Source organism: Pelodiscus sinensis, chromosome 4 (assembly GCF_052426305.1).
Source record: "Pelodiscus sinensis isolate ZL-2025 chromosome 4, ASM5242630v1, whole genome shotgun sequence".
Taxonomy (NCBI): Eukaryota; Metazoa; Chordata; order Testudines; family Trionychidae; genus Pelodiscus; species Pelodiscus sinensis.
The window spans coordinates 105,989,766-106,061,854 of record NC_143055.1 but is presented as its reverse complement, the minus strand read 5'-3'; positions in this window follow the sequence as shown (position 1 = coordinate 106,061,854).

Below are 72,089 nucleotides of genomic sequence, written 5' to 3'. Positions count from 1 at the left end.
ATACAGTTATTGAATAATGATTGGTAAACCTCTAAGTGATGTCAGTGTATCATACTGCTCTTTTCATGATATTTTCAGCAGTCATTAAGGTCAGGGGTGGATATAGGGCAGGGCGAACGGGGCGGCCGCCCAGGGCCCCGTGCTTAAAAAAGCCCCGTGCATGCGCGATGGCAAAGGGGGGGCCCCGCAGAGTTACGCTGCCGGGGGCCCCGCAAAACAGTCATCTGCCCCTGATTAAGGTTATTCATTGCTGTCATTGTGCATTTCTGGCAACAGTGGTAACTTGTCAGCAAACATTTTGTTAGTGCAGCTGATGAATTCTGTTTCAGATTTTAGGTACAATAACCTGAACATCTTAATGGTAACTTTATGCTCACTGTCAGACTATTGCTTTTCAAGTCACTGTGTTTCAAATTATACCTAAATATGGCATTTTGGTGTGCTTTCCATATTGCCTATGAATAATGTTGCCTTGTATTTAGAGCTTTTCTTTTGTAGAGCTCAGCATGCTTTATAAATATGAGAAATTGGTGTTGTTTCCATTTTACAGTCAGAAAAACAGAAGTACAAAGAATACGTGACTTATGCAAGGTCACACCTCAAGTCATAGAGAGGTAGCCGTGTTAGTCTGATCTTGCTAAACAAAAGGGAAAAACTGTGTAGCACTTAAAAGACTAACAAGATGGTTTAATAGGTGATGAGCTTTTGTGGGCCAGACTCACTTCCTCAGATCATATCAAATCAGTTGAAGACACAGGTATAGAACCTGTATCTTCCATAGAACACATGTCTCTTCAGTTACTAAGCACTAGACTGTAGATGTCCCTAACTTGTGCTTTTATTGATTGCGTGTATTCTTTCTTGACCCTAGTTAGTAAGACTTAGGAATACTACCACATTATATGACTGTTTTCAAGAGACACTGTTTTTGTTGGATCCCAATTGTATTACCCTCCTTACAATATCACGTCTTTATTCAGAGAGCCTGACAGCATCCAATGGAGCACATGTCATGTGTAATATGTGAGTAGGTCATTTAGATACACCCTTGGGCATGACTAGAGTGACAGATTTAAAATAAATCCATGGTACATAAGGAAGCATGTTTGGGATAGGAGTTATTTTAAAACAGCAGTTATGTTTCTAGGATTTTTGTTGTTTTTAAAATTCCCAGATGTGTAATGCTTGGACTTCTAATAAACAAAACATTTCCACCTAATTTTTGCATTTTGTTAGTATGTCTTGTGCATATATTTTAATAAATGCTTTCAAGGGTTATTTGGATGCTAGACATCTTTGTCTCTATAAAGATTAGCTTACAATTTAAACATTTTGTTTATTTGAAGTAGTGGTAAAATACATCAACATAAAAACATGTTCTCCTGGTGGGCATCTTGATCACCATACTATACCCAAGAAGACTCTTGTAGATCTTTCAGATTATGTATAGGTCTAACACGTGTCAGGTCTGCATTGTTGGGTCACTTGGTGATACAGTGAACCCAAGAGGTCTGAAAAGAACGGAAGTTCAGGAGAAGTTTGGTGCTTTCCTTTGCTGTGTCATTCTAGAAACATCCTTTCTTTAATCTTCTGGATTTTCCATAGTATGGTTGTGTCTCCTGTTTCCGTAATATGGTTGTGCCTCACATAACTTCATCTGGCTGTTTCATCCTGAGCTTCTGGACAATATGTAAGATAGAGGTGAGAACCTTGTTACTGGCAATTAGAAGAACCCAGGCCCCCCTTAGTCAGAAGTGTTAGTCCGTCTGAATGTAGTTTCACAATGCTACCAAATTACTGGGTTTGCTTTATTCTAAAAAAACACTAGGGCTGTGTCCAGACTCAGGGGTTTTTTCGAAAAAAGCCTTTTTTCAAAAAAACCTCACCTGCGTCTAGACTGCAGCCGCGTTCTTTCGAAATTAAATCGAAAGAACGCGGCTTTTCTTTCGATGGCGGTAAACCTCAATTTACGAGGAAGAACGCCTTCTTTCGAAAGTTCCTCTTTCGAAAGAAGGCGTTCTTGAATGTAAATAGGGCTTCTTCGAAAGAGAGCATCCAGACTCACTGGATGCTTTCTTTCGAAAAAGCACGCCGCTTTTTCGAAAGTTCAACGTGCAGTCTAGACGCTCTCTTTTGAAAGAGGCTCTTTCGAAAGAGGCTTGCAGTCTAGACATAGCCTATAGGCTTTGCTCAAGCAATATGCACATCTATTTAAAATAAATACAAATTATTTTGGCTTTTGCATTTGAATATAGTTTTCTGAAGTTTCCTTAAAGTTATTATGATCAGATTAACTTAATTACAGAGTACTTTACAGATACACCCCTGGTAAATGTCATACAATAGAGTCAAAGGGAAGGTATGCAGGATTTTTGGTCTCTCTGTCTCTCTTTTCATACTCATTAAAGTTCCCCACTCAACTTTTAGCATACCCATCTGATATAATTTCCCAGTAAAAATCAGATTGCCTCCCATTCTGAAACCAGCTCATAGGATCGTAGAAATATAAGGCTGGAAGGAAAACACCAAGTCCAAGCCCTCACATGGGGTAAAACCAAGTAAACTTAGCCCATCCCTGATAAATGTTTATACAAACTGTTCTTAAAAGACTCCAATGATGGGGATTACACAACCTCCCTTGGAAGCCCATTTGAGAGCTTAATTACCTTAGTAGTTGAAAAGATTCCCCCCGCCCAATAACTAAAATAAATCTCTTGCTGTAGATGAAGCCCATTACTGCTTGTTCTACCTTCAGTTAATTCCTAGGTCATAAAGACACCAAGTGGAGAAGTCCCCAAATGGATAGAACATCAAACTTCTACTGTGTCTAGTCCCTATATACTCTGGCAAGACTAGCTGGTACAGTTTAATAAATACAGCAATTGCATCTCAAATAGCAAAGCTTATACACATCTACTTGATAAACATTGTAGTTCTTCTCTGCCTCTCTTGACCAGTGTTTCCTGTAAGCTGTGCACTTGTGAAGACGCTCAGAAGAGATTTAAATGCTGCCCAGCTGATTAGCAGAGCTACCACAGCTAGGTTTTAGTTTCTACTGGTAGTGCACGTTTGCACATGACTTAGTGCACATAAAAAAGATTAGAGGGCGCATTGCCTTTGACGGCAAAGAAATTCAAACCTCTCCTTTCAAGTCAAGAGGTCACTAAACTATACCACCGGTTCTCCAACTTGGCTAAACCTTTACATCAGTCCCATCCAGATCCCTTTAGGAAGGTCTCTAACCTGGTTAAAAACTGCTGTTAGGGGAAGAAACAAGAGTCTGTTGGAAGTTAAGGGAAACTATTCACCTTCTATTTCTCTATTCTATATCACTTTACTTTCTTCCTTAGTCTTTTAACTTTACTACTGGCTCTGTATATTTGTTTTTTAGAGCTAATCAGCATTTACTGTGTAACCTGAGGTTTTTAATATTAGGAAATTCATTTTTATTGTGTGTGTTTCTCTATTGCAGAGTGGCAAAGAAATGGTCTTTTCAAGTGGTTTACTCAGAACTGTGCTAGCGTGATTTCCAGTTGTATTGTATACATTAGCAGTGATAAGGGCACCCCTAATCTGCGGGGTCATCTTTACCTACTGTAGTAAAATAGTTTTAGCATGTGTAAAGTAGTTTGAGTTGTTTCATACAAAAAAGTTCTGACAGTCATATTGAGGGGGAGGGGGGAAGGAAGGGTGTGTGTGTGTGTGTGTGTGTGTGTGTGTATGCACATATACACATAAGGCTAAATTTCTTGGAAAATGCATTTAGATTGAATAGGAACTTATAAATACTGTGGGGTTTTTGTATTTCTGTCCAAATGCTGAAGCACAATGTTTCCACTTTGCAAATATGACAGAGAAAATTTCTCATATCTGTTTCTAATATACTGCTTATGCTACGATGTACTATTTCTGTAAAATATAGAAAAAATAGTGTGTGTTCTAAAGTCACACATTCTCCTGGATTACCTGGAATAGCTTTGAAACATAATCAGTTATACAGGAGTAAAACAATTCATGTGATGAATTCATTTCTTCCTTATGTTGTACTTGAGCTCCTAGACCAGTGGTTCTCAATTTTTTTGGCATCACGCCCCCTTTTTGATTTTTGAGAAACCCTCATGCCACCCCCCACCCTGAGAAAAACTTGTTGAGCGAAAAAAAGAAAGGAATTGACCTGGGCGGAAAAACAAAAATAGCAGCAAAACTTGAGGGAGGGTGGGCTGGGTCACCTTGCCTCTCCTCCCCCCCCCCCCCCGGAATTTCGGCACGCCCTGCAGTTTGGGAACACATGTCCTAGACAAAAGTAAAGGTCTGTTTTACTTGTCTGATCGAAATTGTTTGTCTTGAAAACAAGAATCTCCCAGTAATGATGAAACATTATTTTTAGCCTGTTTCATCACATTTTTATTAATGCACATTTCTTTAAATTCAAATTAAAATATCCAAGCTAAATGTTGTGATCTTGGTTAATAAGCAACAAGTGATTCTAATAACTATGCTGTCATGCTTTTTATTTACAATGTATGAGGAAATTAAAGCGGGGGGGGGGGGGGGGGGGAGAGAAGACAAATCTGGAGTGAATTTCCATCACCCATAGTGGTTTTTGCTACAAAACAGGCTTTAAATGTAAACAACATCTGTATTTTTCATGTTGTCTTTCTAAATAATGGTTCTGTAAATAACTTGCTCCCATTGTAATACTACAGTTAGATTCCTTAATCTCCCAGTCATGTGGGGCTTTGTGTAGAATGTAGAGTTCCAGCATATTAAAACATACATCTCTCAAAACTTTTGATATCTTTTCCTCACAAGAGGATTTCAAAAGGTAGATGACTGTGAAATGCACTTTCATTCTCTGTGTTAGTGCTTTAACATTAGTCTGACTTTAATAGGCTGGGATGATTTCAGCTTATAAATCTTCAACTGGAGGATAAAGTTCAAGTAGATAAAATCAAACAGATGTTGGTGGGAGGATTTCTTCATGACCCATAAAAGTGCTATCATCAAAGCCTAGAATCATTTGTTTTGAATTATTACATTGTTATCAAAAGGACTGTAGCAGTCTGTTTGTTGAGAAATTGGATCTGTTTATCTGAAAACAGAACAAAGATGCCATGCTAAGATGTTCCTGGGAAAGTGTGGGTTAACTGATGGCTGACAGGGTAGGATAGCTGTGAGAACTTTTTGATTGACAGCTGTCAAAACTGGCTGGCCTGGAAGTTTATGTAAACCATTTTATTATTGAAAAATAGCATGGGAATGCACTATTTTAATATGATTAATATCTCTTTCAAAATAAGTATAGCTTTTCTTTGCTTTAAGGGGGAAAAATCTCTTTATTGCTTAGCGTTAAAGGAAAAGTAAACCTACTCTTCAATATTCATTTTCAATTCATAGTTTGAACATAGTTCAGAGTTTCAGAAGCCACATTTCATCTTTGTATTTCAACTCATGCATACAGTGCTCTGCTTACACAGAAATAAGGTGCACCTGCTTGAGTGTAAAAATGTGTTATTTTTATTGCCCACCCAAAAGACTTTGCACTATTACTTTTGATTCATAAAACAAAAATTGCATGTAAGTGACATATATACCAATATTTGTGGATCTAAGGCCAGCATTCAAGTTTAAGTGGACTATATGTAAAATCATGAGGAAATAACTCTTAAAATCCTACAGCTACCACACATGTTCCTATGTATTTAAAAAAAAAGAAGTAAAACTTCACTTTCATTCATGGAATTCTCTTTCCTTTAAAGAAGTGCTGCATGTGAACTGAAACAAACCAGAAATATATTTTGCCCTACTATTAACCAACTGTATTAATGACAGAAATCTTGTCTCCTAGCCCTTCATGGATATACAATATTGGAAATGCCATATTTTACCTGTATGGGGATTCCATGATCCTGTGCTCAATGGTGGCTTTCTTCACCAATCTGTGACCTCAGCTTAGGAAAGCAATTAAACACAGGCCTAACATTAAATATGTGCTCTTATATGAGTGTTTAAAGTTACACATTTGCTTAACTGCTTCCGGAATTGGAACCAGAGGAGAAACTACTCTTGTAGGTTCAGACTGGACCATAGATGTTGAGGTGTCTGCACGGGTGTGGTCAAAGTAATCATTTCTTAGGCAATGACTCAATGGCCTTAATACCTCATTTGATCTTACCAATGCCTTTTTGGCCCCTTGTTTATTCCCTTCTTTTACCCAGCATAACCCTTTTCTCATCATCCTTTAACTATTTGGATGGAATAACACTGCAACTGATTATGTCACTAACAGTCATCATACTCCATGAACTAGTGAGGTGAAGTTGATGTAACAGTGCCTGGGGTGGCAGAATACTACTTTAGATATGAAGTCCTAAGTAGGATTTTTGAGACCGTGTTTACTGAAATATTTGCAAAATAATTGCCTGGGTTTATTAGTCTTTTAAACATTTTAATTACAACATAATGATCTTCATTTCTACTCTCCTGTAATTTCTGTGTTACATTTTCAAGTTGTAAAAGTTTTTTCACTGATAAGTTTTTGGTCATAGTAACTCTGTAATGCTGGTTCAGGTGAAAAATGGACTTCTCCCTACAGTACCATACAGAAGCTTTGGAAAAACAACACTTGTCAATAGTGCAGTTGCTGCAAGTAGTGGGAGCCGTCCAAACACACCACCTTGCATCACTCTGTCTCAGCTCCATTCTTTTTTCGAATTTACTCCTACCAAGCCAGAGTTTTAACATAATAAATTATACCCTCCTGTGGAGGAGAGGGCATTTTAAGTTGTAACAGAGTAAACATGCAGCACTTCCAATTTGTCCTTATATCAAGGGCTTTTTCAGCTCTCCACTTGGGTCTCTATGGGTAACTCTGCTGGTCCCAGGTGTCTCTGGAGACAGACACCTCTTTCCTATTTGCTCATGGCGCTAGCTGCTGGGATCCAACTACTTGCTTCCTAGCTGCAAGATCTCCACAGATCCTTTCTCAAGGCTGTGTCTCAGTTTCCTGAGGCTTCCGCTAGCTCAGGGGTGTGCAAGATGTGGGCCTGTGGGCCAGATTCAGACTACCCTGTCATTTGAGCTGCCATGTCCCTTCTCCCCCCACGGTGAAGTGAGACCCAGAGACAGGAGAGTGCATGAAATCTCCTTCCCCACCAGAGGTACACAGCACTAGAGGAAACCTCCAGCTGTTCAAAACGGCTTGCAGTTCCCTCTAGGCTCTGCACGCCCCTGGCAGGCTGAGTGGGGTGGGGGAAACCCCCTGTGCTCCCCAACCCATGGGGGCATGCACAAAGTCTCCTTCCCTCCATCTGCAGTGCCTAAAGGGAACTGCCCATTCTGCCTGGGGCCCGCGTCTTTCAGGACTGGCCCATGACCACTACCAGCATTGATGAAGTGGTCACATACCAAAATTATTGCCCATCCCTGCTGATGCTCAGCCACATCCCAGCTCTATTACAGGATCTTCCTGCATATCTTGTCAGACTCAAGGCACTCTCTGATTGAGCTGAAGAGCTCCTTCATTATCTTCAGCAGGTAGCTATGTTACTCAGGAACCTGCTGCCCATCCAATTCCACACTTGCTCTGGTGAGCCTTCCCAGAGCTACTTATATTAAAGGAGGCAATGCCTTGGAACAGGGTTTGTTGGCTCCAGAACCTCATGAAGAGAACAGACCATCATTTTACACTGAAAAATAAACAGCCATTTAATTTTGTTCTCTGATTTAATTGCAAGGAAGCTTGAAAAAAGGCTATTTTTCTGTGGATGAGAAGGGGGAACTCATGACCCTAAAACAGAAGGGGAAAGGGGGAGAAGGGCAGGCTGTAGATCTTCTGTGAGCAGCTTAATTTCATTTACCTGATAGTCATCATCTTACTTCTTGAAAGTCTGTACCCTCAAGCTAGCTCATGTAGAAATTGTTATACTACTATGACAAATAAAAGGTTTAAGAGAAGAATTATCTGTGGGAATCTAGTGTCACTATTGGTATAAACCAAAAATAACAAAGAAAAGTTGATTTTAAATCTTAGGATGTTTCACACTACCTTCTTGTTTTCCTAATGAATCAACTGAGCAGATGCCTAATACATAGAATCACTTTCTCCAAGCAGTGTTTATCATGCTGCTAAGGCATTGCAAAGTCTTGAATTGTTGGTTTTGTTTGTTTTTTGCCACAGGTGCCATTCTACTATGCAAATAGTGTTTTGGCTTTTGACATTTTTGCTAGTCCTATTGCTATAAAAGAATGAATTTCTTTGGAGATACCATCAATTTTGACCATTAAGTTTTCTATGTTAATGTGTTTGCTCAAAAGATTAGGCAATAGAATCAAGAGAACATATGCATAGACACAGAGCCCATGAAATCCTGTCTCATCCTTAAGGCCACATACCATACTTGCTCTGTTTTAAGAGGTGATTATTTAACAATGAGATTTTCCAACTCGCACATCTCCATATCACATGATTCTGGACAGCAGCCAGTGGCTGAATGAACTTCTCTGAGTTACATAATGAAAAGAGAGACATCCAAAGTCAGTGAAAATATCATATAAAATCATCATATTATGTTCAGTCCCATCATCCATTTATGCAGCAATCTATAAAATCTATTTTGGACTCCTTCAGAGGTTTGTGTATTTCTGCAGCCTCTAGCTTAAAAGTGCTTTACTTACTGCTGGGTATTTGCCATGTTGTCTCAGTGATTTCCATGAGTGCCTCAAAATCCGGTGACTGTGAAAATAAAAAGTGAGTTGAAACATAACTGCAAATGTTGGATGGCAGATATCAGTGACTCTGATATCACTGTGATTAATGCAGCATGAATGACTAGATGCTTCTTATTTGATTTTAGTCATTTTTACATTTGGAAACTAATCCCTTGTTGAACAGATCCTGAGAGAGACTGAATGCTCGACTCCCAGTTGTTCCCCTACTTATCTGTTATTTTTTACATTATGTAAATATCATTTAACTATTTCCTCTCATGTACACTGACTGGATGGATAGGAGAATGAAGATTGTGAAGATTCATAGAAGTGTAACACTGAAAGGCACCTTGAGAGGCCATCTAATCCAATCTCCTGCTCTCAGAGCAGGACTAAGTGTTATCTAGAAGACCATTCCTGACAGGTGTTTGTCTTACCTCTTCTTAAAAGCCTCCAATGATGGAGATTCCACAGTCTCCCTAGCTAATTTGTTTCAGTGCTTAACTACCCGGACAGTTTGGAAGTTTTTTCCTAATGTTCAAACTAAACCTACCTTGCAATTTAAGCCCTTTTCTTCTTGTCCTATCCTCAGAGGTTAAGAGCAACAATTTTTCACCCTCCTTGTAACAACCTTTTATGTACTTGAAAATTGTTATCTTGTCCTCCCCCAGTCATCTCTTCTCTAAACAAACCCAATTTTTTTCAATCTTCCCTCATAGGTCATGTTTTCTATACCATTAATCATTTTTGTTGCTCTCCTCTGGACATTCCCCATCTTTCCTGAAACACGGTACCCAGAAGTCGACACAATACTGCAGTTGAGTATTAAAAGTTACTTACTGCATCTTGCTTACAATACTCCACTCAGTATATCCCATGGTGGTGGCGTGGTTTGTGTGTGTGTTTGTTTGTTTGTTTGATAAAGGTATTACTCTGTTGACACATTTAGCTTGTGATCCTCTATAAGTCTGTGGCCCCTTTCTGTACTGTGCCTTTTTAGGCACTTACGTCCTATTTTGTATCTAAATTCTATGAAAAAAGAATTGCTCTTTTCACTGTTTATAGAGTATACAGGACTATTCTTATTGGAGAAGCTTGTCAATGCCCAAGTGGTATGTATGAGCCTGGCAGTCAATGTCCTTTCCATTCACGTATTAGATTCTGCTCATTAGGTGGGAATACCAATGGGAAAACTAGAGATTCTAGGCAGATATTTTTTAAAGTGTGCCTATGTTTGTTAATACAATATGATTTTGATTGTATTTGATTGTTGAGAATGGCTTTTCTATGTGAAAGAGATTCCTATAGGGTCAAGGAAAAACGAAGCTCTGGTTTTAGAATTGGTAAACTGGGCTTCTCAGTGGAGCCTAAGACCACTAGGTGTCCAAAGCCCATAGAACACATTCAGGGTACATCTGCACAGAGGCACCATTTCGGGATAATGTCCATTAGCCTGAAATAGTGTTCTGCACACTCGTTATTTCAAAATACATTTCTTATTCCAGTTTCCTGTAAACCTCATTGCACAAGGATTAAGGAAGATTTATTTATTTAAAAATTAGCACCGTGTAGACAACAGCAAATTTTGAAATAAGCTATTTAGAAGTAAGCTACGCAATTGACATAGCTGCAATTGCTTAGCTTATTTCCAGGTACGTGTTACTGTGTAGACGTACCCTCAGAGTTACGTGTCTGATTTGCTGAGGTGCCTTTGAAATGTAGATAGTCTGGAAACAATAAAATGATCTCAACAGTAACATTTTGCTCAAAGTCACAGACGAAATGGGAAGTATTGTTCCAAACTGCACTATGGGGACAGCTGTTGTTTATGGCCGACAAGCAGTAAAGTAAGAGAGCGGGTGGGGAAGAAGAATCTGGAAGAACAAGTGAAATGACTGCGCACACAACATAACTATGTGCTTTGTTCCTTTAAGAGCCAGGATGCCTGGAGTCAGCCAGTTCCATTCAGATCCAGCGATGAAGGTATCAGGTTATCTTTATGAAGGGCTCAGAGCACTCAACTGGAGAAGAGATTGCAGGCAAGAAGTCTAGCATCTGTGGTAGTTCCTGGAGCAAGAGGAGATGTTGTCTCTGGATCCCTACAGCCTGCTTATCTGAGAGTTTTAAACTCAGCTTTTGGATGTGTCCACTGGCATCTGCAGTCATTGTTACATGCAAGTCACACGTGTATGAACATATCAAATGACATCATTTAGCCTGAAATATAGTATTGGGCTTTGTCTATCTGGAGATTTAATGCACATCAGTTGGGATTATGTTCCAGTGCTCATATTGCATGCTAACTGGCCCATGTGGACCCTGCTGGTGTTCACTAAAAGTTCCCCAGTATTAACTTTGGAACTTCAAGTGCACTCCATCCGGGTCCATGCACACATGCTAGTACATCTGAGAATTTACATCTCAGATTAAAACATCATGCAGACCTGCCTTGAAGCTAATTCTTGGAGCTCATAAGGGAAAACGTAAAAAGACAAGGAAAGGTAAACTGGAAGCCAAACTGCATAAAAACAAAGCAAAGGCGATAAAATGCAAAGAAAGACCTATGGGTACGGTGGAGAAAAACATAAGCTTGCAGGAAAAAAAAGGGGGCTGTGGGGAAGAGAGGCATTGTATCAAGGAAGCGAGCAAAGCTTCAGAAGATGAAATTTTGCACTTCTATGGCATAAATGCAGTGCAAAATGGTGAAAAACAAAGTCTGTGAAGTTTAAACTAGTACCAGATGCGAAGACCAAGCAGCAGCACATGAACCAACAAACAGTAAACTGAATGCCAAACAGATAGTGGGGCATCAGAGAGAGTTCTGGGCCACAATGATTTCCTTAGCTTTGCAGTGAAGTAAAATGATTTGATGGCATGATCATATCATCAATAGGAAAATGCAAATTTGAAGAAGAATATTTTGAACTTTAGATAACACAGAAACTTCCACTCCTAGGTAAAACAGGCGAATGCATGAAACTAGTGCCACTAAATCAGAAACAAACTAATGATAAAAGAGCTAAACAAGTGTAGCGCCCCCTCTCCACCTCGTTACCTTTTTTTAAAGCCAATCTCCTTTCAGGTTTGGATGGATAGGTCTGGGTTCTTCTGGATCCCGCCACCCACTCAATTTTAATCTTTCTGATTGATGTACTTGGCAGTGCCTCCACCCCCCTCACTCCTTCCTAGCAGGGTCACCAGGGCAGCTTGGGAGGAAAATTCTAGCCCAGGGTAATCCCCATGTATTTACCAGATAGTTGGAGACTCCCAGAAAATAGCACAAACACATACACTATAAAAACACAATTATATTAAACAAGAGACAATTATAACAGAACAGGGTAAAACACTATTTTTAGGGTCACCGGTGCCCAGCAACTGTGAGGTTAGTGTCCCGTTGGTACGCATACTTTGATGGGGCACTTGATGACTGTTGACCACAAAATCCTTCTCTGCAGTGGTTTAGCAGTGGGGCTGACTAGGTCCGGTACAGCCCAAAGGACTCATACATGGGAGAAGGCAGTAAATCCCTCCACAGGTTTAATGTGCAGCAGGTAATAAAATCCCCAAACAAATTCCCTGCCTGACTAACTAAAAATTGGTGCACTCACACACTCCATGAATGACCTCAGGTTGAGAGATGACTCAGTCTCTGCAAAGGGCTGCTCTCTTCTCACAGGGATCCTCTTCAGGCAGGAATCAGGCTGCTTCGGTCCCAGGATTTCCCCTCACCGTGAAGGGGTGCAGGGCTCAAGATGCAGACCACACAACTGCACCAAAATTCAAACTATAGCCTCCCAGCCCAGCATTCAGACCCACACAGCAGGCAGCAGCCCTGAACTTGCTGCTAGAGCCGAGCTGACCATGCGGTGACTGGTCTCACCCAGGGAGCTGGAGAGCCAACTCAGCCTGGCTGGGGAAGCCTCCCAGCAAACTCCATAACTGGGAATCAACAGTGGAGACATAAACCCAGCTGAGGGATCCTGCCTTTAGGTCCCTAGAGGCTAGTTCTCAGGGGGACCCTGCATGCAGGCCTTGGGCTTACTAGCTCCCACACAGCCAGTCCTCCCCTTTCCCTGACTGGCTCCAGACTCCCCTCAACAATGGTCTCTCCTTCCCCCTGGGAGGTGCATCTCACTCCCCATGGTTTGCCGGACAGACTCTGGCCCTGGTAGGGAGGGGAAGCGAAGGCAAACTCAGAGTGCCTCTCCCTGAGCTGCCAGCAGACAAGGCCCCGGGAATCCAAGTCATCTCCTTGGGGGTTACACAAGCAAAACAAAAAAACCTATCCAGAGAAGACAGTATACTGTGACTTGCCTGCTGCAAAGGTGTTGACACATTAGCAAGAAGTTATTTGAAGGCCAGAGATGTCTTCTAGCCATGTTACACTTGGAAATAGACAAAATGATACAGCCGGTACAGTATCTGTCTTCCTGAGTCCCAATTACATTAAAATAAAAAATAATAGGAATACAAGAAATGAAAAGGAGTGGCATTGTTCAATTTCAGAACCCAAAACTTAAGTAAGGCAGCATGTTTGTCATTAAAAAGTCATTGATATTGCACACTTGCATAGATGCAAGCAATTTTAAAGAAAGCACTAAAAAGAGCTCACTGTCAAATTGAAGAAATAGTCCTTAACTTGACAAAAGCCAAAAGTTCTCTGTGCTTGATGCCAAACAGAGTGGCCAGTGCTGCTGGATAAGGAAATCACCACCTTATCACATGCTAGACATCAACAGGTAGATTCAGATGACTTGAGAATGGTTGAGATGAAACCTGCAGCAGAAAGATATCAACATCCAGCAGAAAGAGGTCCTAATAGACCTTCCGGGATCTGCATTCCGCTGAACAGATGCAGTGACAACCTATTGGAAGTTGCGGCAGATTAAGACTGCAACCTTATCTGCTTGCTTGCTAGACCTAGGGAACTAAAGCTAAACTTCAAATAAAAACAAGGTGATGTTGCACTTGTCAGCAGACCTCTACATGAGACACTTGCTGACCTCCCCAGGGCTCTGCTATGAACTCAGAAAGTAATATAACAGATGTCCACAACTGAAGCTATTAAACCAGTCCAGAGACTATCAATAATTTCTGCTGCAAAATCCAGAATCCCCTTTACGATGTGCAAATGAATGTTGGATATGCACATGTTCAGAGGTCAATTAAAACTGCCAAACGTGTCCAGATGAGAGGATGGTTTTGAAACTTTGGAGATGGTTTGCTCCTGGCTGGTTATTTGAGGGGCAGGTTGTACATGTGATACATAAAGTGACAACTGTCATTTGCATGCTAATGCAATTACTCACAGTTAAAAACTAATTGCTACTGAAGAAGTGGTGAGCATGCTGATGGAGCCATGAAATGATGGCAGAGTTAACTCCTCCAGTAAAGAATAGATGTGTGCAGGCATTTTGGCTGGATGAAGAATGATATCTTCTGTAATGAGCAGGGCATTCATGTATTATGTGCCAGTATGGGATTTCACCCCGAACTACCTCCTGCTCTCAAACCTCTCTTTTTCTTGAGTTGATGGTCCGGAAAAGGGGGGAGGGTGGATTAGAGTGAAGATGAGATGAGATGTGCCTTGCAAGGTTGAATACTTGAGCCAAAATAAGCTGCCAGGTTGATGGCCCACGTTAGCACAGCTTTGCTGCAGTTGCTATAGGGAAATGCTCTCTCTCTGTGTGGTTTGGTTCCAGTGAGGACTATTGGTATTGAATGGCCTAGAAAACTGAAGGCTAAAGAATAAACAACCATAGTGGCTCAAACAATTTATTTTATATCTTGCAAACAATGTTATATGTAGTGTAGCAAAATGCAGGACAATGTAGCACTCTAAAGACTAACAAGATGGTTTATTAGATGATGAGCTTTCGTGGGCCAGACCCACTTCCTCAGATCAAATAGTGGAAGAAAATAGTCACAACCATATATACCAAAAGATACAATTAAAAAAATGAACACATATGAAAAGGACAAATCACATTTCAGAACAGGAGGGGGATGCAGAGAGGGGTGAAGGAAGGAAGGTAAGTGTCTGTGAATTGATGATATTAGAGGTGGGGAGAGTGGGATGTCTGTGAGCTAATGGTATTAGAGGTGATAATTGGGGAAGCTATCTTGGTAATGGGTAAGATAGTTTGAGTGTTTGTTCATTCCTTCTCGGAGAGTGTCGAATTTTAACATGAATGACAGTTCAGAGGATTCCCTTTCAAGTGCAGATGTAAGAGGTCTTTGTAGCAGAATGCAGGTGGTTAAGTAATTGAGAGAGTGTCCTTTCTGGTTAAAATGGCAAGAAACTGTTTTTTCTTTGTGATCTTGTCTGATATCTGTTTTGTGGGCATTAATCCTTTGGCAAAGTGTCTGAGATGTTTGTCCAATGTACATAGCAGACGGACACTTTTGGCATATGATAGCATAAATTATATTTCTGGATGCGCAGGAATATGTGTTCTTGATCTTATAACTCACTTGGTTAGGTCCAATAATGGTATCAGCAGAATGTGGACAAAGCTGGCAACGGGGTTTGTTGCAAGGGAAGGTACCAGGGTTGGCATTAGTGTGGTATGTTCTGTGGTTGTTGGTAAAAATCATCTTGAGGTTAGGTGGTTGTCTATAGGAGACTATGGGTCTGTCTCCCAGAGCCTCTTGGAGTATGGTATCCTGTTCCAGTATAGGCTGTAGTTTCTTGATAATGTGTTGGACAGGTTTAAGTTGGGGGTTGTAGGTGATGACAAGTGGTGTTCTATTGTTGGTTTTCTTGGGTCTGTCTTGAAGTAGATGGTTTCTAGGTATTCATCTGGCTCTTTCAATTTGCTTTTTTATTTCTCCGGGTGGGTAGTTGAGGTTTATAAATGCTTGGTAGAGATCCTGAAGCTTCTGGTCTCTGTCAGTGGGATTAGAGCAGATGCGGTTGTATCGAAGGGCTTGGCTATAGACGATGGATCGTGTGGTGTGTTCTGGATGGGAGCTGGAAGCATGTAGGTAACTGTATGAGTCGGTGGGTTTTCTGTAGAGAGTGGTGTCTAATTTTCCATTGTTGATTTGTACTGTGGTGACCAGGAAGTGGATCTCTCGTGTATATATATAACCATCTTATAGTACCTCTTGATAGTCTGGCCTATTTGATAATCCGGCACCACCTAGGTCCCATAGGTTCCGGATTATTGGAAGTCTACTGTATTTTGAAATAGATTCAAGGTAATATATGCAATTTGTGTCGTACACATTACGTATCTTATTTCAAATTTAGGGTGATGTGTAAACACACCCTAAAGGGGTTTAGATTGATGGCCACTGTTTGTTCCAATAATCACCCAAAATACAGAACATAATTGTGCTTATCAGTGAATAATCTTGATAACTTCTCATATATACTACTTACATGTAGTGTTTGAACTGATCAAATTGCTGTGCTATTTGTCAAGAGGGCTTTGATGGAATGTTACCATTCTGCTTTTTATCTCTTAACTTACCATTCGTTACTCTTATTCTATCTATATATCTTCATGCTCATTTCTTTCTCTGTCCTTTTTCCTGTGGAGGCAGCTTATTCACACATTTAAAAGTTACATAAATACCAGGGTGATGTTTTGACCCTGCTACAACTTATAGCAACCAGTCATTCACTTGTAACCTGTCCTTTCTCACATCCTCCAGTTTGTCTCTTTGATATCTCTCTAGTCTCTCATCACATATCAAGATTCTAAGGGTTTTGAAGCAGAGATTTCTTAACATATATCTGTACAGCACTCGGCATGGTCAGAATTGGTTACCCGTAGGCAGAACTGTAAGGAAATAAGAGAATTAATAATTATTAACCTCCCAAAATGTGTTTGGTGAATTATCTAGCCTGTACAGATTTGTACTTGTCACACAATGTGAGGCTTCATCTAGACTACAAGCCTCTTTCAGAAGAGAGTGTCTAGACAGCAACCAGTATTTTCAAAAAAGAGAGCCACTTTTTCGAAAGAGAGCACCTAGGCAGTCTGGATGCTCTTTTTTGAAAAAGCACTGTTTGCTTTCAATAACGCCTTTTTTCAAAACAGCACTTTCGAAAAAGGCATTATTTCTTGTAAAATGAGGTTTTCCTCAGTCAAAAAAACTGCTGTGTTTTTTTTATTTAATTTTGAAAGAACGCAGCAGCAGTCTAGTCGCAGGTGAAGTTTTTTCGGAAAAAAGGCCACTTTTTTTCTAAAAAACCCTGTAGTCTAGACACACCCTAAGCTTGGAATTCTAGATGGTCATATTGGTGGGTTTTTAGTTTGTCAGAATACTTGTGACCCAGTCAGAAGAGGAAATGGCTAAACTGGATACCACTTCATATCTTTCCACACACCTGTCTTGCCCCCTCTGCAAGATACTTGCATGATTCCCTAAGGGAGGCTTATTTGAGAGGAGGCTTCAAATTAAATGAGGTGCTCCTTCCTTACAGAGCCATGCAGTCAGTCAGTGCGGTTGGGGACAATGAACCTAGGGCAAGAAGGTCACTGTTCCTGCTATGCTACCACAGCTTGTGATTGGCAAAGCTGCTGGCAGGTGGGGGTAAGAGACTGGAATAATCCATGTTTGTGGTTACCTTTGATTTTTGTGTCTCAGTTAAAATGTCAGAGCTGCTGTTAAACCACTGCCACAGTGTTCTCTTGCAGCAGTATCCCGAGGCATTCAGCCTAAGTGTAGCGCCCCTCTCCACCCCATTACCTTCTTTAATGCCAATCTGTCTACAGGTTTCGGTGGACAGGTCTGGGGTCTTCTGGATCCCGCCATCCACTCAGCAGGGGGTATCTTCTTTATTTTTTCCTATGTATTTATTTGGCGGTGCCTCCACCCGACCCGACACCCCTCACTCCTTCCTGGCACGGTCACCAGGGCAGTTTGGGAAGAAAATTCTAACCGCAAGGTACTCCCCCACTTACTTGCCTGATAGTTGGAGACTTCAAAAAAATAACACAAACACATACAGTATATTCAACACAATAATTATATTAAACAGGAAAAAATTATAACATAACAGGGTAAAACACTATTTTTAGGTTCACCGTGCCCATGCTGCTAATACCTGTGACTTTTCCCAGTCTCTCCAGAATCACCTGTGCAACCAACCATGATCTGGTCCTCAATAATGTGTCTGTAGAGATTGAAAAGCAGAAATAAGTATTTTCCTCTTCATAAAGGCACAGTAGGGGTGGGAGAATGACATTAAACATTATTTGGGTATCCATGTGGTTCTGTTAAATATCTTTGCGCATTCTTGGTGTTATCCTTAAATGCAGTATCTTGGAATGCATTTGAGGCTGCATTTTTATCTTGTGACACGGAGAAACTTTTTATGCAGCTTATAAGTCCCTGAGCCTTGGGTCACTGCTAATTAGTGGTATAAAAATATGAGGTGCCTTTTGTGTACTGCAGAAGTTTTATAATGTTGGAGAGCTCTGTCAAGTCTATTTCCAGCGAGTAACTCCTGGTTTTGGTTTTGGTTTTAGAATTTTCACATCACGTATCAAGACGTTGCTATAACTGTTCATTAAACTGTTTTGTTATGGTAGGAGTTTCACCTGCTGAAATAAGTTATTTTTATCTACAAATAATTGAAAGCTGAGGCCTGAAAGAGCAGCTCCACAGCTGGGCTTCCATTTGCTGAATTGTTTGATATAAACAAAGTATGTTTCCTTGGGTGTTTGGCAGCCTTAGTCCAACCTGTCAGGGAAATAGTTATGACTTTTTCTCACTCCTCAAATAAGAGTGCTGAAAACTTACAGCCTCTCTGGGAATTTCAACTTCTTTTCATGAAACAGTAGTGAAAACTATTTTATGTTATGCTTAATTGCAGACAACTTAGTGTTAAGACCTCTTTCCTGGCAGATGTAAGAAAAGAATAACATTTTACTATAAAACATAAACAGTTACTCTCTTTGGCAGTATCCATAATTTTAACATCAGCTGAATGCTCTAAAAATTATATAAAATGGATAAATTGCTAAAATACGTTATAAATGTATTATTCGACTTTCAACTTTTTTTTCAGCAAAAACAGTTATCTTAAGATGCTTTATTTTAGGATAAATTATACCTGTACAGTTGGACTGCCCAAATTAGTTTTTTGCTATTGCTCTATAGCTGAATTACTATTGCTGCAAAGATGGTAGAGAAATAAAGCTAATCATTTTAATGAAAGAAAATAATATGAGATCATAAGGATTGATTGGTTGCAACAGGAGCCCAAGACCAGAGCTGGGTAAATAGAATAAGAGGGGGAAAAGGTCACTATATTTTTTTTACGTATTTATGACTTTTTTATGTGCTGATTCATGAATATGTAGGTAAATGAGGTTTTAGTCCCAGGAATACAAGTGGAAATCAAGTGTCACACACAGGCATGTTCATATGTGCAATTAGTGGGTTTGTGGCTATTTTTAGAAGATTATTTGTATGGTAAATTCAGAACTGTTTGACTAATATTCATGGATATCTCATGTATAGAAACAAGAAAATTACTGCAAAAGTGGCGAGGAGTCCTGTGGCACCTTATAGACTAACTGAAGTGTAGGAGCATAAGCTTTCGTGGGCAAAGACCCACTTCGTCAGATGCATGTGATGAAGTGGGTCTTTGCCCACGAAAGCTTATGCTCCTACACTTCAGTTAGTCTATAAGGTGCCACAGGACTCCTCGCTGCTTTTGCAGATTCAGACTAACACGGCTACCCTTCTGATACTTGACACCATGGAAGAAAATTACTGTTTTATAAAACTATTTCATTTAATCAGGGAACAGAAACCATGTCACATGACTTAGGACAATTATAGGACACAAATAACAAATAGTAACAATTTTATGAAACTTCAACAGGCCAAAATACTTTTGTACAAACTGTTATTCTTATAAGAACAAACGTGTAAAAATTGTGAACTGGGAAAACAAAGGCTATATTTTATAAATTTCTATCAATAGTCCCAGCATAGTATCTCTAATAGGTATTTTACATTTTAAACCTGTTGTATTCCACCGAAGACAATGAGACATTTGAGACATTTCATGCTAACTTAAATGGAAGCATCTGAGGGAAGAGCGGAATTCCTGAAAAGATGATTTCATTTGGAGGTGGCTATTGATTGAACAGCACGCCAACGGATATGACTTTTAATTATATTCTCCATGCACATAATTCTTTAATATGTTTTGGGTGGGACACGAGCACACAAACTTGGAAGCAGAACCTAGATACAGTAGCAGACAAATAGTTTAGTATGAGACTTTGAGTTCAGAGCTGCATTTTGCCCTCAGTTTGGTTTCTCTTAGTTCATCTTTTTTCCCAGCAAAGCAACAGGAGCTCCACACTTATAAAATATCTTGAGAAAGGTGTTCCCTAGTCTGTAACACTCCATTTCTGTCCCCAGGAGGAATTAACCTAAGGCATTAGTATGCATTGCATATTGCAATGTTTACCTTAACTTTTCTGTCAAGTCACAGCTATGAGAGATGGCTGACTCAGGCCTCTAGTTCAGAGCGCACCAACAAATGGTGTTCACACTCTTAGTAAGGCAAGATAACACTGGCTGCATCCATATAACCCTAACAAGCCTCGTCCTTGGTGGGCATACTGGCCAGGCTCAACACTGGTTGTATAAATAAATATTCTTTTTTGTAATGTTAGCATTACCAAGTGTAATGATGCTACACATACCGCCACTTTTTATTCCTGCCACTCATTCTCTCAATTCCTTGTGATTGGGAACCTATTCACACTCTCATTTCCTGCCCTGGTTTGTACTCTAGAAGTGTGATCTCTGCTGCTGAAGGACCAACCCAATGCCAAAGATAATAGTTGACTTCACTCCATAACTCAGGCAGCAGGCAAAGCATTTCCGGCAGTGGTTTTGACTTGCAAAAACTTTACTTAGAATGAACTTTTTCCTCACTTAATACATTTATACCTTTGTTTGCCAATGCTTCAGTGCTTTCCTAGTGCTTTCCCTTCCCCCTTCTTATTCCTTGTATAGTCTGTTTCCTCCTTATTTCTCTGAAAGTGTGTATGTATGTGTGTGTGTATATGTGTGTCCCCGCATGTGTCCTCCCCCCCCCCATTTCCCTCCTTTTTATAAATGAAAAATTACAACGATGGATTTTATGTTACCTGAATTAATGCATGTTTGCATGGAAGTGTTTTCTCATACCTTTATATCCTCTCTGGAGAGAAGTAGACATGCCACCAACATTTCATGAAGAAGTGAAATTGTTCGGGCATGAAAATGATCTGAGTTAAATTATGGAGCTGTTTGCATGAAATTTCATGGAAAAATTTGTTCTGAATATTCATACAGTTATACCCCCATACAACACTGTTTGAATAAGAGCAATGATTATCACTGTATGCTCAGGACAATTTTTATAGTCATCATCATCTTTACATAATACAAATTATGAAAATAAAGCTGTGAGATACATCATTCCTTACATAGAATACTAGAAATGGAAGGGACCTTGAGGGATCATCGAGTCCAGTTCCCTGCATAATGAAGATATTTCATCTAACAAATCCCTTCAATTTTCAGCTAAAATTTGTGAATGGCCACACGCCTTTATTAGAATCCTAGAACACTAGAACAGGAAGGGACCTCGAGAGGTCATTGACTCCAGTCCTCTGCCCTCCCATCCCCTGCCAGTATCATCTAGACCATCCATGATAGATGTCTGTCTAACCTGCTCTTAAATATCTCCAGAGATGGAGATTCCACAACCTCCCTAGGCAACTTATTCTAGTGTTTAACCACCCTGACATTAGGAACTTTTTCCTAATGTCCAACCTAAACCTCCCTTGCTGCAGTTTGAGCCCATTGCTTCTTGTCCTATCCTCAGAGGCCAAGGAGAACATTTTTTTTACCTCCTCCTTGTGACACCCTTTTAGAGTGAAACCACTATCATGTCCCCCCTTAATCTTCTCTTTTCCACACTAAACAAACCCAATTCTTTCAGCCTTCCCTCATAGGTCATGTTCTCTAGATCTTTAATCATTCTCGTTGCTCTTCTCTGGACCTTCTCCAATTTCCCCACATCTTTCTTGAAATGTGGTGCCCAGAACTGGAAATGATGCTCCAATTGAAGCCTAATCAGCGCAGAGTAGAGCGGAAGAATGACTTATCTTGTCTTGCTCACATCACACCTGTTAATGCATTCTAGAATCATGTTGGCTTTTTTTGCAACAGCATCACACTGTTGACTCATATTTAGTTTGTGGTCCACTATAATGCCTAGATCCCTTTCTGCTGTACTCCTTCCTAGTCAGTTGCTTCCCATTCTGTATGTGTGAAACTGATTGTTCCTTCCTAAGTGGAGCACGTGGCATTTGTCCTTATTAAACTTCATCCTATTTACCTCAGAACATTTCTCCAGTTTGTCCAGATCATTTTGAATTTTGACCCTATCCTCCAAAGCAGTTGCAACCCCTGCCAGCTTCGTATCATCTGAAAACTTAATAAGTGTGCTCTCTATGCCAATATCTAAATCGTTGATGAAGATATTGAACAGAACCAGTCCCAAAATAGACCCCTGCGAAGCCCCACTTGTTGTGCCCTTCATGCAGGGTTGTGAACCGTTAAGAACTACTCTCTGAGAGTGGTTATCCAGCCAGTCACATACCTATCTTACAGGAGCCCCATCTACGTTGTATTTGCCTAGTTTATTGATAAGAATATCATGATGTCACAAAGAACCAGCAGCTAAGGACTTGGGCATATGAAGGTCAGACCACCCAGTATTTTAGGAGAGAGTCTTCAGCAACCCTGGATCTAATGCTATGAGCCAAAATGTGAGTATATGGCTTTAAGAAGTAACCTAGATAGGTGGGTGTGAGTGTATTGAGATACTTACATCAGAGCTAAGAGCTAAAATACATGCTTTGTAGCTAAGACAGTTCCAGGAACCAAGTGTATCACAGAGACTATGTCTACACTGCAAGTTTTTTCAGCAGAAAATAGGCTGATGAGGGACTCATTAGCATAAGTTGCAGCATCATTAGCATATTTTCTGCTGTTTATTTTTGTGCAAGAGTTTTTGCGCAAAAAGAAGCAGTGTAGCCGCTTCCGTTTTGTGCAAAAATCCCGTTTTGCACAAGATCCTTATATCTGTAGAGAGTTCCAAAGAAGGGACAGGAATGTAAGATTATTTTTGTTGTTGGTTTATTTTTGAGGACGTTTTCATGAAATTAAAAATAAATTTGAATAGAAATTTTTAAAATTTATTTTAACATAATTAAGAGTTTTGAAATATTTTTGGGACCCAACTTCCCGTTTAAAGCTGGCACATTTAATTTATCATGCTGTTCAATTATATGATTCTAAAGAAAGTGGCATATCAATAAACACATATGAAAATATTCATTGCTGTAATTAATTAAAAATATTACTGGGTCTGTATGGGCTTGTTCTAGTAAAGGTCAATGATAAAGAAAAGATTTGATGAATCCTGAGTCCAAAGGATCTAATTGAGATGTGTTTCTCAAAGGAATGCAAAATTGTGAAATATTGTTGTTTGTTTAGGCAATTTGGTATATTAAATAAAAAGAAGGCTAAATGGATATGTGTGGTGTCACATAAAACTCTGTTTTTAAACAAAATGTTTCATTGCAATGACTTGAAAAAAATGCTTTGTAGTTGGAGCTTCAAAGAAATATTTTTACATTGGCAACTCCAGTCCTAATTTAAGCTTTTGCATTGTACGGAACAGTTTAGTTCATGTCAATAAAAATCCCATGCTGTTCTCAAAGTCAACAGTTAATTTCCATCTACTGATGCACAGATATAGAGAAAGAATACATCAAAGTTTACATATAAACACTGTTCCTAAGCACGTAGTAAAAAGATACACTTTGAGATATGCTTGCTATTTAAATCATATGGCTTTTACTTTGTTCCATTCTTTGACTTTTTATACCCCATCTCTTAGAAATTATTTTAAAAAAAACCACTTGAAATGTTTGGTTGAGAATTCAGTCGGAGTACATCTTAGACTTTGTATTTTACTAAGCATATAATCTATGTCCTAATTTAGTTCCCTTAGTCTGTGCCCTGCCACCCATGTTTTAAATTTTAATATTCTCTAGCCTACAGTTTTTAAGTATCTCTTTGTACATTTAGCTTTGGCTGATGATATTTCAGTAAATGACTGCACCACAATTAAAGCGGGGAGATGTTGGCTGGGCTTGCCAAGGGACAGCAGCTGTGCTTTCTGGCCAGAGGAGGAGGGAATGAGGTCAGAGACTGCTGCAAAAGGTGAACAGTGGTTAGATTTGTGGCACTGATTCATACCCGCCCCCCCTTCCAGTAATGTGAGGTCTGAAGAGCATAAAGGTGCAAGCCCTAGGCAGGGGAAGTCTCTTAGTTGGGTAATGATTTGAATAGACATGGATTTGCTTGCACTGTACAATATATCCACTGGGTAGTCCCAGACACATGTGTGAGAAAATTGCCGCCTCATTTAAAATCCACATCAAGTGTCTCCTGTCCTCCTTTTGGTATATCCAGAGAAATCTTAGGATAGGTAGACAGATAGGTTGTGAAGTGGGTGGGGGATAGGGAGAGAGAAACTGACTATGACAGTGGATATTAACATTAATGTGTTTTTCTTTTTGCAGACACCAAACACTGTGTGTTTGTATATGTAGAGGGTTTTTTTTAGTTACTATAAGTCTACCTTTTTTAAAAATACATGGAAGATTTTATTTAAAAAATTGTTCACGTAAAACATCTTGCTTTGTTAAACATATTTATGGATATAAAAATAACTTGATTGTCGTACATATTTCCACACTGAATAGGAAGAATTTTCTAAAGAGGAATGATTGTTATACCTTAGAAAGATGACGTGAAAAGCATGTATATGCCATTTTGTCTAAAATGGTCTCTATTACTTATACACAGTCAATAGGTCTACTTTCATAAATATGACCAGCAGGATTTGGTCCTTTATGTAAAAGCTGGTTCATTCTTCCAGGCTGCATAAATCAAAGATCCCACTGAAAAAACAAGATAAGCATAGAAGGTTTTTTTCATCTCGCAAGGTGTGATCATCCCACAAAATAGGCTGCTTTTAAAATATAAGAATAATAAATTCAAAAATAGGGCACAGAGAAAAGAGCAGCAGTTTGAAGAACAAATATTTAGGTTTGTTAGCTTCTTTCAGAACCTAAGAACCTAGTCTGGCAATGCAGACTACTATTCTATACTTCAACTTCTAAAGCAAAGTTATTGTTCTTCATACCTTTATTAGGAAGGAAAGAGACTCCAGAAATGCTGTAAATAAAGTGCTAAATTACAAAATGGCATTGTGTTTGGTATAGAAAATACTGAAGTGTTTTCTGATATTGTAAGGGAAAATATGAAACCAGCAGACAAAGAACAAAAGAAAATGGGACATACGAGAGAGAGAGAGAGAGATTATGGAAGAAAAAGAAAACAGTCATGCTTATCATGACTTACCCATGAGGTAAAAAATTAGAACAAAGAAAAGTATAGCCAGAGGAAGGAGACCGCATGTACCTTCCTACAGTTCAGTTCATGTAGAATACCTAACATTATTAGAATTTAATTCTGATATTATCTTTTGAAGGTCAAGTGAAATTGTGCCTCTTGGATGTAAACTACAAACTGGGAATGTTCTTTATGCAATTAAAGTCAATGGACTGTGCTAAATACAGTGAAAAGCCTTCAAATTAGCTTGGAGGGACTGATTCATGTTTTAATTTTTTTACAGTTATATATATTTCCAAGTGTGGGAACATTGATCTCTAATCTAAATCTAGATTTTCTACCACAGAGATATTCTGAAATTTTTTGTTTCAATATTATACTGTGTGTCATTTTCTTTCTGGATTCTACTTTATTGTGGCTAATACATTTACGACAGCAATGGAACATTGTTTAAGCATGAACAAACTGCAAGTAAAGTAATGAAGTCAAATATACAGTGGATTAATAGGATTGCATACACGCAACAGAAAGCAGAGTTTGTCCTACCACTGTGTGGTTTGTCATTTAGAAATCCACATTTGACTTGTACTATTTGTGTGTGTGTTCATTCTAAGCAAAAGGTTGTACATTATGGATTTTTTTTGCCAAATTTTCAAAATCCCGGCACTTAAAAATTAGCTCCTCTACCTTTATATTGGCACGTAACTAACATCAGCCTTATTTTCAAAAGTGCTCCGATGCATTTCTGCAGGATTTCTAGGCATTCAAAGCTTCTGCAAATGGCTTACTGAAAATCTGGCCAGTTTTTGCTTTAGGTTGCTAAATATTGAGTCATAAGGCTAACTTCAGACAGCCAATTTGAATATGCTAACTTGTGCCATAAATACATTCTGACAGGCTCTATATTTTTATGTATTTATTTAGTAATGCACAAACAATGTACAGTTTAAAACTTAAAAGTGAAACACTGGTCTGACTAAATTTAGACAATTGGTGAAGTCAAAACTGATATGGAGTGCCTAGCTGATGTAGTTAAACTTAAGACGATTACTTCCTTCCATATATGCATGACAAGAGTTAACTTACATATCCAAGATGCACCCATTCCATTTGCAAGTTCTGAGTGGAACTGGTCTTTCTTACATTCAAGATTTTTTGCTTGAGCCTACACCTGCTGGGTTTTTGCATTTATATGTCATCTGGTGCTTAGGGGTTTTGCTGTCATGCCTGAAGTCACTTGGAAATTGAAACTTTTTGGGGGGCATCTCCAACAGTGTGAGATTTAACTTCCCATCTAAGTCCAGCTCCTTAAAAATAGAATAAACTTCCTAAAAATATATTTTTTTCAGACGGGTTAAATTATCCCCTTTCTCCCCTTCGCTCCACACTCTTGCGGTTTTATTTTTTCTGTTTTTTTATTACCTGGTTTACAGTGTGGTTGAGATCGGGAAGCTCTTGTTCGCTAATGAGAAATTGTTTTTAGAACTATTGGGTTCCACCCAGAGTGCTTCTGACAGTGCACTTTATAAATAAACTATTTCTTAAATAGTACAAAAACACACAGAAATAAATATTTTAAGTAATAAAATGTTTGCAATAAGAAAATTAATGAAATATGCAATTTTCTTTATTATAATATGATTTTGGGGTGCTGTGAATTCAACCTTAATCATAATGGGTAAATTTTATTTTGCTCATATAGGCCCTGGTCCAAAGCCAGTTGAAATCAAATGAAAAGACTTCCATTGACTTCAGTGAGCTTTGGATCATTCTCATGAAACTAGAATGCCTGGGATCGGTATAAGTGCAGTTGAGAAGTTATTCTGGAAGTTTAATCTGTCCTCCTCAGTTCAGGATACCCAGGACACAGATCTAGTCAGATTAATACCCCTTGACGTTACTAATATAGTATGTTAGTGCACCTAAATCTACAAAAACACCCCTCCACTGTCTTGCCAGTTCTGCCCCCATTTTCCAGCAGGTTGGAACAGGGATCCACTTCATGCAGTGAGCGTCTCCCTGGCCCATGCCCTTGAATCCCATGTAGTGCAGGGCTTGAATACTGTGGATGGTCTAATGCTGATCCTCCACATTTGGGAATGACTTTTTAATTTCTGTCCAGAAGACCAGCAAAAGGTCTGGGTACCAACCAGGATTTCATAGGACTTACATTGTGAAAATGGCATGCACAGAAGCAAACTTCAACCAGAATTTTAAAGAAATCGCTGCTTCATTAAAATGGTAGCACTAGAATCTCCTTCTTCCCTATGATCTATTATAAAATGCAGTCAAAATAATTCTTTCTCATAATTTGTCATCTTAAAACAAAGAACTAAAATATTTACATTAAATGACATGGATAAGTTAAATTCTAAAGTATCCTACAATTTCTTGATTATTGAAATTTTGATAATGAAATTTGCATTAAAAATATTGCTGAATCAATTTTAAAACTACTCGTCTCCCACAATTATAGTGGCAAAAAGATTGCTAACAATGTCATCAATGTATGTTTAAGATTGGAATATCATTTCAGTTGGCAATAAAAATAGATTATGATGTTGCATTTACAGTATAATTTTTTTCTAACTTTTTCATATATTTGATATATTACTTTAAATTTAGTTCTGGCTGACACTGGAACTCTCGAAGTAGGGTTTGTGGTGATTTTGTTTTTTAAAAAATAGAATGAAGAAAAGGTATAAGTTCTTAACTTGGAGTAACTATTCAATTATTGAGAGAAGCTCATGATACCATCTACATATTTCGTTAGTCTTTAAAATGCTACCAGACGATTTGTTGTTTTTTAAGTTTTTCTTGTTACAGACTAACTTGGCTACCCTTCTGAAGCTATTCAATTATTACAAATAATTTTCATCTGATGTATGACACACCAATCTACTTATATGTATATAAAAATGTATCATCTGATTGCAGCATTCTGATATTTTCATCTTCTCTGCTGGGATCTCTTAAGCCATTTTAGGAATCAATTGTTAATTATGCTTTCAGGAATGTTTACCTTGAATAAAAGCAGGGATAAGAATTTGATAGATATTGAAAGCTATTATGGAAGGGGTTTTAGGAAATTTTATTTAAAACTAATTAAATTGTTTCCTAACTGTGGGGAGAAAGAGAGAGGTGGCAGAGGAGGAAGACCGTATGGCCAAATTGTGATACCTTTACTGATGCTGAATTCTAAATTCAAAGTAGTGTGTGGCATTCTTGCTGTTAAAATCCTTTCAGATCTGTAGAACTAATCCTGCAGTCACTTGTGGATATGAATTGCTTATGTGAGGAATTCCATTGCCAAGAAGTACCTGCCGTGTGGGTGTTTTCAGGTTTGAGCCCATAATTTAATCAGCAGATTTTATTTAAAAAATGTTCATTACCTTATTGTAGTTGAAATTTCCTCTGCTACAGCATGTGTTTTGTGGTGTTTCCTCTTGCAGAGTTTCTCAAAATAAAAATACTCTTTGGGAGTCAGTTTGAAGACACTTTTCTCCCACAAAATATAATTAGTCTTCTGCTTTAAAGCAAGACCTGTTGTGATCAACTATCTTTAAAAAAAAAAAACCTAAACAAATATCTATTTTAAATAGCCCAATGCATGAATGCATGTAATGATGATAAATATGTAACAGCCTAGCATGGCTTCTGATACATTCAGCAACACTCCTGTGGTTCTGAGATACCACAATGGAAATTTTCAGCATTAAGTTTATCTAATTATTTCCTACAATTTACCTTAAGCCAAAGACACCAGCGGAAAAGTGGAGAAGTGTCCATGTCAGAAGTGTATGAATTTTGTTTTTGTGAATAGTAAATTCACTGAGAAATGTTTTGGTTCCTCCCCCCCTTGGGCACCAAAACTTCATTTAAAACTAGTTTTTTCTGGAAAATCTGAAAAAAAAGTTTGGAAATGTAGAAATAGCTCATTAGAAAAACATTCATTTGAACATGTACTTTATTTTGAAAATAGCAATTTCATTTGCCATTCAAATATTTAGATCAACCCAAATGAATGTTGCTTTTGTTTCCCTTAGCAGGGGAAGGTAATTTTTTTAAAAGTCATTTTCACTTCAGAATGAGTCAGTATTTTGGTGTGGATTTTTCAGTTCAGTTTGGCTACTGAACCAATTTTCAATTATTTGCTCAGCTCTGTGTGTGTGTGTGTGTGTGTGTGTGTGTGTGCGTGCGTGCGTGCATGCACATGTGTGGTGTGAAGGGGTTTTCTTTTCAAACTCCTAGACAGCAGACTGGATGCACTGGAAATATTTAGATCTTACAAATGAATAAATGCGAGCACATAAGCTTAGGAAACATTTTTTTTCTTCAGTACAGGAGAATATCTAGTCTCCAAGTCACAGCTGCAGTGGCACAGTGAGTCATAGTCTATAAATTATGGGCTACTCCCTTCAGAAAATGGAATAGAATGAACTGTTGTTAGCATGCAGGCTAGTTTCTGAGACTGACCACTTAAATAAATATTCCAATTTGTCAACAAATCCCAGCTAAATTTAAGAAAAGGGGGGGGGAGAAAGTATAAAAGTAAAATTTTGTAAATTTTTTTTTTAAGAACGGATACCCATCGTTAGGCTAAGCTTTCTCTTAATTTCAAAGCAAGATCAACACCTTCACATTTCACTTGGCATATGTGTGTGTGTGTGTGTGTGTGTGGCGGGGGGGGGGGGTTGTTATTAGAGGTGTATTCCTGCTGTCCCTAAGGGTGTTTTACAGAAATACTTCTTGTGCAACGGGATGCAATGAAAATGATGGAAGAGAAGTTCTCTTCTGTAGTTAGCTTAAGATACTTTGAGTATATATTAAAGTTATATGAAAACGTAGATTTTTATTCTTAGTGCTCCCTTGTTCTTTGAAGGTACTATAGTTAACCATTTCAGTACCAGTCACATTGTCAGTCTATTATACCCTAACTAAAAAACTTAGTGCAAAATTCTGTCCTTAGATGTGTATATACAGTAGCCTAACAGAGCATATGTAATAGCAGGCTTTGGTCCGTATAATTTTCCTTGGTTCACTGATAGATCCAATTTTAATATCAAATGAACTAATTCGGCCAATCGGCATGCATTCTAAACTCAGTGAAGATAAGTTGTGCATGTGCCTATGTGAGGTTTTGATATTTTTTTTATCACTGTAGAATATATCACTACATAGTAAATTAACCCCCAGCAGCAGTTGGTATCTCAAAACCCAACTGAACATGTACTGCAATATTCCAGGAAATGTAGTGGTTGTCCCAGGAGGACACGTTTAGAAACAAATGCTAACTTCTTGCAAGAGTGCACAAGACCCAAAATCCACCTGATCAAGTATGATTCTTTGTGGGAGAGGTGGAGAGAACAGCTTATGGAGAGGCAATGGAAGAGGATTCTGCACGATATACATGCTAGGCCTCACTCACTTTGTGAGTCTGCAGAGTGGGGGGGGGGGGAGGGGCATGACCATTACCTCTACTGATGGAATGAAACCACTCATGTCCCAAAAAGCTCATGGCTATGTCTCATCCTGCTACTTTCTTTGGGTGGTGGAAGGTTCCATTCCCCCAACTTTACCATGGTCACCCATCCTTAAAGCAACCAGTCGTCTCAGACCAGTAGTTCACAATCCTTAGCCTGCCAGCTGATTGCAGTCAGCACACAGCCAATATGACATTCTCAAGCCATGCAGGTAGTATAAATATAGTGTGGAGATGACCCTCATGACACAAGCAGCAGCATGTGCAGCCCAAAGTGGTAAATAGGTTGAGAATCACTTCTTTAACCAATGAAAAGCTAGATTGTGATTCAGAAGTCCATCCAAAGCAAGGGTTGATGCATCTCTGTTCTACCTAAGGGGCTCATGGAAGGGATAGTGCTTGAGAGAAGTACTAATCTTTCCTTGACTCTCCACTGGTGATCAGATGCATGATAGGGCATAGCCATAGCTCTACCTAATCAGTCCCTCCTGTGCTCCTGATAGGGAACAGAGAAACAGGGATTAGTCCAGTTACTCCCGTGCACCTGAATTCAGGGTGATTACACAGAGCTCTTATTTAACTCTCCTTTCCTATGCCTTTCTGGTAGCACACAGCTCAGGGTTTTAGATGATGTTACCATAGTATGTGTAGTTTTCCCTAGAACAAGCATAAGGAAGCCCAGGAAAATACTGCATCTGTAGCAAGAACTGTACCCATCTACCACAGGCCAAATTCACAAGTTTTTAATGGTAATGGCAGTAGGGTTCTTTAGCAATGCCCGTTTACTCAGAATACTTGTGGAGGGCTAGCATTTCTGGTTTATGTCAGGTCTCATTTGAAGGACTTGGATTGAAGCACATCAGTGACATGGAATAAACGTCTTTTTTACATTTCAATGAGAGGAGGAAACCCCTAACACTAAAAAATTAAGCCCACAATTTTAATTTTATGGTAAAAGGACCAGAAGCAGAAGGGTAAATGTCTTATGTGAAGTTCTAAGGAGCAGAAAAGTGATTTTAAAAAAACTTTTCAAAATTGAAAAAAACCACAGTTTATTAACTAAACACATTCATTTGTTTTGTAATAGATAGCAAGTGCTCTTTGAGTGCCAATGATCAATTTATACCATTTCTGAAAAAAACCCATTGCAAACTATATTCCATGATATCAGCTATAGGCATATTTGAAGTAACATAAGTAAAATATACAGCAATGGATCTTCCTCCATAAATAATCCCTGTGTATTGTAGTAATAAAATTATAGAGGTACTCGGGAATCCAAATCCTTCCTGTGTATTTTACCTTTCTTTCCCAGCATCTGGGCAGTCATGGGCTCTTCTTCCTCACCACTGTGTTGTTCATAATTAGATTGGGCTAACTTAGTGAAACATAAAACAGTCTCTAAATTGCCCTTAAAAGTGAGAGCCATGCCTATGCAGATTAACAATCCAAATAGTACAGAAAAGAATAAAACGAGTCTATGGGACACCTGAGATACATGCACATAAGACACAAAGGTGGCATAGGGACTGTTATAATGATGCATTTTTGATGAACTGCTAACTGGGCTGGTTCTTGCAAAGAAGACTTAGCCAGATCTATAACAGTGTTCCTTTGTGAGACCAAGACATTCTTATGTTATCCCCATAGCTGTCTGGTGATATATAATATTCTTAATAACCAGTACAGTATTTCCAAAGTATTCAGGTAAAAGAATGTGTACATATAGCCAAGTAGTTCAATCTGAAATGAAACGGCTAGAAAAGTGCAACATGATATGTGTGCATTTTAAGAACAAAACGTTTAAATTACAGTTATTAAAAGATAAACATAAGGAAATACAAACTGGGTGAAAATCTGCACTTAGCTATAAAGAGGCATATGAATGCTATGGGAAAACAATTTCTCATATCATGATATAACATATACATATTCATTTCATTTTCAATTTGAAATGTACAGTATAGGTACTTGTCGAGATTTTTAGAAAGCAATAATGCAGACTGGTAACTCCAAACACAACCTAAGTAAATGCACAGTGCTTCAATCCACCTCACTGTACTCTGGATCAGGCCATAAAGTGGTAAGTAGATAGAAGAACTGGTTATCATTTTTCTGTTTGAAACTCTCCACTTTCCAAGCATGCATTTTTACACTAATCTTTGGAGGCATTATGCTGTGTTGTTCTGAGATATTTGCTTTCAAATAATTCCAAAATCTACATCCTGAAGTGATTTAATCTCATAACTGAGAAACTATTTTCTGTCTGCTGCAATTCTTTAATATTGTTCTTCTATTCAAAATAGTAATCTTGAGAATTCAGAAATTATATTTTGAATTGAAGAACATTATCTACATTTTCAAGCATAATTTCTGTTTTCCAAGTACTGTTATCAAAGTAGATAATATACATGGGAATGATGAATCCTGCTACTGATTGGCATACAAATTACTACAGCATTAGAATCATAAGCACCTATCTTGAGCCCATCATTCATAGTATGAGAGTACTAAGAATAAGTCTATTAGTTTTGTTTTAAGCATTTTTAATGTATATATGTCTTGATGAAAAAAGACAGGCATCTCATTTTAATTCTGATTTGCATTTACTGACTAACTAGACGTGCATTTGATTAAAAAATTAAGATAAAGCCTACAATGAGAACCAAAGAGTTCAATTAAAACAGAAAAAATTCTGCTGTTGTGAATGACATAAAACAAAAGAGGCATTCCATCAGCTATGATGTAGTGTGTAACCCGTCTCTGTGATGGGCACGGTCATTGTTCCCAGACAGCATGATGAAGTACATATTTCTAATCAAAGTAGTAATAAGAACTGTTTCTGAAAGAAGAACTTCAGGAGAAATAGGAAGACAGCATATCCGCAAAGTGAATACTAATGTTATCATAGGACAATGCTGCCAAGATGAAGAAGTGTATTGGAAATTGTTCATTTTGTTTGCAGTTTATTAATAGTTATCCTAGTAAGAGACCATTGATTAAATAGAACTTCCTATATCAAATGAGCCTTACACATATGAATCTTGTTTGCTATACCATATTTCAGTAAAAATATTCATTTTAATCAATAATCCTCTAGAAATTGGTTATTTATTAATAGTTATGACTGGATTGTAACTTTTTGCCTTGGGCAGTAATAAACTGGTCAAGAGGATTATTTCTATTATGAATTTTGGAGCTTTTTTGTTTTTAATTTTTCATCCTATGTAGATAGAACAGAAGAACTGCTGGAACATCTGCTTCAAGCCGTGGTTTTAGACTGACTTTCCATCATGTGAGCGAACACAGAGGACTAAGTACTTTGTGCTTCTGCTTTTCTCTGATTCATACATCTAAACTGCATAGACGGAAGGACAAGAAGCATTTAAGGGCACAATCTTGCAAATGTTTATTAGGCAGCATAAGGCTTACTACTGTTGATTTCAAAGGGACTCTTCAAAGAAATAAGCACTGCTGAGGTATTGCAGTAGTAGGTGTTTGCAGGATGGACCCTTAATACAGCACTTGTGTGGCATTAACAATTTTAGGTCCGGAATCTACAGACACTTATCCATGTTGGTAACTTAACTCTTATGAGCAGTCCCATACTGTCACATGAATACAGTTATGGATATGAGTAAGTGCTTGCAAGATCAAGTCCTTAGTTTCAAAAAGGACATAAATCATACAGACCAGTTATATATACATACGTATGTAATACGGAAAAATTAAGCATTCTTTTGTGACCCAATTGTGCAAGCACTTAAAAGCATGAGTAGTTACTCATGTGAGTTATCTTATGTAAATGAATGGGAATATTTTTTTTTCGGGACTGTGCCAAAGATTTGAATTTTTCCTTTTGATGAACTAATGTGTTGATTTAATTCAATTCTTATTACATATGATTCTTATTGCATATGAGATTCAAGTTGAGGCAGCTTCAGAGTAACTAAATTATATGAGCTCTGATCCAAAGCTCGTTGAAGTTAATAGCAAGACTTCCATTGACTTCAGAAGGGTTGGATCAGGCCCATGTTTTGGAACTAGACATTGGGGCTATGTCTACACTATTCAGCTTTTAGCAACAAGGCTATGTTGACACAGTTCTGTCACTAAAAGTCAATGCATGTGCATGCTGTTTGTCGGGCTTTTGTGAACAAATACTTCTAGCACTCACAAGGAGAGTGCGCCTACAGATAAAGTAGAATTCACACTTGCACTTGCTGTGGCAAAATTGTTGTCATTCAGGGTTCTTTTTAAGCACCTGTAAACAATCAAATTCAACTGTAAACAAAGCCTGAAAATCATTTGTAAGTTTAAAAAAATAAAACAACCCATGAAACCTTCTCATAAATATACTTATTCACAATGTATAATAATTAAAGCAGGTTAATAGGACAAAATAACACAGTGGCCCTAAGTCCTTACCCACTCCATATTTAGATGACAGTCCTATTGTTTAAAGTGGAGATTTTACCTGAGTAAGGACTTTCAGATTCATCCTATTTATTTATCTATGGTTGACTACTTCGTGCTGAGGTGCTCAGCCTCTTGTAGGACTGGACCTTTAAAGATATAACAGGGGGAAAAAAAGGAGGGTATTTTAGTATATACGTTTTTTAGCACTATTCAAAAAGTAACTGGAAGACAAAAGCAAACAATCTTGTTCTTGTTAGATTGGGAAAAAGCCATGTCTAACAAAAGGCAGGGAGTGGAGCTTGGTTGTTGATAACTTGTACTCATGACAAAACCATGTTCATAGCTAGGCAGAAATAATTAGAATAATTTGCTTTCTTAGCAGAAACACAATCTCCATAAACCATATGCATTTTAAAGGGCATTTTCATCAACTGGCGCTATTTATTTTTTATTTATATTACAATAATGCACAAAATGGGCTTGATACTGTCTGTACACAGAGATGGAGAAAGGCCCTACATCATATAATTAATTTAAAGTATCACTGATTAAAAAGTGAATACATGCATACAGTTTTGTGGTAAGATTTCTTTACACCAATTATTCACTTATTGTCTAGTTTCTTGGGTTTTAGTAGAATTCTATGTAGTTGCTATGGAAATTTTAAAATACACACAATTTGGGAATGAGGAATTGTCAGTGATTTTTGCATGCCTAACACCAGTTTCACCATAATAAAAGGAAAAGTCATAGGTGGCCAGATTTGTTATCCTGGCTTTCACCAATAACATAGTTTAAGTTCCTGAAGCAATGATACCTTGGGGAAAAATTACACATTCTCCACTAAGAAATAGTAATATACAGTATTTCTAAAAAAAGGCACTGGGTGATGTACCAAATTAAAATTTGTAGTAGTATCATAGTAAGAACTGTGTGCTCACTGTCTGACATGTACAACCCCTTTCCCCAAATTCTAATTTTTTTCAACAAAATGATTTATCTATAATGAAAAGGGAGATGAAATGTTCTATGAAATACCCTTTCTATTTTTTTAGTATCAATGTATTCTATGCTGTTCTAATATAGTAGAGTATTATTTGCATAAGATACAGTGAACATGTCTTACTCTTTTGTGGTTTTGGCTCCTGTTTGTCATCAGGATCACAGAATTCCTTCTACCTTTTTAAATGGATTTTAATGTCATAAAAGATCAATTTAGGGTTAAGAAAATAACAAATACCTTAATTTTGACAAGTAAAAGATTCCCCAAAACTAAATGTTGTTTTAAAAAAGTTGAAAATCAATTAAAGAAAATTCTTAAAAGCAATAGGACTTTTGCAAAATTATTCATAAGTAACAATCAACTTAATCTAGTTTCTTTGACAGTATTTAAATGAATCAGCCATAGAAGTGTTTTATGCTAATTCTTATAAACCAAAAAATATAGTGCAAATAGATAACCAGAGAGGGGAAAAATGGCACTTCTAAATGATGACTCATGGCAACCATTCTATTTTTTCTTAAACAAAAAAGGACTCTTGATTCAGCAACAACTTACATTTTAATTAAAGTTCTACCCGGTTCAAAAAAATTAAGTATGGATTTTTAGTATAATATATCTACATTTAATTATGATTTAATCTTGCTTAGTGAAATATTTTTCTCTGACAAACTATTAACGCGTTGATTTTTTGCTAAAGTAATAATTTATTGATTAAGGAAGTAAGAAATTTCACCTATCACATCAACTCTGTTGCTGCTGAATCCTTTCAAAACCATAAGTTTTCAGATTTTACAAGAAAATATGAATAGTAATTAGCATATAGTGATATTGTAAGAGAAAACATAAAATAGATAATTTTTTTGCTTGAATAGTTATATAGATGCTTGGAACCATTTTAATAAAAAGCTTTAAAATGTATTACTTTGAAATGGAAAAATATACTGAAGTGCTTTATTATCCTGATGTATAATGCACTTCAGTCTGCAAGCTTTATATTTGAGTATATTGCTAATATTTTACAAGACCTACATACAGAGAGATTAGAGGTTAAATTTTTGAATTTCAGAATTGATTAGATCTCTTCATTTTTCCTACTTATTTGCAAACTTGTCAATTAATTTCCATGGGGATATGAAAAATAGGTTTTGAAGAAAGGTAATCCACTATAATCCTAAAACAGAAATCAGAGGACAAAGTGGTCACAGCAATAAATTATTCTTTCATACATTCTTGTTACCTTGATTCCTCCAAATTTTTCCAAATCCCCTGCTTAAGGTCACAGGAAATACGAAACTCACAAAAACCCTAAAATACAGAGGTGAATAATATGTAAAAGTACAGTGTTAGATTATGTTAAATAACAATATTTAATTATGATAATGCTGATGTATAGTTTAAATTAATAGGTATTAGTTACAATAGTGAGATTTCTTGCTATACCGTTCTAAATTGAATAGTTTTCAATAAGATAAAACTTAAGAATGTGCCAGAATTCAGATTTGGGCTGCAATTATTATATGCCCCTTCTTTCCCTCTCCACTCTCTGGCCACATGGACACAATCCCACTTTTATAAACTCATAGTTAAAATTAGGCTTGGCAGATTTTTTTTATTTTTATAGTATTGATGTTTATCTTTAAGTATCTTGTCTATTTATATTAATTTACATTTTCACAGTCATGGGAAATAGTGTGGGAGGTTTCCAATAATAAATATTTGATTATCCATTGAGATTAGAAAAGCTAAAGCTTTTATAAAAGCTAAACCACAAATTAACATTACATGACAAAATATAAAATAGAAATATCATTAAATCAAACTCTAAAATTTCAAGTAACATTATTCTTAATTTGCCTATCTGTAAACATCAGTTATTATTGATGGAAATATTGTTTCATCCATTTGTGTGTGTGTGTGTGTGTGCAGTGAAATTGATGTTTACCCAGATTTATTGATTAAAAATCTAATTCTTTCCAGCCTACTTATATCCACATTTAAAAAACGTGTAAAGATGGCTAAAATGCTTCAGCAAAGCAATGTTAGTATAAAAATTTTCTTGCAGTTGATGTAGAATTAGGAATCCAATAAAGATTGTCTCTTTACACTCTTTGCACTCCTCTTTGAAGATGTGATTGACATGCATTTGTGAAGGAAATCAGTGGTCTTTCAGAAGGTATCATCTGTTTAAGGAGTCAATATCATGTACACAGCCTGTTCACAGTTAACATTCTTAGATGCTCTTTGCTAATCATTGCAAATACAATTTTATGAAAAGAGATGAAAATGTAGAGAATGCAAAGTGTGAAAAGCAAGTAACCAGAAAAATTATACTGCGAACATTAGTAATGATGTCAGGACATATATTTAAAAGGATTACAAAGAAACCTGTTGTTTCTGTTCAACATATTTTGAACAGCACATTTCATTATTCTTCTAGTATAGCTATTCTATTTAAGATGAAATTATTAATTTCCAGCCCTGTTTCCCTGTATCATTTGTGAAGACTGACCTTTTAAGTAAATCATATGTTAGAGCATAAGATGCTATTTTATAACTTTATTCCTAGGCAGTTTTATTATGACAAACAAGGCTATGCTGTACACAGACTGTTACTGAGTATGTGAGCCCATATTTTAGTCTAATTTCTTTTAGGGCACATGGTGATTGACTGGATGAGAGAGGAGAATGAGCATATAGGTCAGGAAGTTTAAAAATATAGTCTAAGTTAAATGTAGCTTTATTATATATATATATATGTAGTTATTGATCACATATCTAAATTAAATATTGGATGAATAAAGCATGATGCTAACTAGCAATAGCATTAAAAAGCATATTGTTTAAGGAGTGAGCAAATGATAACACTTTTGATGAAAATAAGTTTCAACAGCAATACCATTATGGCTGCGAGATCAGTTTCTTGTGTGTTGATGTCTTTAAAATGAGGATAACGCCCATACAAGAATGATTACAACGAAGGTAGAAAAGTTGGTTATGTAAACTGAAAATATTTGTTTTAGAACAAACATGCTCAATTGAAGGGTCTTGCTTGCTTATTTGATTCAATGCAAAAGTGTGACTGCCTATACTGGATTTTGTTGTGCTGTGATAGAACTTATTTTACCAGTCACTTTCATAACCTTTAAACAGCCTTAAATAGTACATATGAAAAACACATTCATATCAGGTTCCCCACAGGGAATTTTTTTTTGGTTTAAGGAAATTTTATTAAAGATTGGCATTGCAAATAACATTTTTCATAACTATATGTAGACCCGTTAAAAATTTTATTAAAACTGCAGTTGGGCCTGTTCTTTTTCATCATTCTATCAGATATTAAACTCTAGCAGCAGCTGTAGGAAATAGAGAAAGGGATTTTCAAAGGGATTTGAGTCTCCCTGTCGCTGTGCCTTTAGTGATCATATTATCATAACTATCACACATAACAAAGCTCTAAATCTGTAATTCAGATAAAGTAGTCAGGACTTTGAAATACAAAAATCCAAACATATGCTGTAACATTTTTTTTGCAATGCTGGTTCCTTTAACATGGATTTTGTAAACTTGGAGAGGCATTCAACAGATTTTGTATACTAACACATACTAAATGACATTATTACTTTATACATTTGAGGGAGATTTAATTAAAGATATTTTTATTATACCAACAGAAGTTCTAAGAACCTACTAGAAATGGTTCTACCAAATGATTATCAACCCACTAAAGGTTAATAAGAAATGTTAGAAGCTGGTTTTGAAGTGAATTATGTAATCTAAACTGCTGTGGCGGCAATGCCTATCTGCTCAACAGTGTGTGAGTCCAGTTTTCATGAGGACACAGCTCAGCATAATGCTGTGTTAAAATGGTAAGTGTGAACACAATTCTTTGATGAACTTTAAAATCAAATACAATGTAATAAAAGTTGAATAGGCTAACTTTTAAAGCAATGTAATACAAAAGAAGTTGACTCTAAAGGATGTTAACTACTTCTGTAAGATTGTTTACATTGACAGGATAACTTTGGACTTAAGTGCCTAGAGAAAACAATAGTTGTATTGTCAAAAGTTAGCAAAACTCTAATCTCAATTTCAAACCAGTTTTGTAAACGAGCAGTAGCATATATATTTATTGTAACACTGCCTTCTGCTGGTCACACCTCGTTTATGATGTAAGTGAATGTGCTGCATAGTAATGAAATGTGTTTATACTGAATTAGCCTCAAATACGGTGCATTTGATGTTCTAGAAACTTTTGTTAAATAAAACTGGAGCACACATTAAATGTATGCATCTATGATTAACATATTACAGCTATGTTACACTTCTGTAGCTGATCAACTGAAACATTTTAAAATTTCAATTTGAAAGGAACTACATGTATAACACAAAAGAGTGATCAGACCATTCCCTCTGTATTGTTAACTTGATTTATGCCTATTTTGCTATTTCTGTAGTTATATTTTCTGTTAATTTACATTGTATCAGCTGAAATGCTTTATATTATAAATAACATGCTGTAGACGGCAGCAGTAGACACACACACATACACAAATACCAATATCTAGATATAATTGATGTTGGAAAACTATTTTTCAAATGTCCCGTCTGTGTGCATATTTAATGTGTTTGTATAACCCACATATTATCTTATTTTTCTAGTGTTCTATATATATTTTTCCCAACTCAAGCATTCAAAATAAAATTGTTCATCAAGAATTAAAGATTTGAGGGTGAAGGGAGAAAGAGTATTTCTTAAAATTGCAAATGCAAATGATATTTTCATGAAGTGTTTTTCTTGTGCTTTCTGTCATATGTCATGTATTTAGAAGTTGTTTAAAAGTATATTGCACAGTGGCTTTTAGCTTTTATCTACTTACATGCATAAACATTAAAATGAATTTATTGTTTATCCGTATATAAAGAAAATAGCAAACTATTTGACATTATGTACTAATGAATGTCAAGATCACTCAGAGATGTAAAATAATTCTATATTCAATTCTGAGATTATATAAAAGAATGAAAATAAAAGTCAATTTTTTGCTGGGAATAATCTTCAAATGTAGAGAGTATAATGGTTAAACCACACATTTACTCAGTGAAAACATTGGCATGCATGTCTGGCTGTCTTCGGTAAAATTAATGACTAGATTCTGCAGTGTGGGAAAATTTTTATTTTACTTTGGTTTTCTTCAAGAAGTCAAATCCTGGTTTAGTTGCCTGAGGCAACATTTTTAAGCACCTTTATTACAGCACAGTTAAAAACCCAGATATCTTACAAAATGCATTCTGTTTTATTACAAAGGATTACTTCAAAAAGCACAATTCTGTATATGTTAGGGATAATTTAAATGCCAGGAATCCCTATTGTATACCATATCAGAAATAATTATCCATAAATACATGCTAGATTGCATTTTAATAAGCAAGATCTTTTGAGAAATATGCAAATGACAAGAAATTTCTATTTTAAGATGTTCTTCCCAGAATTCTGGGAGCTGATACTGTAGTCAAGAGGGAATTATGCCCTGAGTTCAGTGGGATTTTTTTCCAAGAACAGACTGTGAAGTCTTGCTCCTCAGATGATCACAGTGGTCCCTTACAGTCTATGCATCTTAAGACTTTATTAAGTAGAGATCAGCTACCCTGTGTGTGTTTGTGTGTGCGTGTGTCTGTGTGTTTATATTCCAAATATTGAGATGTATTTAATTAAAAACTCACTTGTAAAATGAAAATTATAAAATCAATTTAGTTACTGCAACAGAATACATATTAAAAGACTGACCATTTCTATGGTAGTGATATATTTAGAAGGTGCTGAGAGAGAATTAAAAATGCTAAGGGTACAATTTTAAAAGAAAAATATCACTAGAACTTTAATCCGCACCCCAAAGAGAGCGATTTAATGTCCACAAAGCTGTCCAAAGCATACTCAGTATTGAAGCAGTTGGTGGTGGCTTTAAGGATGCCATTTGAACAGGACTCACTTTCATCTGTTCATCCATACAATGTGTATCTCTGAAAATATGAGGGTAATGAGCGTGTTTGAACATGTGGGTGGTGTCCGCTACATATAAACGAAAAACTGAGTTTTGAAGTATGTGTATGTAGAGACACAATATGGGGTAGTGGGCAGCATAATTCACTGTCATTTTCCTGATTTAAAGAGGACTGCATAATTCATGAATGTCAGAACAAAGTCAAACCATGGTTGGGTTGCTCATGGACTTCCCCAATAAAAGCGTATATTACTCTCTCCCTTCGGTCTGAATCATGGCAGTTGGTACATGCTCCATTTCTTTTATTTTTTTCCCATTTTTAATTGATGGTATTTATAGAAAAATGCATCTCTGTGTGTCTGCATGCCTGCATGAGCTCACTAATGTATGTGTCAATTAATTTGGTTGTGGGTGGATATACAGTTGTCTTTTAGCAAACATAGTTTAACCTGTATCTATTTCTCTGTATGAACCCATATTGCAGTGTTTTTTTGCATTTATTGTGTGTCTTATTCTAGATACACAATCTATAATGGGCTTCCTAATGGGTCCTCTAATGGATATAGACAAATATGGAGCAACAGTAATTATAGTATTGAGGAATTATCAAACTTTTGCTGAATCAGTAAGATTCAAGGAGCTTACTTTACCTAAGTACGATCAAGAAATACAATAGAACTTTTTTCAGACTCAGTGAAATAAATAAATAAATCCCATCCTAGTTAATAGATGATTTTTATTTTATTTTTATTTTACCTTGAGAATCTGGAAATGAGTGCGCATATTATAGTATGTATCATATTTGTTCCACTTCTAAGTGGTACAATAAAAGTAAATCAGCAATGCAGATTTACTTACAAAGCAATTTTCATTCTATTGTGTTCTTTTGTAAATAGAGTTATGAAACCGTAAATTAACAATAACATGTTAGATAAATGTTTCTTTCATTAGTAACTGTGTTAAATACGTGTATTTATTAAATGAAAAATAATGTTCTACATAACACAAGGGATGTTAAAAAATGGACTAATCAATTTATATGTTTGCTTTCTGATTACACATAAAACACATGAATGAATGATGTTCATAATGTATGTATAAAATCAGCATAATTCATTTATATGTTTTATGGACACAAAGTCCTCCACAGAAAGTGATAAATCCACTTTGTTCTTGAGTGCTAATTTGTTTTTCAGAATTTTTTATCTAAGATATGGGTAAAAACTCCCAAGTCTGAGATCCCTACTGGCTTTACAGTTAAATGGCCTTACACATAAATTATTCTTGGAAGAGTTGGTATACACTTTTGCTTCCAAAATAATGTTTGAGACTTTCCTGCATCAGAGAGTAGCATGCAAACGTCTGAGGTGGGAGGGACCAGTTGAAGTAAACAGTTCACTTTTGGCTAAACTCAGATTTTTATAAGGACCCATCAAATGTACCTGAGCCCCTTCAGATTTGGCGAGTCACACATTTTGGAAGATATCAAAGTGCTGTCAGATCATATTTTAAAAAGTGGCTTCCATCAGTTTCTCAACAGAGTATCTTATTTCAGTTTTCAGAAAGATGTAGAACTCACCTGTGACTGGGCACAATAAAGTTGGATTACATGTTTGTTGGGTTAGTTTGTTATATAGTTCAGATTTAGTAATGGAGAACACTGAAATGTGATTTCACATGGACTACGTCTACACTACAAGGTTTTTGCTCAAAAACAACTGTTTTTGCGCAAAAACCTGCGAAGTGTTCATACCTCAAATGAGCTCTTGTGCAATTAAATAAGCAGTTAAACTGCAGAACAGAAGGCTTTTTCCACGGTAGGTAAGCCTCCTTTTCTGAGGCATAACTGCTTTTAGTGCTACAGCTATTGCACAAGAAGGCAAGCGTGGACGTTCCTATAGGAAAAAGCACAGGTGCTCTGTTGGCCATTCTGTCAGTGGTCATCAGAGCTTTCTTGCACAAAAGCATCCATTCAGTGTGGACGCTCTCTTGCACAAAACCACGTGGCTTTTGAGATGTGCTTTGAAGTGTGGACGTACTCTTGTGCAAGAAAACTTGCGTAAAAGGCTTGTTACTGAAGAAGCATGTAGAATAGACATAGCCATGGTGTGTACAAACACGCATAGGCCTACACTGCAGAAGAAAGTGTGCATAAGTGTAACCCCATGTACAGGCAGTCCCCGGGTTACGTACAAGATAGGGACTGCAGGTTTGTTCTTAAGTTAAATCTGTATGTAAGTCGGATCAGCGGCTGATCAGTTTCAACAGTGGCTGAATCTGGACGCCAGTTCCGACTTACATACAGATTCAACTTAAGAACCCCAGGCGTCCCCAAGTCAGCTGCTGCTGAAACTGATCAGCCGCTGATTCCAGGAAGCCCGGGGCAGAGCAACTCTGCCTGGGGCTTCCTGTAGTCAGCCGCTGGTCAGTTTCAGCAGCGGCTGACTTGGGGACGCCTGGGGCAGAGCAGCTCGGGTGCTGCTGGGTTGGTCCAGTAGCGCGGCCGCTCCTCGGCGCTACTGGACCAACCCAGCAGCACCCCAGCTGCTCTGCCCCAGGCATCCTGATTCAGCTGCTGCTGAAACTGATCAGCAGCGGCTGAATCAGGACACCTGGGGCAGAGCAGCTGGGGTGCTGCCGGGTTGGTCCAGTAGCGCCAAGGAGCGGTGCTGCGGGACCAACCAGCAGCGCCCCACCTGCTCTACCACAGGCCCCGGGCTTTGCTCCACATCTCCCTGGTTTGCTGGGGGGGGGCACTAGCTGCATCCCCCCCCCCAGCAGACCAGGGAGACGTGGACCAAAGCGGCGGAGGACCTGGGCCAAATCCACGGCGCTTCCAGCTGATCTGGAAGCGCCGCGGGTCCGGCCCCGGGTTCTCCGCCGCTTTGCTCAGCGTCTCCCTGGTCTGCTGGCTCCCCCAGCAGACCAGGGAGACAGGGAGTAGCTTTTCTCGCCCTGGAGGAGGCGGGTGGCGGGACCAGGCGTCCCGCCGCTCCAGTCCTCCGGGGCGAGAAAATCCCCGTTCGTAAGTCGGATCCGCGTAACTCGGGGACTGCCTGTACATGTCTGTTTATAGTTTTTTTTTCTCCAACAACTTTGTCTCTCTAATTCCATTTTCTTCCAGAGAATTGACTGCTGATTTACATGGGTGTAAGCAGGTAAAGAACTGGGATCAAGAGGGGAAAATGTCCCCAAGCCCAGTATGGTATATATGCACTTCACTTTTATCACATTTATAAAATAAAATACCTACAATGGATTTAATCTATCTTTTTGGGGGTAGAGGAGGGGAGGAATTCCACTCCCCCCCCCCTTAACTAACTGGATTGGAATAATTGCAGATTTTCAGGATAGTTGTTATTACAAATCCCATAGGCAATATGATTGTGATCATTCTTGGGCATCAGACAGGTATTTAACAGTTTGGTTCAGGTTGTCTAGGACAACAAAAATGCTACTATGCTGCATCTCAAAGCTGCTGGGATGAAATGAGTTGTGACATACCAGTGAAGATTAAATTTGTAACAGACAGAACACCTTTGAAGTACTAGCTTATGATTTCACAGTGGCATTACAAGTCTTACTGCAGTATTTAAGCAGTTAGAAAGAATGCTGGTTATTAGTGGCTGAAGTTTGTTTAAAAAAAAAAAAAAAAGGATTTTATTGTATTTTAAATAGCCATGACAGCAGTTTGTATTATCCAAGTACAACATTTTTATTGCTGTGTGTTACTGTTAGTAAAGTGCTTTTTCAGACTCCTGTAAACAGAAATGAGGTAATATTCAGGTCAATACGTTATCTATTATATGGTACTGACATTAGGCTAAATTTTTGGTCAGTGGCATGGGAGGAGACGAAAGAACAGAAACATCTAGTGTTTGACTCAGATAATACTGGAAGATCGGATATCCAAAAATGTTCTACGCCTGCCCATTTTTTACATATGGTAAATTACTTTTTTTTAAAATAGCATAATTTTAAATGTCAAATATGCCTTTATCATGAGGCTTTATGCCATGACATTAGCAATACATAAAGCTACTAGTTTTGTGTCTAAAGCTGATCACATCAAAATTTCCTGCCATATCATGTAACAGAAATAGATTTGTACCTAAAAATAATGCCTAAAAGTCTTGAGGTATTCATTCAACCATAATGGGAGGGGAGGGAGCGGGCGGAAGAGGCATAAGCATCTTTTTCCATTGTAGTCTCTGTTGGGTCTCATATCAAGATTACAATTTCCATTATTACTAATTTGTGGAAGTTCGCTAAAATATTAATATATTTTGTTGGTGAAATCTTTTAATCTACCTAGACTTCAATGGGTTAATTCTCAATGAGGGTTGGGTTTTATATGTTTATATTTTCTTAGCCTTGGTCAGGAGAAGTGGCTTTGCTTGCCCTTGTGCTGTGCCAAAGTGATAGGGTTTCATTCGTTTGAAAACCTAGCACATCCCTAGAGGTTACCTTGGTGTAGATTTCTTTCTTTCTGTATTAAATCGCTCATTGTCGCAAAGTAACTAGTGCTGCTGGGCTTTGAAAAGAACTTCTGAGAGTTTTTTTTTTAAAAAAAGCTTCTGTATAGAGGGATTTTTTCAGTTCTGCAGACAGAATACAGTTTGCAGCTGTTTAACTTGCGACAGTGATATGGATCTGATTGTATACAGTATACTGGGAGCCATGGATGCAGCTGGAATAGAGGTTATAAATTTTAAAAGCAATGCAGATTTTGGCCATTAATTGGCTGCTAATAAAAGCAAACTCAATGGGCTCTAACTGTGGGAGCCTGTTGCTCTGTATCTGATATCAGGAATTCATACACATTACACAGTTTTAGTGATTCAGACCACGACTAATTGAAATATGAGGCATACTGATCAAATTTAGCATTACCAGCATGCACTCTGGTTTGGGACTGTATGGCGACAAGGTAGCATTTATTACTTATTCTCCATAACACTGCCTGATTGAAATATCTAGCTATGTTGTCAGCAGAGGCCCAGCTGGGCTTTGATACAGCTAATTAAGTCATTAAAAGAGAGGTCAAGCAATCTCACTCTTGCATACTAAACTACAGAAAAGTCTTTATTATATTTCTTAATAAGCCAGGATGTGAATTTTTAGAGAAGTTTGTTTTAATAATAAATGTATTTGCCAGCTTCTTTGCTCAAGACTTGATTAAAATATATTTTAGTAAGTAAGGAAGTGAAAGCTTTTTGAAACTCAGTTAAAATGTTGTACATCTTTATGGTGGTTGGCAAACTAAACTTTGCATAGGGCAATATTAGAAGCGATACTGTCAACTACAAGTAGATAGAAGCTACATAGTGGCCAGGTTAGTGAGCCCTGTAATTACCACAACTCTCTGGGTGTAGATGTGTGAAGCCAATGATTTTGTGCTGGAGAATTATTTGTCCCTTGGAATACTGAGGTAGGTGACCAACTTGGAGGGGTGTGGCTTTCTTGCAACAAAAGCACAAAGCGTGCTGAGTGAATGATGCTTAGGACTGCATGGGTATGTCTAAACTTCATGGCTCCGTCGATGGAGCCATGTAGATTTGTTGTTTTGGCAAAGTCAAATGAAGCCGCGATTTAAATGATCGCGGCTTCATTTAAATTTACATGGCTGCCGCGCTGAGCCGACAAACAGCTGATCAGCTGTTTGTCCGCTCAGCGCGCTAGTCTGGACGCTTCCCTGTCGACATCAAAGCCCTTTGTCGGCAGTCCCGGTAAACCTCATCCCACGAGGAATAACGGGGCTGCCGACAAAGGGCTTTGATGTCGACAGGGGAGCATCCAGACTAGCGTGCTGAGCGGACAAACAGCTGATCATCTGTTTGTCGGCTCAGCGCGGCAGCCATGTAAATTTAAATGAAGCCGTGATCATTTAATCGCGGCTTCATTTGACTTTGCCTATGTGTCTAATCTACATGCCTCTGACGACAGAGGCATGTAGTCTAGACACAGCCCATGTGTCCAGACCGAGCAGAGATTCAGATCACATTTGCAACACAGCCATAGCTTTCAGCTGGATCTCTCTCTCTCTCTCTCTCTCTGTATATAACTAATGGCAAAATTTGAGCCTAAAGCATGATGCTGATTATATACAAAAACATTTCAGTGATGTGGCCCTGATGCTAAAAAGAGAACTGCATGGGAGCAGGCTTCTAAGTCCCTTTAGAGCCCCAGTGAAGGCAGCTTAGTTACATGCAGATGATAGGGTCCACCCAGGCATTTCTCTTTGAAGTATCCGAAGTTTGTGGCTCAAAGAATAAAAGGCCACAAATTCTGATCTTTCACTGATGTAAATCAGGTGTCGTTTCCAGTGGAATTACTCATGTAAAAGCACTGAGAGGAGGGGAAATCAACATGTGTTCTCCTGACTTGTAAAATCTAGAATATTCAAGAACAGAAGCATGTTCACACAAGGTTACACTGATGATCCATCTATCCCAGTATCTATCTTCAGACTGTGGCTGGTATTGGATGCTTCAAAGGGAATGAACAGAACTAACTAATTACTGAGTCATCCAGCCCCACTTTTTCAGTGAGAGGTTTTGGGGCACCCAAAGCATGGGGCTGCATCCTGGACCATCTTGGTCACTGATGGGATCATCCTCCATGCAGTTACCTGTTTCTTTTCTGAATTCATTTACATTTTTTGGCCTTCGCAGTATCCCCTGGAAATGACTTCCACAGTGGACTGTGTCTAGTGTTAATAAGTACTTGTGTTTCTTTTAAACCAGATGCCTGTTAATCAATTTAGATAACTCCTGCTACTTATGCTACTAACTTTCTCCACACCATTAATGAGAGCTCTATCATATCCTGCCTTGGTTGTCACATTTCTAAACTGATCAGTCCCAGTCTTTCTAATTCTTCTTCACGTGGAATTTTTTTGTACGCTCCTTCTCATTTTTATTGTGCTTCTCTGTAGGTTTAGCAGTTCTAATATATATTTTGTGAGATGAGGAAACTGCAGTATTCAAACTATGGGTGTACTATGGATTCATATAGTGTCATTCTGCTATATTCTGTCTTATTTTCTGTCTCTTTTCCTATTATTCCTAATATTCTGGTAGCTATTTTGACTGCTGCTGTCTATTATTACTTGTCTGGCAAGAATGTGTGTCCAGACCCTATAAACAACAGTGATTCTCTCTGAAATTGTATTAAAGGGAAAATTGATTGTTTCAATTGGGGTGGATGTGAGACTGTTTCTCACTCTACACTCTCAACACTGCCCATTGAGTGGATTTTCAGAGTATTATTCATGATGACTATCAGATCTTTTTTCAAGGGTGACAACTAATTTAGACATCATCACTTTGTATAGTTGGGATTATGTTGTCCAGTGTACATTACATGGCATTTATCAGCATTGCTTTTCATCTGCCATTTTGTTGCTTGGTCACCCAGTGTTGTATATTTTCTCTTTCAGCTTTATGGAGGAAAATGTCTTTTTGATAGCATGACAGGATATGATCGAATATGATCGAATATATTTTTTTTATTTTGGCTTTCATTTTTTAATGTGTGGATTTTTTCCTCAGGTATTCTTGACAAAAATCAGTTCTTTTTTTGATGTACCCCGAAGGATAATCTTTAATCTTTCTATTGTAATATTGGGATTATCGTTGCTTGGGAGTGAATATCCAGAACTAGATCTCATTGACTTTTCCAAAATGTTCATTTTCATGTACAATAGAAATTGCACGGAGAGCAGTTTCTCAGACATCAGAAGTTGCAGCATTAACGTGCATGTTATTGCCCATAAATTCATAAAGTTCCTGCATATTAATGAGTGATGTAGCTTGGAAGCTGCCTCTTAGGCCTTGTCTACACGAGAAAACTATTTTAAAATGAGTAAATACAACTTAACTCCCAATTTAACAAATTCAAACAAGTGTGTCCACACCACAGGGAAGCCTTGAAATTAGTCCGAGGCAGGCTCCATTAGTATGGATGCACTACTTTAGACTTTATGCCCAAGGAAACACTGGGGAGTAATTAGTTTGAATTACTCTTGGGAGTAATTATTTCAAAATAGAGGTACAGGAGATGCCACAACTGCTACTTCAAAATAACTATTTTGCAATTAGGTTTACTCCTGATGAAAAGTAGGAGTACAGATTTTGAATTCTACAGAATGCTATTTAGAACTAATGGGCTTGGTAGTATGGATGCTCAGCTTATAAATTCAACTGGGGGATGAGGGGAGAGGGTTATTTCAAAATAAAGTCCTAGTGGAGACCATGGCATAGACTCAAAGTATGGATTATATTTTATTGTGTTTCATGCTGTTTTCTAAATAAGGGCATACAAAAAGATTCTCTCCTCCTTTTTTCCTGAAGCATATATTTGAAAAACAAGTAATCAATCGTTGAATCTTTATGCTAGCTAGGGCTGAGTTTGCCATTCTGTACAATAGAGGTCCTTGGACACAGTATGGTGGCAGTGAGTGCATCTGTCATGCCTTGCAGAGGGCTGCAGAATAAAATGTCATGTAAAATGTCCACTGATGACTGATTTTCCTTTTATCCTAAAAGAAGAGAATAACAGTTGGGTATTCAGAAGTACAGTTTCTGTATTTATTAAATTATTAATTTAAGTATAGGGTTATGGTGATTCCTGTACTATTTCTGAGCAATACAACCTGAACAGTGAATTTGAAATAATTTTGAATGCTGCTAGGGAAAGGACTACAAGTGTTACTAGAAACATGCTTGGCTAACAGTGGTCACACTTGGAAATTGACAATGATCAAATGTTGAAGAGATTAAGATTAAACTGTTCAGTAAAATGGCTAAGAACAGCGGCAAAGAGGTTATCGCTAAGGACGTGACAGTTTGTTTGAAGAATTTTTTTTTAAAAATAGCAGCCCTCAAAGCAGTCCAGATCTTCATTGAAACTGGAATCAAACTGAATCTTGAGTTTTGGAAACTTTTGGATAAGATTTAACTGGATTGGAAAAATGAATATTTACTAAGAGAAGGTAGTGTATCAACACTGGGAAACTGACCCCTTGGTAACATTGTCCTTGACCACTTGATGGAACCTATGTACACATTGTGTGTTCTACTCCCAAGAACCCTTAGAGGATCAGTGTGATGGGTTCTTAACCATATAAAAGGGTGGCTGAGTACTCTGTTTGCTCCAACCACTGATGAGAGAGAATAAATCAAATGGGTCCTCAGAACATGTAGGAGAACTATTTGGTGAAGGCTGAAACAGAGGGGGCTCATCTACACTGGCCCCTTTTCCGGAAGGGGCATGTTAATTTCAGAGGTCGTAATAGGGAAATCCGCGGGGGATTTAAATATCCCCCGCGACATTTAAATAAAAATGTCCGCCGCTTTTTTCCGGCTTTTAAAAAAGCGGGAAAAGAGCGTCTACACTGGCCCCGATCCTCCGGAAAAAGCGCCCTTTTCCGGAGGATCTTATCCTTCAAAGTCTACACTTATCCTTCAAAGTAGGAATAAGATCCTCCGGAAAAGGGCGCTTTCCCTTCCCCCGCGGATTTCCCTATTATGATCTCTGAAATTACCAGGCCCCTTCTGGAAAAGGGGCCAATGTAGACGTAGCCAGGATGTCTCCAAACAAATATAAGCCATGAACATTCTTAGGAGCAATTTTCTTTGAATGTAAGATATCGTACAGACATTTACGGACTGAAAGATAATAATATACCTATTTTTTTAGTGTAGATGAGGATAGAAGGGCTTTGACAATGCTACTGCTATCTGTAAATGCTAATAATAATACTTTTTAAAAAATCTTATAAATCTGATATGAAACAATCAGTGCAAGTTTCTACAACAACAAAAAACTGTAAGTGTTCAGATAAGCATTTAATCTCTTGGTGTTTCTTATCTGATCACATCTTCCAAGTCTACTGGGCTGTTGCTATTAGCAGTGTGTATATGTGTTTGCATAGGTCTCTGACTAGGTTATAATCATTTGTTACATGATCTTTCATTATTCTTGTAGACAGAGTGCAAAAGCAACATTTAGGGTGAAATCCTGATGCTATTGCATTCCAAAGAGTTTTGCTATTGGCTTCAATGAAACCAGAATTTCATCTCAAGTGCTAATTTGTACATGTGTATCAGTTCCAAGGAATCATTTTCAGTTATTTGTGTGTTTTTTTTTAAAGAGTGAATTTCCTGGCTGGTACTTGACCATTTTTTCTCAGTCTGGGTAGAGGGTGTTATGTTTTAAAAGTTTGAAATCAAAATGGCTTAGTTGATTCCAAGAACAAAGGGAATGGGGGTGGAGAGATGTACTTCTACCATTTAAAAAAATAAAATTATCTGGTTTAGCATGGCATGTCAATAGTCATTAATTGAAGAGATATACTTTTTGTTGCAGTAAAATTATGATTTTTTCTGTCATGCTGATTTAAAAATTGGGTTTTGTACATGCAAAAGGGCTGACAGCCCTGGGCAAGGTGTGTTTGTGGTGGTGGTGGTGGGGGGCTACTGACATCAATCTCTTGGAAGGGGCAGGGCCTCTTGCAAGGGGCAGGGCTGGGGCAGCCAGCCTTCAGTGCCACCTGGAGTGCATCAACTGTCTTTCCCACCCCAAGACGGCTCTGAGAGTCACCCAGGGCTCTCTGTGTGGTGCTCTAGTGGCGATTTAAAGGCCCTAAGGCACCAGCTGCTGCTGCTCCTGCAGCAACATCAGTGGTAGTCGGGAGTCCAGGACCCTTTTGAATCACTGGGTCCCAGGGCAAATGACACATCCCCCGCCACCTCCCCCCCACACACATCTCCCCTTCATCGGTTGGCAGGTCTTCTAGGATACAGAAGTTTATAGACAGTTTTGTTTCTTGCTCTATAATCAGTAAATCTCCGTAGAGGAACTAGAATCTGATCTGATACTGATCATTGTGCGTGGAATTGTTTAATTGAAAATGTGTAATACAGAAATGCAACCCTACATATTATACATCTACTATATATTTTGAGAGAGTCTGTCTGTTGAAGTACTCCTCCTAAATGGTAAGAGCTAGGACCACAACATTTGGTATGCTTCTTATCACGACTTAAAAGCAAGGTAAGGGTTTGGTTGTGCCAGGAAAATGGGATGTGACTGGAATGGGATCGCTTCTCATAAAACCATACAGAAGAGAGACAATCAACAGGCAGGTAAAAGGGGCTGTATGCGGTGCACCCCCCCATATTAAACTGCCCCAGCCCTGAGCATCCCCCCCAGTCCTCTTTAGGGTGGCTTGGAGGGCTGAAGCTCCCCGTCCAATTTGTATGGGAACATTTTGCAAGGAGAAAGTGCACAGTTTGCTGCATCCCTCACTCTGGCTAGGGAGCATAGAGGGCAGATGAACATGGACCTGCCCCAGCCAGTGGACATGCATCCCTTTCCAGGTTGTGCCTGCTACAGCAACTATGGAGAGGTGCTTCTCATCTGGCCCCAAGCTGCTGTGTAGACAGAGGGCTGAGGTAGTTCTCTCTGTGCCTAGGGCAGCCTGCATACTGAACCTCACCCCAGAGCAATGATTCAAGTGAAGCATGTTCATTTTCATTTTATTTTTCAGAAAATAATCAGCATCACTTGAGTTAAGGACCTGAGCAATGCCGGGTAAATCTTCTAATAACTAATAGTTGAACGAGGAGAATTTTTTTTTCATTTTTAGTGTAAGAGATTCCCTACCGAAAATACATTAAAAAGTGAAGCAACTCTAAAGCCAGCTAATGACTAGGTTGAGGTGGCCTGCCCAAACATAACTCCACTGTGTATATGATAGTCTTTAATTATGTGACTGCATATGTCTTTTCCAAGGTGCTGATTACCAACTGCTCCTGTGGATTTAAATGGGAACTTTTGTATTCTAAGTCCTTTTTTAATCAGGCCACTTTTTAAACTGTCTAGATATGTACTTAGGATCCTATCTTTAGGTGTCCATTTCTGTCAGTCCTGGTGTATTGTTAGCAATGGAAATGCTCAGTAGGATCTGAGTAGCTACTTCCTAATACACATTAATTCAATAAGCCCTCAAAAGTTTCCTTGGCTGTGTCTGACCTTTTAGTCTTTTGACTGCCATGGCAGGATTCATTTACAAAGAACAAAGTTGTCATTCCTGAACTAATACATCCCGGAACAGAACTCATGGTGTGTCTCAATGGCATTGGTGTGGATGTGATGATAAAATATGATGACATTTTTCCCATAAGATATACGATTCTTCTGAAGAGCCCAGACTAACTGAAAGATTGTAGTACTTAAGATAAAAGCATAGATTGTTTAATGAAACGCTATCAGTTCTTGAATGCTACAGAAGTATATAATTATATTACATTAGGGAAGGGCTGCATGCACAGGAAACACTCCACCAAAGCTTTTTTTTTTTATTAATTTATTTTCTTTTGGCAATTTGGGACATGACCTTAATATTTACATGCCTTGGCTTTTGTTATTTTCCATTATGCTACACTAGACATTATTTACCTTGCACAGAAGTAGGTGTACTGAATTCAACCTAGAGCAGAAAAGAAAGAAAAAATCTTTGCTGGATTCACAGCCTTTGTTAGAAACACAGGAAGAAATCCTGCCCTCGCTGAAGTCAATATAAAAATTCCCACTGACTTTGCTATGTCCAGATTTCACTCTTAGTGCAGAGAAATTTGGACTAAGGTGGGACCACAGTGCAATTAAACTCAACTCATATGGCCAGATCCTTGACCTCACACTGGTTCTTCAATATGACTTAGGTGACTTACAAGGGATCTAGAAAACATTTAAATAACCAACTGAAACTTCTCATGGTAAGGGGCTGCCCCCATTGGTGTAGCAAGTATTATGCTAACCCCTTCAGAGGCATGTTGGTGGCAAGTTGTGGCAGGGAGGCATAGGGCCAGAGGACACAGCTTTTAAATTCTCCAGATGGTGTAAAAATCTCTAGAGAACAGTTAATAGCTGGTGCAACTTTAGAACAATTCTAACTTTTGATGAGCCAGGAGTGTATGTTATAGGGTGCATATGAATGAACTGGCATGCAAGTCAGAAAGATAGCATTTGTTACTTCTCTCCATCCTCCCTATGCATTAGACCATTGTTCTGGTACTCATTATTTAACCACAGTCTTGAGAATTTCAACTTCTCTAGTGCCATTGACATACAAGTGCTCTGGGATCTTCTGACAAAATCCTTTGAGGGATTAGTCATCTATTTTGATTTTTTCTATAATGCTCAGAATCATAGTATGTAACCCCTCCCCCCCCACAAAATTTTTAATGTATCCCTCTGATGTAGGGATGCTATTTTATTCACTTGTTCAGAGATGGTGAAAGGAGAAACAGAGACTACGTGACTTGCCCATAGTCACATAGGGATCCTGTGTAGGAGCAAGAAATTGAATGCTGGTCTTTCAAGTCCCTGTAATGCCTTAGCCACAAGATCGTCCTTCCTCACTATTAGCTTTATAGTACAGAGGCTCAAAGAAGTTTGGAAAAAAATGGAAACCTCCACTCCTTAGTCAATTTCTTGAACTGATTATCTAACTAGTGTTAGCATCTAGTGTTTCTAAATATTTTAGGGTATGTCTAGACTACAGGCTTCTGTCGACAGAAACTCTGTTGACAGAAGGCGTTATGCCTCGTAAAATGAGGTTACCAGAGTCGACAAAACTGCTGAGTTCTGTCGACGTTATGTCGACAGAACTCAGTGGTAGTGTGGACACAGGTATAGTTTTGTCGACAAAAGTCCACTTTTGTCGACAAAACCCTGTAGTCTAGACTCACCCTTAAAGTGTTTGGATATGTTTTTTTCACCTTTGCCTTCAAGAAGCAGAATCACAACTGTAAAAATATCATACATTACCTTGGTATTTCAGGTGAGAGGTGGAAATAACAAGAATCTTTCAAAAAACCTCTTTGTGAGTAGTATCTAGACAGTTTTGTAGACTTCTGGAGGATTTAGGATAAGCAACCAAACTTCTAAAGTTAACCAATTCATAATTGCTTGATATGTACAAACAAGGGTAATGAACATTCATAATTTTTAATGTGAACTATTGATACTGGAAATATTAACAATATCTTTCCCAGTTTGTGTGCTATTCTGGTTCATTTTTAACACTATATATTTCCCTTTGCTTCCTCCTCAGCTTTCCTTAATATTTGCATTTCCTTCTCTTCTTTGCTGCCTGCCACTTACACAGTTGTTTTTGAGATCATATTAACTTACCCTGGCATAGGTGCTCCCTGGCCTGTGAGCTCTACTTTATAACTGTTTGGCTCGTACGCCCCTTTGGAGCCACCTCAGTAGCTGCATCAGCATTTGCAGAAGTGCAGAGTGCCCATTTTCTGAGAGAAGGGAAATGTTCCTTCCAGACTTGCACACCTGTTCTTCTCTTGACAGGATGTTGGCCCTAACAGTTTTTAAAATCTTGATTATTGTTTTTAGATTGTAATGGTTCTTACAGAGCTCTCATGTTGTACTTGGGTACCCACTGAATATCAGTTATTGAGCTAATTGATTATAATAGCTATTGATATCTGAAGTATAAGTGGCAATATTTTCTTGAAGTCATAACCGTCTGTTTTGCCAGTAGACCTTCCTTCCTTGTCCACTGGCATCAAAGCCTAAAACTCCTGGAGCAGGTTTATCTAAGATGTTATTATGCAGATGTGCTGCCTATTTTTCTAAATTATCTAGTATAAACAAGTCAGTGTTACAAGTGAGCAGCCTTTACTTGAATAATATGAAGGATGTTGGGCAGGTGGGATGGTGAGAAGAGGGGAGTGAAGGGATACATCTTCTATTTTAAGAGTCCGTGGCCAGAATTCTGGGTTTCAAAATAGACTTCTATGTTTTGGCTGATGCAGCCCCACATACCACAGAGAGGACTTGGTCATAATTCCTCTTCCCTCTCAATGCTTCCTAACAGCTCCTATTGTGGAGGGCCAATGGTAAGGCCTCTTGATTTGGAGGGAAGCTACAAATGAGATGGGGAAAAAAAAATCTGCCGCATATTCCCATTTGCCCCATCCCCTTTTTGCAGTTCACATAGGTGACATCTGCACAGCGGGGCTATTTTTGGATACCAGAAGTATCCTGAAGTAGTAATGCCGCGTCTTTAAATGCACCCGTTACTTCAAAATATATTTCAAAATAATGGGTGTGCTATTCCGGCATTCCTGTAACCCTCGTTCCAGGAGGGTTGAGGGATTTGTTGGAATAGCACTTTGTCGAAATTTGGTGTTGTGTAGATAAGACCAAATTTCAAAATTAGCTATTCTGAAATAACCTTAAAGTAAGCTATGCAATTTACCTAGCGCAAATTGCGTACCTTATTTCAAGGTAAGAGTACTGTGTAGATGGCCCAGATAGACAGAATTGCCAGCCAGATGCATTCTCCTAGCCTTAATCTTAAGCCCAGCTCAGCTGCCTGACTGCGGAAGAACTGTAAAGAAGGCAAGAAATCTTTCCCTTAGTGACACAGAACCAGCTCCAAATCTTCCACATCCGAGTTAATTCTATCGTCTTCCCTCACTGCCCAATTCTGGAATAGAGAAGACCAGAGCATTGATGTAATAGCAGATCCTTCTGTACTACCATTGAACTGTTGCTGTGCTCTGAGCCACAAGAGTAGCCACCACAATGCCAAGCTCTCTGGTGTAGTTCATAGAACTTGTGTGGGCTCTTCCTATCCTGCCCTTGCCAGAAAGACACAGTGGTTCCACAGTGTCTGGTAATTTTGCCTCTGCAGAGGATTTGGGTCTGAAACTTAAAAACTGACAAAATACTGTGTGATGATTATGGAGGATAAATCTTTGCCTTCTGTGCTTAGGCATTCTAGAATAAAATTCTGGATTAATCAAGATAATTCTACTTACATTTTAAACCCCTGTACAGAGAAATTATTAATGGAACTTGTAAGTAATGACACTAATATAATTGCAGAATTATGTGATACTCTGAAGTGTTTTAATCCAGATGTTAAACATGCAAGAAAAGACTCACTACAGAAAGAGACCCTAAACGTTAAAAATCCTGTCATTTAAATGTCACTTGTGCATTAGTGCCATAGAAAATATTGGAACAATATTACACTGCTTTCCCCATTCCAACCCTCTACCAAAGGGTTGTGATTCCAAAATGTTTAGAAATGTGTAGGTGATGTTAACTTATCTAGTCATTAACATTTCTGTGACTTCATAGGAACAACAAGAAATTCATTCCAAATCTGTTGGTCTTTCACTTTAAAAAAAAATGTTCTATGCATTTTTTTCTCTCAGACATTTACTAATATGTCACATTACATTTTGAAATTCAAACACTGGGGCATAGTGTCTAAATTCTTTTTCTGAAAGTCTTTTTGTTCTTAACCATCAAAAATTTTTAAAAAATCAGCTGTGGTATTTTCAGTCATATTATATTTCAAATGCCTTTTTATTCTGTGCTTTTATGGCCAGTTGCTTGACAACATATAGATATAGTTACTTCATGTGAACAATGCCCCTGTGCAATTGGTGTTGGTATGAATTTTTCAGGGCATATGTCGATATACAGTAGTTCCCAGCCGAGTTTTTGAAAGGTCTTTCTGAAGTGCATTTTTACATGGTGAAGTGATGTTTTCATTGAAAGGCTTTCATGAAATCCTGTCTTGGTTGCATCTATTTTAAGACACCAGTTTTATTCATCTTAAGCATGGTATAATATGTTACTACCTAGAAAATCTTTGACAGAATGCTCTTTTTTCCACTAAGAGTTTCAGAAAATAACTGAATCAACATTAAGAATCAACATTAAGAATGTCCACTTTAATACACAAGCTTTTTTGTGAAAGAGTAAAATAACTTAAGGATGCCACAGTTTCTAGAGAAAGGAGGAAAATGTGTCAATGTAAATTTTAAAAGTGTGATCCTACTTTTGTATAAAATGAAATAAATGATATCCCTTGTATCACAGACATAGATTTTTAATAGAAAATGATAACTTTCTGTAGGAATTTTTTGCATTTAATAGAAAATGTATCCCCACTATGGAATCTATATTCATTTTTTAAAAAGAGACATAAAGAAATATTATATATTAAACATTACTTTTTGAGTAATTTCTATACAATCATACTTAATTTCTATGGAAATCTGAGTTTTAGTATTATATCTATAGTTCTGTTCCATAAGGAATGTAAAAACATAGTTTTAATCCCCTTTTTTCCCTCATTATATGGACAATGTGAGTGCAGTAACTATAAGATACCATATTATCGTTAACTTTACATATGATTTTTGTATTTTTATAGTAGTGACTACCCACAACGGTAATAACTGTTGGATATGTTGCAACTTCCAGTAGTAATGTAGTGTTGTTTTGGGGACATTACTTACAAATGCCACAACACTTTTTTTAAAAGGAAATTGAATAATAAACACCTCTTAACATAAATATTACTGTAATTTGTGTCTCATATTCTGCATGCTAGGTATCTTTACTTAAAGGATTCAGATACATTCTCACCTCTATAGAGAGCAGGTATGATCTGAGTATGTGTTTGTATATTTGCTACCCACTGGATTTGGGTTCATTGGCATTAGGTGCCTGGGGATTTCCTCTCTGTTTCATAGCAGCAGAAATTGTGCATTTTGCACCTGCTCTATTCCATTTAGATAATTGTTGCAAGAACCAACAGAACATTTATAATACAGATTTGTGAGGCTAAGTAAAGCCACATAGTTTACAAGCTATTTTACACAAATAACTGTGTACGATAACCTGTCACATTCTGATTTCAGTGAATAAATTAAGGTCAGTTACTTAGACTGTTTACTTGGCAACAAAGGTGACCTAGGAAAATGACCCGTGTTAAAGGAGTTGTAGAGCTATATTCAATGTTGATCCTAAGCAATTTAATTTTTTTTCTTTATAGAATACTGTCTTGTGGGTCACCAAGCACTAGATTTATATGAGGGAAAAATAGTGGATGGCAAACACGGAGAGCTGATATGTTTTCAAGGAGGACTAGCCCACTACACTTGTGAGCGATGATAGATGTGTGTGAAATATAATCCTGATTAGGAATGCATGTGTGAAACCCCTTTGAATAAAGTGCTGTGTCTGACAACATGTTCAGGGCTCCTTTATGTGAGAAGAGAAAGGATAATGTAACAGCCTTTGTACCATTTCACTTTCTCTTCATCACTTGCTGAACTCATTGCTCTTCCAGTATTTTAATCAGATGTAACTTTAACTTCATCAGATGTCTTCACAGATTGATAGAGGAGCAAAGGTGGGGAAAGCAGCATAAGTTAGCCTAAAGGATTAGCTCTGTAAAGACTCTAGGTCTGGAAAATTATCCAAAAATTAAGCAAATGAACAAGTATGTCCTACATCTATTTTCAAATGAGACAAAAATCATTGGGCCTGATCTTAATGGAGTATTGAACAATCATGCCTTCATTATGACTGGATATATATATTACTATCTCATACATGCTAGTTCTGCGAGTTGTCCATATCTGTATTAGAGAGAACAATGTAAACCCCTCATTTATCACAACTAAAAGATTTATAAAGATGTTGATAATGAATATTTGTTTTTAGTTAATGGGAAAACAAGCTTTTACTAGGTGGGAGCTGACCTTGTACATTACTCTATATTGTTAGGACATCATATCTAAATAACTCAGTTGCTTTAAAACAGAGGGTAAATTAAGATATCTAGCTAAAGGCCCTGATGCTTCAAGGTATCTCCTCATAGATATTACTGATCTTCTCTGAAGAAGTTGCTAGGATCTCATTTGTAATAACTCATGCAGTTAATAAGTGATCAAACTGGAAGTGCTTGGAAGCTTCTGAATGCTGTCTTTCCCGATGGAGTATCTGGACTGCCTTGACCTTCAAAGTTTCTATAATGTTGGTGAAAATAGATCCTTAAATAATAAGGCACCGGATTGGTACTTATTATGAAGTAAGTGCTGGAAGTGACAGACAAAGGAGCATAGTTAGTAGAATGAGAAAGTTCAGCCCAATTCTAGGGTCTGGTCTGGGTGAAACCCAGGAATGATGTTTGGAGGGCCTATGTCAGGGCTACTCAACTTTGGAAGCCCTGAGGCCACAACGATACTCATAGCACATGTCAAGGGCCGCAACTTAAGTGTGGTTGCATGTATATGCAAATAGCTTCTTTCACACTGACGGGCATGAATGTAAAGATTGAGGCAAGGCTACACTACACGCAGGCCCCATTTAAGTCAGTTCTGCTGATATTAATAAAATAGAATATTTACCTGTTTCTACCCACATGACAGCACTTTTAAGGAGCAATGACAGTCCAGGAATTAAACTACTAAAACGCACATCAACAGAAGACCATTATATTGACTCGCCATTATGGAGCATGTTCCCAGTGGAGGCCATGTTCAAAGGATCCCACCTGCAGGCCATGAGTTGAGCCCTGCATAAACCCAAACTGCACCATGGGCCACAGATAAACAGGCGGCGGGCCGCATGTTGAGTAGCCCTGGCCTATGTGGTACTGTTAGGCACTGTCCTGTATAAGGACAGCTCACAGCCTTGTCCCCCTCCCTTCCAAGAAAAATGTGATTCCAAGTCACATTTCCTCTGCCTTGCTACCATTAAAGGCTGGTGACTAATGACTTCTACATCCCTATGCCAGCTCAGCAGGGCTGACCGGAAACATTTAGGGGAATAGGCAAACGAGAAGCTGCAGCTGTGGCTTTAGCCATTCCTCACGCCCTTCCAACCACTTCCCCCCTTCCTGAATGGAGGGAAAGAAGAGTTACAGCCCGGGCTGCCTCTTCCCTGTGCTTACATTAGAAGCGCAGGAAGGTCACACAGGGCATTGTTTGTGTGTGTGTGTGTGTGTGTGTGTGTGTGTGTGTGTGTGTGTGTAGGTGTCTTACTCCATTTTACATCTCCTTGCAGGCTGGGCCACAATGAGTTCTTTGTCTGAAGCGCTGTAGAATGTCTTTTGGAGGCAGTTTTATAGGTATTTAGATGCCTAAAGTTTGCAGATAGGCACCTAGTAGGATTTTCAACTGTGCTTGAGTGTCTGACTCCCATGGGTATGAAATCAATGGGTGTTAGAAATTCAGGCACTTTTGAAAATCCTCCTTGGCATCTGTCTACATCTCTAAGCACCCTGAGACCCCTCACAATGTGGCCTCTATGGGAGCCCACTCCACCCCTGGGGCAACCTGGCTGTCTGGCTCCTCCTAGGGTGGGTGGGTTCTGGAGTGGACCCTTAGTCAGGAAGGTGAGCTGTCCCATTACGTGATGTGATGGAGAGGACAGTGAACCATTGCTTGGATTGGCAGAATGTTTTTATTTCAGTCTGGCCCAAAACAAAAGATTAGTGTGATTAAATATTTGTACTGAGTTTCTGATGAGTTGACAATCAAAACAAAAAAGGTCCCAAACAGAAATTCTTGCAAATGATCTCATTTCCCAAGAAAAAAGTTCTTGAAGTTCTACTTGCTGGAATATGAAAGTTTAAGCATGGAAACTGCCACAAATTGGGAGGGTAGCCAGAGGAGTTATTTGACATCTCATTTTTACTCGGAGCTCTTTTTTTAAAGGATAAATTCAAAGATAAAAATCTGCTATCTTTTTTGTATAATTGCTCCACAGAAAAATCACAAATGTTCTAGGCAATAGTCTGGCATGATGACAACCTTTTATTAACTCTGAAGAACAACCCAGCATTCTTTACATGCTTTTAAAATATAATTTTAGTGAATTATAGATGTTATGAGTGACTTGTGGCTGAGATCCAGGAAGGGGACAATGTATGGAAGGAACATAGCACATAATTTCTTCTGCTACCATAATGTTATCCCCAAAATTTGGGATGACAAATTCTGCAGTTGTATATGAATAGGTGACTAAGGTTCCTTTGCATTCATGGAAAGACAGGGAATTAAACTCAGAAACCCTGATGCTGCTCCCCAGTTGTAAGTACTAGACTACATTGCCTTCACTTAAACAGCTAAACATTTAGATGTGGTGGCATTTTATATCCAGTTAGCCCTTCCTTTCCATAGGTGTAAATAATTTAGAGACTATGTAAGCCTGGGGCAAATCAGTCCAGGGTATTCATTAAACCTCCAAAAATAAAAGGCTGTTATTGCAAGCCATATTTACATGAATCTTTGGGATTATGCTAAAGTAAAGGAACCAAAATCAGGCCCTGAAAAATCACTGTGGGGATGCACTATTACTGTTATCACTTTCTTCATCTGAATCAAGTGGCTGTAAATATCAGAGAGGAAAGGTATATCTGGCTTTCTTTTTCATGCTGTCTCCTGTCACTGCTGGAGGGAGCCTAGTTTGCCATAACTTATACAATTACCAATAGTCTTTTTTTAATTTGACATTTTAAGAGCTGTGTTGGGTAGAGGGATAATTAATAGCACTTACTTGCTTTAAAGTTGAGCTTTAAATTATATATAGCATAATTATGTCTAAAGCCTCTAACTTACTACTTACCCCAGTAGGTATTTCATCTGTGTTTTTGCTGTAATACATCTCCTTTCGTATAGCAGGTCTAATCCTCTACCTGGGCTTCTTTAAGCTCAAAAACATTGATTACATATTGCAATTTTTTTCCTGCAGTAAGCTTAATTATTTCCTGATGCATCTACTTTGCTTCAATTATTGTACAATTCAGTTCACTATAAAGGAAAATAAAATGGTGGGTGAAATTTCATAACGTTTGTTGCAGGTAAAAACCAATGAATAAAAATTACTGTCTTTAAGACCAAAAAACAACAACCTTCTAAAACCTTTAAGACCTTGAATATTTTTTTCTAATCCCTTGGTGCCTTTTAACAAGTGAAACTATTTTTTATTTTTTATAAAATTGTCAATGGCTTTCCTCCAGATTTATTGTGTCTTCTGTTTAGCTTCACTAGTTGTCTTTTGTGTTCCAGCGATATATTCAGTAGTGTGTCTATACTTGGTTGCAATGGTTTTCCTTTTATCCTGGTAGCAGAGAAAATAAAAGTTAAAAAATGGAATTCTGTGTAAATAGCCATGTTTCAATATGATACAATTATTTATTCACTTTTCCAGAGTAAAAATCTTCATTCCAGTAAATATGCCAATAATAATGGCAGTGAAAATCCAATTTATTCTTAGTGTTCCCTATATTTTCTTTTGCAATTAATTTTGTTTGTTACATCTATAATAGTACATGTTTCCCTTCAGATTCTGTAGTGTTTGTCATTTATTTCCCATCTTGCAGTTGATATAAGCAGGGTTTTAATGATGGAGATCTCTTTCTTAGTTACGAATACACACTCTTGAGTGTTCTGAGATTTATATAAGAACCTGGAATTCAGACATGGTGTTTTACATTGCTTCTTCAATTAAGATTAATTAACAATTATTAATAATAAAATTCACAGTGTGAACAAAATGTTCTCTCTAGTCTCTTAGTCTCTTCTGTCTGATTTTCAAAACTGACAAAGCTATAAAAACAATATTGTAGAAAGATACATAGGTACTTGCAAGGTGAAAATTGTAATATGTTGGGTTTTTTTGGAGGGGGAGGGAATGAAGAAAGGAAACGATGACAGACTACAGAATATCATAAAAGATCTTTCAAAAGGTATTTTACTTAGTTCATCTTCTTCATCTAGTAAATGCAAAATAATGAAGCCCTTCCACATGTACTGGATATACAAAGCAACTTGAAAACAAGGAAAAAGAAGACACATTAAAAAAAATGAAAACATTCTACTGACTGTGCAAAACTCAGTGTTACAGATTAAATTGTTTCTGAATCATCTATACAGAATGCCATCATGTGACCAAATCTGTAATAAATGTAACATCCAGCTTTTCCCTAAAAGCAATATGGAAAACAAATAGCAAGTAGATTAATTATTGCACTGTTTTGGATAATATGAACAAAATGGCATTAAAAGTCACATTTTTTACAACCAGTATATTCAGAGTATAGACATTTAGTGCAAACTTCTCCAAAACAGGCTCATTTAAACATTGGTGAAAAATTAGATTGACACTTTTTTAAAAAAGAAGTCCACTTAGATTTTTACAAACTTTTTTCTACACTGTATTTTTCACCCAAAGGGTGTATGAATTTTGCTGTGTGCAGTATAATATAGACTCTTCTGCCGTTAGAATGTGGTGATTAGAATGAGACAAATGACCCTTCAGTTCTGATTAACCTTTTCTCTATGTACTGTACTATACATGAAGTGATTGTATGCTTTTAATACGCACTGTTTCTATAATAAATAAAAAACTGTATAAGCAAATGTGTTTGTTCTTACCCCTGACCAATGGATAGAGGGAATGGTAAGATGCCTACTAGCCTGTAGTCCTTAGTTAAATCATCAGTTTGTTAACTGCTGTTTGCAATCTAAACCCTCCCTCTGGAATGAACTTCTTTAAAGCAAAATGAAATAAAATAAAGGTAAGTAAAAGTAAATAGATTTTCCTATTGAAAGTTATTACTTCAGGAATGAAGAAGATAGATATTGATCTGCACCATTCTTTGCCATTACAGTCAGGTCCACATAGATAGCTCAGACACTTTATTCTAAGCAAACAGCCATTTTCTCTTCTGACTTGGATTCCAGTGAGAATTGAAAAAAGTAAAAGGTTTGTAAAAACATTTTTCTGTCCTCCTTACAGGGACAATTTATGTTGAAGTAACAGTTTCTGAAATACTTGCACCTGTTATTGATTTATTTCTTCTTTGTCATGAACAATCTCCTGTTTTATAGTACAGTTACCCTTGTATGCTGCCCTAAGGTAGTTATTTAGAAATAGTTTTTATTAAAACAAAGTCTCTAAGGGGTTCAAAAGATATGAAGCATTCTGAATAAAGGAACAAGCATGTACATGCATTAGTTTTGCATTGTATGGGGCCTATATTGATAATGGTTGTATTTGTTTCCAACAATAATAAAGGGGACAGTATCACAACGAGCGATTGTCATAACATTGCAAATGACATTCCAAATCCATAAGGTCTCTGTGGTGTCTTGCCAAATAACTCTCACAATATGACCTTGAGACTCCATGGACTGGAAAACACTAAAACAATGTGAATAAAAGTAACCTATTTTTAAGTAGCATTATTACCAAAGATGTATGTGTTCCTTCTAGGGAAAATATCCATGAATTAAGCCATGGATGAATTAGAAGCAAATGTGATCTGGGTACGTGTGTCTCCTCCTTTCTCTCAATCAGACGCACACACAACTGCTTGCTTGTTTTTATATATGCCCATTATTTCTCCACATTTTACTGTTTTATAGTTGGAGATTAATGCTTGACCCCTGCCTTCCTGACTTCAACTGATTACTATAAAATTTCTGTTTTTACTTTTTATCGCATCTTCTGACATTTTAGCAAATAATATTTGACAGCTATGAACATCTGCAAAAGTTATTGTTATCATAACTTGAGCTCAACAGCTACCGTCACTGATGCTTAGCAGATCATATTGCAGTAAAGACGTGGAGTACATTTACATTCTTTTTTTAATTCTTGTTGGATTTACAGTAGGAACTTTTTGTTAGTGTAAGTTTTCATCAAAAGACATCTTTTTCTCATATTTAAAAATGATACGTGTAATGTATATCACTTGGCAGTACGTTTATATTTTATCCAGCCTCTTTGATAAAGTTTTTCTTTCATGTATGAATTTTGCACAAATCATATATTGAATAATCTTTTAGGTGGTTTCTAGTGTGTAGGGCAGAGAGATGTTGTCAAGCTTAAAGCTGCAATGCAGCTTTCAATGGTATAGACTTGCAAGTTATTTCTGGAGAAAGAATTCCACTTTTTTTTCCTAGTTCTTATTCAGTATTCACCCAAGGAAACTGGTACATTACATTCTCCTTGAAGACCGCAATAGAGACGGAAAATGCAGTTAGTCATTTATGTGCATATTACAGTATAAATCACAAAGATTAAGGGGAATCATTTTTGGGAGCACCACAATTTTGCAACCAAAAGCACTTAAATAATTACCTTTTTAAGCAACTTTTATTGACTATGCAGGAGGATATAAAGTAATCTTACTTGTTTTAAATGGTATAAGGCATCCAAATGCCATTAACAGAGTGTTACATTTCTTATTTCACTAAGATTGTTGAAGCTTACCAGAAAGGGAAAAAAATGTATAAGAGATAAAAAATGTATAAATTCAGGAACACTGGCTAGTAATATCCCAAACCATTGTCAGTGGACTCCTACTTTCCCCTGCCAAAATATGTGGAAGCATGCATGGATTGTACTAGATTAGCAAGAGGGGCTTGTTTCCGTGGCATTAGCCAGGTATCTTAGCAACAGGATCATACCAGATTCTAGCAGTGCTCTGTGGTGGTGCATGTAATATCCTGGACATAATCTGTCTTTTAATTTTCTTTGGATTGTAGTGATATTATAGATACATGTGTTCAGTTATAGATCTTTATTTAATAAGAAGAATGCTTTAGCTGAAGATTTGTACTATGTCAGAAGTGGGCAACTCACAATAATGTTACTGGAGGTTTAGCCCAGGTACAGTCTTGTCTCACATTTCAGATTGACAGGAAAACTTACTCCCTTCATTAAGATGTGCCTCGTAGTTCATATCTTTATGCTGTAGAGAGGAGAATGCTGCCAGAATTCATAATAATGAGAACGTTATTTAATGTCAGATAGAATGCAAATTGCTTGAACAATTGAAATGTCATCTAAAACATGCCACCGTATGCAACACCACTTTATTATAAGTCACTGAGAGCAATATCTTAAATTTGGAATTGCACTAATCCTTCATCTGCTTTTGTTTACCTTTCATCTATAACAGAGATGTCGAATTTCCTCTAAACTACATTTGCATGTTTTAACTGCTTGCTCACACAGCTGAAGATGTGTGGGAGAAGTATGGAAAGGAAGTTCCCTTTGATTTTCTTCATCTTTTGTTGGTTTGCTCAATGCAAATTAAGAGCAAAAGATAGCTTTCAAATACAAGAAAAAAATGCCATGTCAACTCTTTTTAGGAATTAAGCTGAAGCTTATGCAGGAACATTGCATTAAATAAAGGACGAATTGTAATACAAATTTTCTGTCTGTTTATTGGTAATTGATTTTCTTGGTAATTTAGTCGCATGCCATAATTTGTTTCATTTAATTGAAACAATAACAATAACTTTACAGGATTAACTCGGTTCACAGTAAAATGACATTGAATGTATTTAAGATTTTTGGCACATCATGCTTAGTAAAAGTTATTCAGAACTACTTTCCAAATGAAATATAGTTTGGTGTGGTGAACATTATTGTGTGTCAGAATGCTATAAATTTATTTAATTTCCAATAGGGACAGATTCCTTTGTGCCACAGGTCATTAAAAAATATATATAATGAAAACAGTGATGCCCTTTGTTCCCCCCAGTATCCCTTCTTGTGCTTCCACACAAACAAGCTCATCTTGATTTTGTGTGGGCAGAAAGAGGAGAAATAATGGAGGGTTGCATCACTCCCACCCCCTTCCCCCAAATTTCAGGGCCGCCATTACTATTTTAGCAACAGGCTTTGATGAATGGCAGTGGGACAAATGCATATACACAGTGATCTGAGCCAGGCAGGCCTCATGCTAGCCTCATGGAACCCATGATTTAAATTATGAAAGTCTATGGCATAGATTCTCTTATCTGACCAGCCTGCATTTGGCAATAGGATCCTAGAATGATGGTGGTTTGCAGAATTTTTCCCTTTTCCCACTTCAGGTCCCAGCTGGTCCAATCCACGATATAAATTAGAGCAGTTTCTAACTTAATCTGGTTGTCAGTCACACAGTGAAACAACACATGAGATTTGGGGCAGTCAACTGGATTTGAAAGTCAGAGAACTTAAGCTCCTAGATGACTTAGTTTTGAAAAATGTATCCATAGTTTTTGCATGTTCAAAAGCAAGGAGAAATTGGAGAAGCAAAAAAAATTAAAATCTTTCCTTGAGCACTGGCCCAGGCTCTTTACAAGTGATATTCCATAACTTGAGGTCCATAGATATCTTCAAAACTCCAAACTTATCATGGAAAATTCCACTCCCCTGAACACATTTACCCCATGTGCCAGATTCTCACTTGGGAGACACTTTTTCCCAAGTGGTATGAAGTAAAATTACTTCTAACTAATTCATTTTAGATATTAAGCAGGAAGACGTTCCATCTCATTCCCCTCCATGTTCTCTCTCTGTCCCCCTGCCCTCACTGCTTCTTTCTTTTCCAGGGATCTCTATCGGTTATCAGGATCTATCGACAAAATAACCTCGCCTCTCCTTTTCAAAGCAATACATGATAGGCCTTCTCAGTATAGAGAGAATGGTTCTATTCCTCTTAATTCACTATTCCCTAAGGGGAGGGAAGGATTTCGATACAATGGTAGAGGTTAAAAATTGAACAAGTTCATAAAAAAATTTGTATGGTGACATTAGCCTGTCTCATCCCATCCTCAACCTTCTAGGATTGGTTGGGGGCTCTTTATCAAAAAGACATTTATCCTTTGATGTGTATAGTCTAAATATCCAATCACAGGATAAGACCAGAATTAGTACCAAGAGCTCCTCTTTGCACTCTCCCCTGCTCTAAAATCTTTTCAAAATATTTAATGGTGACATTTACCGTAACATGGCAAAATAGTCATAAATATTGTATCCCGACAACTGGGCAATGAGAGTTCAATCTTCACAACATTTTCTGACTACCTGCTGTGGACTTTCCTCATCTATATGGCTAAGGATAAATCAAGACAAATTTACATTTACACTGGTTCAGTTCACAGGAGACAAATAGGTGATGGGCCAATTGATAATTGATTGAAACTGATTCAGAAGTTCAGTGGCCTCTTTGAGGATAACATCACTAAATTCCAATTTGTGTCATCTTGAAGTTTCTGGAACAAATAGATTTTTGTGCCTGTATAACACCATTTGCTATACTTAGAATAAGATCCTTACAGAGCTGGTTAAGGAAAGTATTTTAAGATCCTCAGGATTGTTTGCCATTTCCTGGGACCCTGCTGTGAAAGATTCAAAACACTTCAGATAGATACTTGAAAACATCTGTAGAGGGAGTTCCTTCCCCTTCTGCAAGCTGTGATTTTTGGGTCAGGTACTGATGTATAGGTAGAGGGCTGACTAGGACCATCTCAGTATATACAGGTTCTTAGGAAATACAAGGGGCAAAGCTCCATGTAAACATCCTAGACCTGATAATAACTTGACTGCCTTGCAGAGATTTCCCACCTCAAATCAGGGATAGACTACCACAGTTATTGACAAATAACACAATGGCTATGTCTTGTTCAAAAAGACAGGGATGAGGTTGGTCTAATTTGCTGTGTGACAAACTTGTCTTTCAATTTGAAATTCTAGCTCTCATTTTCTGGTAAGAAAACATGTTCACAGTTGAATTGTGACAAATGCAGAACTCGGCACAAGTGGTGTCTGAAAGATATAGTGGGCACTTCGTTTTTTCACGTCTGTGGAAGATGCTCTCGTAGATTTTTTTTTTTATACAAAGTAACTGCAGTTCTACTCTGAGGAGGATAGAGAACATGGATGCCTTTTGGACTAGTTAAATCTTCCCACCAAAACTAGAGGGAAATAAGACATGACTGATCTTATGTGATACTACCAGATCCCACTTCTCTATCCTCGTTCTCAGGAACGGGTAGACTACAAATTTTTGTTGGAAAAGGTACGCAAAATACACACTGCATTTTGTGTTCCTTTTTCCGATTCTTTTGTCAAAGAGGCTTTTCTGACATTTGGCCCCTCTAGACTGTGCCAAATTTTGGGAAAAAAATGTCTTTTGAAAGCCCCCTTCTTCCTCATAGAACGAGGAATATAGGGGATTCAGAAAGAGCGTGTTTGCTCCTCCTCAAAAAAAAAAAATCGGAAGAACAAATGCATTCTCTGGATATGGCGGAGTTTTTTCGGGATACCTCCATACCCTCAGACTTCCTAACCTTAGCATCTCATCTGATTTTTTTCCATTATCAACTCTAATTTCCTAACATAAAACTAAAGCTAGGTTCTTCGGTCATGTGCAGAAACTCTCTGCTCAAAGAATATTGCTAAAATTATTGAGCACAGATGAATTGTTCCTCTGCCTCTATCCCACTAAGAGTATGGCTCCATAGTGAGTATCTACAGGTGCTAGGTACATACTCTTCTGATATAATTTTTATTATCTGTATTTTGTATTATCTTCATTGTTGTTCACCATAGCCTTAGAGGTGCTTGATATTTTTATAGGAGTTAATTCCTTATTAAATATCTCTGCTTGTGCATCAAAATTATTAATAGTGATTAAAAGATTTTGGTTTTTACTTGTATATGTAACATCTTGTAGAAGTTAGCTTATTCCATCTAATTATTGACTTGAAAATGATAAATGAAAACGGTTGTACATGTTTATAGTGCCAGGTATCCAGAGCAGATCTTAAAGTACTTTATAAATAATATATAGAAGGGTCCCTTCACCGAAGACATGTGTACAACCACCTCCAGAGCTAAATATAATTTTTTTTGCCAAAGTTGAGGGACACTAATACATTTTAACCAACTGAAACTAGTAATACAACCATCAACTCACTTAAAATATTGTTCTTGGGTCCCACAGTTGCATATTTTTTCAAAGTTCTTTTTTGTACTTTTCATACCTGATTCTAGAGGTTTGTAAATTCTGGACAATGCCAGAAAACTTGAGAGAACTTTCTGACCACAATGTAGCTAAATTGCATACTATGTGACTCACTAACCAGGCAATAGGTTAGTGTACACAGATAAGTTAATTTACAATTCTAAAACTTCTTGTGTTCCTTTCTCTGAAATCCTCTAGGTACCTCCTGGTTCACTGAAGTTATTCTATCATGTTCTGTAACATCACAAGATATTTGGGTTGATGCATTCTAGAAGACAATTAATGACCACTGAGTGGAAATTTTTATAATATATGGTTAGTTAACAAATATTTTTGTTGAATGGCTTCCACAGC